This window comes from Delphinapterus leucas, chromosome 5 (genome assembly GCF_059928025.1).
Source record: "Delphinapterus leucas isolate spDelLeu-1000000601 "Yukka" chromosome 5, BTC_Dleu_Yukka2, whole genome shotgun sequence".
NCBI lineage: Eukaryota > Metazoa > Chordata > Mammalia > Artiodactyla > Monodontidae > Delphinapterus > Delphinapterus leucas.
This window is the reverse complement of record NC_143133.1, coordinates 819,107-888,799: the sequence shown is the minus strand read 5'-3', so window position 1 is coordinate 888,799 and position 69,693 is coordinate 819,107. Positions and strand designations below refer to the sequence as shown.

Below are 69,693 nucleotides of genomic sequence, written 5' to 3'. Positions count from 1 at the left end.
ACGCGTGAGTCAGGCTCTCCGGAGGGGCAGACCAGCAGGACGGGTCTGTGTACTGACAGGTCCACGTCACGGAACTGGTCTGCGCACTGTGGGGCCCGGCCAGGCAGGGTAGGCAGCGCTGGTGCTGGGGTCTCACCCCTCCAGAAGCCCCTGACTAGGGGAGGCCGCAGGGCCCTGGGTCAATCTCCCTTACTTCCGTGGACTGAAGCTGGACGTGACCCACACCTGCTGACGATACATAGCATCACCTGGGGGGTGGCTGCACCACCAGAGCTGCGCCTGCCAAGTGCCCCACCTGCACACGGGAGCTCAGGGCTGGGCTGGCCGCAGGGCCTTAGCTGCCACCCATACACTCCTGAGGACGGCGGGGCTGCTTCTACTCCGTGCTGGGTGGCGGGAGGGGTCACGCACAGAGAACAGGCCCCTCTGGGAACCCAGACACAGCCACCGAGACCCACCCAGCCGGCGCCAGGCGTCTGCAGTTTCTCCCCCTCCTGCCCCACCCCCAGCGCTTTCCGCGGTCACCAGTGACTCCCCTCCCCAGACCAGGGGTTGGCCTACCGGCGCCGCTTGTATCAGGGCCTCTCAGCAGGCCCTGGCCCAGCAGGGCACCCACTCTGGCCCATACACCGTCTTCCCTGGAGAGAGTCCACTGAGCTCAGTGGCCCTGAATCTGGGCCTGGAGCCTGAAGACAGGGGTGCTTGGTGGGCACTTTCTGGGCGGCCTTCAGGCCCACTGGTTGCCAGGCACAGGAGCATGGCCAGCGTGGGGCAGGCCGGGTCCACCCAGCAGATGGAAGGGCAGGCGGGGCCTCTAGTGCCCAGGACCTCGGCTCAGACCGCGTCATGCTCACTGTCACCTGCCACTCCAGGGCTCACTGCTCCTTTGGCCGTAGCCCCATGACCCCATTTCTCTCTCAACCCAGATGGTCCCCTGACTCTGGACCCCAAAATCCAGCTGTCTCCTCAATGTGTCCACTTAGCTGTGCAAATAAACCTGACGAGGGAATTCTCTGGTGGTCGAGTGGTTAAGACGCTGCCTTCCAATACGGGGGGTGTGGGTTCTGCGCAGCCAAATAAATAAATAAATAAAAATAGGGCTTCCCTGGTGGCGCAGTGGTTGAGAGTCCGCCTGCCGATGCAGGGGATGCGGGTTCGTGCCCCAGTCCGGGAAGATCCCACATGCTGCGGAGCGGCTCAGCCCATGAGCCATGGCCGCTGAGCCTGCGCGTCCGGAGCCTGTGCTCCTCAACAGGAGAGACCACAACAGTGAGAGGCCTGCGTACCGCAAAAAAAAATACTTAAGAATAAATTTAACCAAGAAGGTGCAAGGCGGGTACACTGTGAACACTACAAAACATTGCTGAGAGAAATGAAGACCTGAAAAGACAGAACTATATCCTATGTTCATGTTTTCAAAGACTTAGTATTGTTTTAAGATGACAATACTCCCCAAATTGATCTTCAGATTCACTGAAATCCCTTTCAGAATCCCAGCTGACTTCTTTGTGCAAATGGACAAGCTGATTCTAAAATTTCTGTGGAATTGCAGGGGACTCAGGATAGCCAAAACAATCCTGAAAAAGGAGGACAAAGTAGAAGGATTCACTCTCATTAAGCAATGGTAATTCAGATGGCACGGCCCTGGCACAAGGACAGACACAGAGCCCAGTGGACTAGAACAGAGTCCAGAGACAGAGCATGTGTCTATGGTCAGTGGATTTTTGACAAGGCTGCTAAGACCATTCAATGGATAAGGAATAGTCTTTTTAACAAACAGTGCTGAGAAGACCAGATATCCACACACAAAAGAATAAAGCTTGACTCTTACCTCACACCAAATACAAGGATTAACCCGAGTGGATTGAAAACCATGTAAGAACCAAAACTATATAGCTCAGAAAAAAATGATAGGGGTAAATCGTCATAGTCTCAGGTTTGGCAATGGCTTCTTAGATATGATACCCAAAGCACCAGCAACAAAAGGAAAAATAGATGAACTACACATAATCAAAGTTAACAATATCTGTGCTTCAGAGGACACCATCAAGAAAGTGAAATGACATCCCAGAGAATGGGAGACAGTATTTTCAAATCATATATCTGATAAGGACCCGGTATAGTCACTATATAAATAACTCTTAAAATTCAATAACAAAAAGACCAAATAATTGTTTAAAAATAGGCAAACAATCTGAATAGACATTTCTTCAAGGAACATATACAAATGGCCAATAAACACATAAAAAAAGATGCTCAATGTCATTGGTCATCAGAGAAATGCAAATCAAAACCACAACAAGATAGGATGGTTAGAATCAAAAAGTCAGGTAGGGCTTCCCTGATGGCGCAGTTGTTGAGAGTCCACCTGCCGCTGCAGGGGACATGGGTTCGTGCCCCGGTCCGGGAAGATCCCACATGCCGCGGAGCAGCTGGGCCCGTGAGCCATGGCCTCTGAGCCTGTGCGTCCGGAGCCTGGGATCCGCAATGGGAGAGGCCACAACAGTGAAAGGCCTGCGTACCGCAAAAAAAAAAAAAAAAAAAAAAAAAGTCAGGTAATAATGAGTGCTGACAAGGATGTGGAGAAATTGAAACCCTCCTACAGTGCTAGAGGGTATGTAAAATGGTGCAGCCACTTTCAAAACAGTTTGGCAGTTCCTGCAATGATTAAACATAGAGTTACCTATGACCCAGCAATTCCACTCCTAGGTATAGACCCAAGAGAAATGAAAACGTATGTCCACACAAAAACTTGTACATGAATTTTCATAGTAGCCTTATTCACAAGAGCCAAAAAATGGAAACTATCTAAATGTCCATCAACAGATGAGTGGATAAAACAAAATGTGGTATATCTGTACAATGGAATACTATTAGGCAATAAAAAGGAATGAAGACCTGATATATGCCACAACATGGAGTCCCAGAAGGAGAAGAGAAAGTATAGAAAAATATTTGAAGAAATAGTGACCCAAAACTTCCAAAATCTGCTGAAAGACATACATTTACAGATTCAAGAAGCTCAGTGAACTCCAAAGAAGATAAACTCAAATAAATCCATGCCCAGAAATATCACAATCAAACCACTGAAAACCAGAGACAAAGAAAAAACCTTGAAATCAGCCAGAGGAAAGCAATTACATATAGGGAAACAATAATACAAAAGACTGTGGATTTCTTGTCAGAGACCATGGAAACAAGAAGGCAGTGGAACAAGATGTTCTAAATGCTGACAGAAATGCACTGTCAACCCAGAGTTCTATATCCAGCAAAAATGTCCTTCAGATATTAAGGCAAAATAAAGACATTCGCAGACAAAGGAAAACTAAGAGAATTTGTCACCAGCAGATCTGCTCTAAAAGAAATGCTAAAGGGGGGTTCTTCAGGGAGAGTGAAAATGATACCAGAATGGAACTTGGAACTTTAGAAATGAAGCAAGAGAAAACATAAACATCTGGGTAAAATCCTATTTTTCTTCTTACTTCTTTAAAATATATATGATAGTTGAGAGTGAAAATTATAACACCGTCTGAGAGAATTTTGAATGTATGTGGTTGTAATAATGAGACAACTACAACTAAAAAGCGAGGTAAAGGTGGTTTGGTACAAAGTTTTCTACATCCCACTTGAAGTGGAAAAATATTAATTCTAAATAGCCTGTGACAGGTTCGGAATCTATATTGTAATCTCCAGAACAATCATTAAAAATTATAATTACACAAGGAGACATGGTAAAAAAAATAGATAAAGTGGGATACTAAAAAAAAAATATAGAAATAATCATAAAGAAGACAGGAAAGGGAAAACAGAGGAAGAAAAATGAGATGAACATGCAGGAATAATAAAGTGTTAGCCCTGAATCCTAACACATAAGTAATTGCATTAAATGTCAATGGTCTAACCACCAATTAACAGACAGAGATTTTTACACTGGATTAAGAAAAATCCAACCACATGCTATCTACACAAAATCCACTTTCAATATAGCTATAGAATTAAATTAAAAGTTAAAGACTGTGGGAGGAGTGGTCAAGATGGTGGAGTAGGAAGAACCTGAGCCCACCTCCCCCCAAGGGTGCACCAAAATTAAAGCTATTTACAGAGTAACTATTGATGAGAAAGACCTGAAGACTAGCAGAGAAGATCTCCTACATTTAAAGATATAAAGAATGAACTACAACAAGACACGTAGGAGGGGTAGTCACAAGTGTGAGGATAATTACAACTGCAGAGGTTCTCCCCAAGGAGAAATGGGTCTGACCCCACATTGGGCTCCCCAGCCTAGGGGTCCTGCCAGGAGGAAGAGCCCCAGAACATTTGGCTGTGAAGGCCAGAGGGGCTGCCTTTCAGGAGAGCCAGAGGGCTGTGGGAAATAGAGACTCCACTCTTAAAGGGTGCACACAACATCTTACATGCTCTGGGACCCAGGACAGAAGCAGTGACTTGAAAGGACCCTGGGACAGAGCCAGCTGCTGATCTAGGAGAGCCTCCCAGAGAGGCAGGGGGGCACCTGGAGCTCACCCTGGGGTTACAGACACTGGTGACGGTCACTTGGGAGGAGCTCATTCTACCACGAGGGCACCGGGGCTGGCAAGGGCCCGTTTGGAATCCTCCATCTAGTTTATCAGCACTGGGGCCCAGCCCCACCCACCAACAGACCCTTGAGCCCACAGACACCCCTGAGCACAGCCCTGTCCACCAGAGGGCCCAGGACCTGGCTTTACACACCAGTGCACCGCCCTGGGACCAGCCTTACCCACCAGTGGGCAGGCACCAGTCCCAGGATTCCCTGGATCCTAGCACTGCCCACCAGCAGTACAACACCAGCTCTAGGACATGTTGGGCCTTCAGCCAGCCACCCCAGGATCCAGCACCACTCATCAGAGGGCCGGCACCAGCTTTGGGACACCTGGGCTCCACAGCCATCCACATCAGGAACAAGCCCTGACCACCGGCAGGCTGACACTGTATCTGTGTCAGATATAGCTCCACCCACCAGTGGCCAGCAGACTTTGCACAGGCTGGGCCTAGCAACCAACTGGACCTGGGCCAGCCAAGCCTACCAGGCTACCCACAGTAGTCAGCCTGCCACTACGGAAAGACCCACACAGCCCACATAGGGGGCACCCCTAGAGCATATATCTCTGGTGATCAGAGGCGAGGGTCCTGTTGAACCCCAGAGGAATCTCCTACAAAAGGCCACTCTTCCAAGGTTGGGAAATGGAACCAACTTACCAAATACACAGAAATAAAAAGAGCAAATTAGGCAAAATGAGGCAACAGAGGCACATGTTCCAAATGAAAGAACAGATAAAACCCCAGAAGAAAAACTAAGTGAAGTGGAGATAAGCAATCTACCTGAGAAAAAATTCAAGGTAATGGTTGTAAAGATGCTCAAAGAACTTGGGAGAAGATTGGATGAACAGAGAGAGAAGATAGAAGTTTTTAACAGAGAGTTAGAAAATAGAAGAACCAAACAGGGATGAAGAATAAAATAACTAAAATAAAAAATACACTAGAAGGAACCAACAGTAGATTAGATGATACAGAGGAATGGATCAGTGAGTTGGAAGACAGAGTAGCGGAAATCACTGAAGCAAACAGAAAAAAGAAAAAAATATAATAAATGAGGACAGTTTAAAATACCTCTGGGACAACATCAAGTGTACTAATATTTGCATTATAGGAGGAGAGAGAAAGGGACGGAGAACATATTTGAAGGCATAATATCAGAAAACTTCCCTAACCTGGGAAAGAAAACAGACATCCAAGTCCAGGAAGCACAGAGAGTCCCAAACAAGATGAACACAAACACATTCACACCAAGACACATTGTAGTTAAAATGGCAAAACTTAACAATAAAGAGGGAATATTAAAGGCAGCAAGGGAAAAGCAACAAGTTACATACAAGGGAACTCCCATTAGGCTATAAGCTGACTTTTCAGCTGAAACTCTGCAGAACAGAAAGGAGTGACATAATATATTTAAAGTGATGAAAGGGAAAACATACAAGCAAGAATATTCTACCTGGCAGGCTTTCACTCAGACTTGATGGAGAGATGAAAAGTTTTACAGTTTCAGATAAGCAAAAGTTAAAGACTTCAGTACCATAAAACCAGCTTTACAAGAAATGTTAATGGGACTTCTTTAAGCAGAAAAGAAAAGGCCACAATTAGAAATATGAAAGTCATGAAAGGAAAAATCTCATTGGTAAAGGCAAATATACAGTAAAAGCAATAGATCAACCAGTTACAAAGCTAGTAAGAAGGTTAAAAGACAAAAGCAGTAAAAATCGTCTATATCCACAACAAGTAGTTAAGGGATACATGAAACAAAATAATGTAAAAGATGATGTAAAAAACATTAAATGGGTGGGGGGAGTAAAAATTATATATATATAATTATTTTTTGTTCCTTTTTTCTTTTGCTCTCTGCCTTTGTGATTTGATGGCTATCATTAGTGTTATGTTTGGACTCCTTTATTCTTTTTTGTGTGTATATCTATTATAGATTTTTGGTTTGATGGACAGATCATCCACACAGAAAATCTATAAGGAAACACTGGCCTTAAATGTCACATTAGATTAAATGAACTTAATAGAGATATACAAAACATTCCATCCACAGCAGCAGAATCCTTTTTTGTTTTTTTTTTTGCAGCACGCGGGCCTCTCACTGTTGTGGCCTCTCCCGTTGCGGAGCACAGGCTCCGGACACGCAGGCTCAGTGGCCATGGCTCACGGGCCCAGCCGCTCCGCAGCGTGTGGGATCCTCCCGGACCGGGGCACGAACCCATGTCCCCTGCATTGGCAGGTGGACCCTCAACCACTGCGCCACCAGGGAAGCCGGAATACATATTGTTTTTAAGCACACATGGAACATTCTCCAGGACACATCACATGGTAGGCCACAAAACAAATCTCAACAAATTTAAGAAGACTGAAATCATAGCAATCATATCAAATCATATATTTCCTGACCACAATGCTATGAGACTAGAAATCGACTCTAAGGGGGAAAAAAACCAACAAAAACACAAGCACGTGGAGGTTAAACAATATGCTAGTAAACAACCAGTGGATCACTGAAGAAATCAGAGAACAAATAGAAAATACCTGGAGACAAGTGAAAACCAAAACACAATGATCCCAAATCTGGACTTCCCTGGGGGTCCAGTGGTTAGGGCTCCGTGCTTCCACTGCAGGGGGCACAGGTTCGATTCCTGGTTGGGGAACTAAGATCCCACATGCTGTGTGGCATGGCCAAAAAACCCCCCCAAAAAACAAAAAGCAAAAATAAAATCTAAGGGCATGGCAAAAGCAGTTCAATGAGGGAAGTTTATAGTAATAAAATCTCACCTCAGGAAATAATAAGAAAAATCTCAAATAAACAACCTAATCTTACACCTAAAGGAACTAGAAAGAGAATAAACAAAACCCAAAGTTAGTAGAAGGAAAGAAATCACAAAGATCAGGGCAGAAATAAATGAAATAAAGACTAAAGCATACAGAAAAGGTCAATGAAATGAAGAGCTGTTTCTTGAAAAGATAAACAAAATTGATAAACCTTTAGCTAGACTCATTAAGAGAAAAATAGGGCTCAAATCAATAAAATCAGAAATGAAAAGGGAGGTACTTCCCTGGTGGTCCAGTGGTTAAGACTTCACACTTCCAATGCAGGTGGTGTGGTTTCGATTGATCCCTGGTCAGGGAAGTAGGATCTCACAAGCCGTGCAGCACGGCCAAGAAAAAGAAGTTACAATTAACACCGCAGAAATACAGAGGATCATAAATGATTACTATGAACAATTATATGTCAATGAAATGGACAGCCTAGAAGAAATGGACAAATTTCTAGAAATGCACAATCTCCCAACACTAAACAGGAAGAAACAGAAAACGTGAAAAGACTAATTAGCAGTAATGAAACCGAATCAGTAGATTCTTAAAAATTCCAACAAACAAAAGTTTAGGACCAAATGGCTTCACAGGTGAATTATACAATCATTTAGAGAAGAGTTAGCACCTGTCCTTCTCAAACTATTCCAAAACACTGCACAGGATGGGATGCTTCCACACTCGTTCTATGACTAGCATCACCCTGCTACCAAAATCAGACAAAGATATCAAAAAAGGAAAATTACAGGCCAATACCACTGATGAACATAGATGCCAAAATCCTCAACAAAATATTAGCGATCCAAATTCAACAATGTATTAAAAGGATCATACTCCATGATCCAGTGGGATATATCCCAGAGATGTAAGGATTGTTCAATATCAATCAGTGTGATACACCACGTTAACAAATAGGGGAATAAGAATCGCATGATAATCTCAATAGATGCAGAAAAAGCTTTTGAAAAAAATTCAACATTTATTTATGATTTTAAAAAACCTCTCAAAGAAGTGGTTATAGCGGGAACATACCTCAGCATAATAAAGATCACATGCAGGGCTTCCCTGGTGGTGCAGTGGGTGAGGGTCTGCCTGCCAATGCAGGGGACACGGGTTTGAGCCCTGGTCTGGGAGGATCCCACATGCCACGGAGCGGCTAGGCCCGTGTGCCACAACTACTGAACCTGCGCGTCTGGAGCCTGTGCTCCACAACAAGAGAGGCTGCGACAGTGAGAGGCCCGCGCACTGCGATGAAGAGTGGCCCCCGCTCGCTGCAACTAGAGAAAGCCCTCGCACAGAAACGAAGACCCAACACAGCCAAAAAGAAAGAAAGAAAGAAATATATAAAATAAAAAAAAAATCACATGGAAACAGTAATGAAGAAAGCTGAAGTGGCTATAATAATTTTAGATGAAGGAAAACTATTAGGGGTAAATAGAAATATTACATAATGATAAAAGGACAAATTAATCAAGAAGACATAAAAGCCTAAATGTGTATTCACTTAACAACATAACCAACATGACCGTCAAAACACATGAAGCAAAAACTCACAGAACTGGAAGGAGAAATTGCTAACCCACAACTATGCAGGGACCTCAACGGTCCTCTCTCAGTATCAGCGGAACAAGCAGACAGATCATCAGCAAGGAAATAGAAGAACTGAACAACACCATCAACCGATGTTCCTAAATGACGTTACAGAACAACACTCCGTCCAGCGACATCAGAATACATATTCTTTTTAAGTGCACATGGGACACTCTCCAGAGAGACCACATCCTGGGCTATGAAACCAACCTAAGAGATTTGAAAGAATTCAACTTACATAAAAATATGTTCTTGACCACAATGGAATTAAACTAGATAGCAATAACAGTAAGATGTCTTTAAAACCCCAGATGCTTAGTGGTTAACAAACTTCTAAATAATTCATGGATCGGAGAAGAAGTCTCAGGGGAAATTAGAAAACTTTTTTTTTTTGCAGTACGCGGGCCTCTCACCGCTGTGGCCTCTCCCATTGCGGAGCACAGGCTCCGGACACGCAGGCTTAGCGGCCTTGGCTCACGGGCCCAGCCGCTCCGCGGCATGTGGGATCGTCCCGGACCGGGGCACGAACCTGCGTCCCCTGCATCGGCAGGCGGACTCTCAAGCACTGCGCCACCAGGGAAGCCCAGAAAACATTTTTGAACTAAATGAAAATGAAAAATTTTAAATATCAAAATTATTTGTGGATTGCAGTTAAAGCAGTGCTTAGAGGAAAATTTATAGTATTAAGTGTTTATATTGGAAAAGAAGGAAGGCTGCATCAATGATCTAAGTTTCCCGCTTATAAAACTAGAAAAGTAAGAGCAAAAGAAACCCAAAGCAACCAGAAGAAAGGAAATAATAAAGATAAAGCCCAGATCATTGAAATTAAAAACAGAGAAACTTTAGATAAAATCAATGAAATCAATAATTGGTTCTTTGGAAAAGTCAATTAAATTGATTAATCTTTAGCTAGACTGAAAAGGAAAAAAGAAAAAGAGAGAGAGAAGATACAAACTACCAATAACCGGGGTAAAAGACAGCCATCACTACGGAGCCCACAGACATTAAAAGGGCGATTAGAGATGACTCCACACACTCAGATTCAACCGTTTCAATGAATGGACCAATTTCTTGAAATCCACAAACTATCAAAACTTCCCCAAGCACGAGTAACGTGAATATCCCTCTATCTACTAAAGCAATTGAATCTGTAGCCAATGACCTTTCAAAAGAGAAAACTCCAAACCCAGAGAGTTTCACTGGCAAATTCTACACAATATCTAAAGATAAAAGTAACCCCAATTCTACCTAATCTCTTTGAGAAAATAGAAGAGATAACACTTTCCCGTTTTATGAGGCCAGCATTATCCCAACTCCAACAGCGGACAGAGACAGAACCAGATAAGAAGCTACAGAACGATACCTCTCATGAACAACCGTGCAAAAATCTTCAGCAAAATACTAGCGAATCAAGTCTAGCAGCATCTAAAAAGAACAAAAACGTTAGGACCAAGTGGGGTTTATCCCAAGAATGCAAGACCGGTTCAACATTGCAGCACCAATTATCACCACTGACCACAGGAACAGACCAAAGAAACCACACGATCGCATCAGTAGGTGCAGAAAAGCTTTTGATAAAATGCAACATCTGTTCATGATAAAAACTCAGAAAACTAGGAATAGGAAGGAGCTCCTAAGCCCATGGCTATCGTAAATTTTTTAAATTTCAGTTTCCAGTGGTCGATTGCTAGCAGATAGAAATGTGATTGACTTTTTGGGGTCGTATCCTCTGAGCCTCCTAGTTTCTGAGTCCCGGGAAGTCAGTCCTTGGGATTTTCTGTGTGGGTAATGGTGTCACCTGTACGTGGGGTAGTTTCGTTTTTCCTTCCCAATCTGGATACCTTGTTTTGGCTTGTTTCTCTTGCCTGAAATATTTACAGGTGAAGGTACTTGATATCTGATACGCTTTAAAATATTCCAGAAAGAAAAGCGTGGCTGTGAATGGATGAACTCACAGTGACAAAACGTCGGTAATTGTTGAATCTGAGTGACAGCACAAGGGAGCTGACTGCACTCTTCCGTGTTTCTCTGCGTGTGTTTGAAATATTTTAGAATAAAGAATTTCTTTAATCTATTACAACACAATAACCCCAACAGCTGAACAAATAGAAAAAGGGCAAAAGGCAGTTCATGAAAGACGGACACAGGACCAGTTCCTCACCAGCGTCCGCAGGACAAAAATCACAGCAAGACAGCAGATCTGCCCGCCTCGAGCCCGGGAGCTCCGGCCAAGCGGGGCCTTGCTGGAGGCATCATCCACTTCCTTCCCTTTAACCCAGCAGCTCGTGTCTATTTCCTCTTACAGAGGGGATCACACCTAAACCAGGGCCCCCACCACCGCGCACAGAGCGCCCCGAGGCGACCCAGTGATGCCGAACTCTGGCCTTGGGATGGAGCGGGCCTGGCAGTGGATGCAGGTGGTGTCGTCTTGGCTTGTGATGTAATGTGGGGTAGAAGGGCAGCTGCCACAGCTGGACACACAGCACCAACGTGTGTGTTTCCAAAAAGCAGAAAACAAGATAAGGGAGAAACAGGCGAGATGTGAGCGGGGCCACGGCTGTGCTGTGGGATCATGGGAGACGTTCTGGCTTCTCTGCACTGTTGTCAGCACGTGTCCCCTCTACAGTCAGGAGAGTGTGGCAAGGCCGGGCCGGGTCGGCAGGGAGCCACGGGGCTCCCTTCTTCAGCTGGGAGCCGTGGCCCCCAAACCATCGCTCCTGGCCCTCCGTCCCCGCTGGCCTCCACCTTGCAGGCCTGGGTGCGCCACCTGCCCCCTCTGCCTACAGTGCCCTGAGCTGTTCCCACATCTGCAGCGTCAAGGGAGGCGGGAGGGGACCCAAACGCTCACCTGTGCCATCGGTGCGGTGACAGAAGGTGCCTGGAAGAGGTGCGGGGAGGAGTCCCGGGGGGCACAACAGGGGCGTCTGCCCTGGGCCTCAAAGAGGCAGCCACCGGGCTCCACCTCTAGTACTGGGTGGGCCGTTAAGATATCACAGAAAAACCCGAATGATGTTTCTGGCTAACCCAATATTTGAGACCAGGAGCACGTGGACAGAGCTCTTTCCAGCAATCACCGGGAAACGAAGCAACCAACAGACAGTAAGTGCCTATGTTCGGGGCCCGGGCAGCCGGGGGATGGTGAGAATTTTCTTCTATTGAATTTTTGTATCATCGGTAAGAAATTAACCAATTTAATACTACCATGCTAAAGAGGAAAAGGTAACGGGTTGGCACTTTTAGATCTTATTAACGTGTTTAGTAAACTGTTAATCTGGGAATAACTTTAGGTCCAAAGAAGAGTTGTACAGTAGAGCAGAGCGCTCTGATTCCCTCCTACTCCCCCCGCCCCCTGGACACATCAGGGCTGGGAACCTATTAAGGAAAACCCAGATGGGGTTTCATCAACTTTCTCCCACGAGCGTCCTTTCCCTGCTCCAGGATCTGGGGCAGGACATCACGGGGCACCGGAGGGCACCGTGGGGATGGCGCCCAGAATGACATAGTGAGGTCACCACGTCCTGCGTCTCCGTCTCTGTGTCTTTTTATTTGTGGCCTGCTGTTTACACGTGGTCACGGGTGGAACACAAGGATGGAGACAGGCGTGGCCTGAAGCAACGTGGGGCTCACTCCTGGCCGGTCTGGGGCCTGGAGGCCCTGGATTCGTAGCTGGCTTCGTGTGAGATGACGCTTACAAAGCGGAAGGTGAAAACGTGCAGTCGGAGGGTTACGGGCGTCCCTACAAACTGTGCAGTGGCCGCAGCTACTGTCTAGAACTTGGGCCGACAAAACACCTTTTCTGGGTAGGAGTATTTATCACTGACATCGTTTAGAATCACTGTGCTGGTGACAGCAGGAAGAGGACAGCCTGCTAGCTGGCTTTACTTGTGTTTTAAAATCCCCGCAGCCAGTGCCCTGCTCCCACCGTCCCACACAGCAGCAGCCTGGCCGTGAGGAAGGGGGCAGGAGAGGGCCAGCCGGGCAGAGGCCTGGGGGCTGACGGGGAAGGGGAGGCACCAGCCGTGAAGGGTGACAGCCCTGCAGAGGTCCTTGCCCCCTCAGGGTGTCCACAGAGGGTCCTGTCCCCAGGCTCCACTGAGGCCCAGGGCCGCCCCACCCTCCCGGCGGCCCATCCTCTCGGGGCCGACTCCTGAGAAGCAGCTGACACCACGGTTTTAGGGGAGGATCCCAGGGAGGGCAGGGTGGCCTCCTGCAGCGGGAGGATGGGCCAGGGAAGGAGCAGTGTCTCTGGGCACACCTGTGGGAGATGTACCTGCACGTGGCCCTCGTCCTGACCACTGTGTCCTGGTTTTGTTCACAGGACAACTGTGCTCACCAAAGGCCACCCCGCTCAGAGGCAGCAGTAGCGGCCCATCGTTCCTCCATCCCACCAGCATACAAATAACCATCATCTTGGGCAGACACGGTGCAGAAGCTGAGACAGGACCTTCAGGCAGGTGCCGCTCGACATGAGTGTCAACGAGAAGATGGGGGGCTGGGTGACGGAACAAGGGAACGGCCAGTGCAAAGGCCCTGGAGCGGCAGCAGGAAGGCCTCCTGGCAGGGGTGTGGGAGCCCACGGAAGGGAGACGAGAGGGGGTGGGCTGGGCAGGTGGAGCAGGCCCCTCAGACCAAGGCAGCAGGCTTGGCTTTTGTTCTCTGGGCTGGGAAGAGGTTGGACGAGCACGAGGTGAGGCCTGCGAGCCGTGCTCTGAGCACCTCGGAGGCAGGAGCCCTCCGGTCTAGGCCGTCACTTCGGAGAGAGATGGGGAAGCAGTGGGGGTGGGCGGGGACCAGGACATCCCAGCAGGGCCTGCAGACCCTCCTTCTCCCCCAGCTGCTCAGAGGCAGAGTCCCTCTTCATGGCAGCCCCACAGCCCGTGACCCTGCAGACCCCTGGTTCGAGAGAGCCGGCTGTGTTGGGCTGGGTTCGGGGCCCGGGCAGCCGGGGGAGGCCAGCACAGCGGGCGGCAGCGTCCTCGGCCTGCACGCGGCCCTCCTGCACCTGTCCCCAGATTAGATTCCTCCTTTCTCATTACCACCGTAATAGGTCCTTCAGACCTCATTCCAGCCCGAGATATTATCTGACCCGTATAATTAATTAATTATAGCCCAAATATTATAGATTATTAAAAATAGCATAACTAATAGTGTAATATCTCAAACTGTCGACTTTAATAGTCAACATTGTCTTGGTGGCGCTTATCAGCCTGGGACACCCGGTGAGAATATTGATTCCGGGTAATTTTCGCCGTCATCTGCCATCCTGACGGCGAATTGTCAGGTCCTCACCCAAGCCGGGGCTCATTTGAAATCGTTAAACCGCTGTGTGGCTCACAGTGGATCTTAATGTTTCCTTTTTCTCCCCCTTCAATATGTTTCAGCAACAGAGGAAAATAAATAGAGAAGTGGAGAGAGAGGGAGAGAGAGGGTGGGGGAGGGAGGGGGAGGGCGCTCTCAGGGCAGGGGAGGGAGGACTGATTTGTCTCTTCCCCTGGGGACCCCTGGCTCCCCCCACCCTTCCACAGCACATCTTCTCAGGGATTCTCCTGGCTGAGCTGTGCAGGGGGAGGGGGCTGAAGGACAGGGCTGAGGTGTTAGAATCAAACACAGGGACAAGACGTGCTGCAGCTTGGCCTGGAGAGGGAGAGCCCACCGGGGACCCTCAGGGTGGCCTCCGCCTGGTCTGCACCCCAAAGAGCTCCCCAAACCCACACAGGTTACAGAGATGGAGAGTCAGACCCACACCACACACACGTATACACCCAGACACACACACGCACACAGATCCGCTCTGGGCACATACACACAGTCACACAACATGGATGGACACACGCAAACACGTGGACACCCAAACACACACACACGCAGAGTCACACGTGTGAACGGACACACTGGCACCGGTGCGTGGACCACAGGGACACATCCTGAACCGTGTCGACTCACTGCGGGCCTCCTGGGTGCGGACACAGAAGCGGGGGAGGGATGAACCTCACCCGTGAGGGGACCGTGGAGGGGGGAGGGGAGGGGACCTCGGGAGAGGAGGGAATGGAGAAGCGTGAGCTCCTCCCGGCCCGTCACCCCGAAGCCTCCCCCTCGCCGGCTTCGGGCCAGGAGGGCAGCTGCGGGTGGGGAAGCCGCTGGGCGGGGCCGCGGGGGCCCCTTCTCCCCAGCCCCCCCCCCCCCACCGCCCAGCCACCCGCGTCTCCGGTCCCGTCCTGCGGCTCAGCGGGCCAGGGGCGCACACGTCATCTCGTGGTGATGCGCAGCCATCCTCGGACACGTGCCCAGCCCACCCCCACAGACAAGGCTCCCCACCCCGCGGACACTTCCTCTTGGGCACGCAGCCTCCCGGGCCGCCAACAACTCCCCACGTGCACACGCCCCTCCCCACAGCGGACCCCGCCCCGGGACCCCAGGAGGGCCCTGCACGCCAGAGTCGCTGCTCCGAGGCTTCCCGGAGCCTTACTCAAATTTCTAATTATGATTCATGCGTGTGATAATAATAATTTAATAATCAGGGAGCCTCGCAGGAGGCATTAACCTCAATTAAGCTCATTACGCCGCCTGACTGCCCCCCCACATGCCCTCCTGACCCGCGGCCGCAGGCCCCGTGAGTGTGGTAGGGCCGCTGGGCGCCTACGACTTCTGTGCATTCATTTACTGAGCACCTCCTATGTACCCGGCCTTCGCGCCCTCCCCGCACCCTCAGACCCCGCTGGACGCTCCCTACCCACCCTACCCCTTCCTCCCAGCACCCACCCAGCTCCCTGCTCGCTCTCCTCTGGGCCAGAAAGGGCACCTGCTCACCTCCCTGACCTTCACCCCCCACCCGCCCTCCCTCAGGTGGTGTCCGGTGGGTGGTCTCCACCTGCCCTCCCTGGTGGCTGGGTGACTGCCCAGGCTCCTCGAGGGCAGAACTGCCCATCTTGCTCTCTGCTGCCTCCAGACCCAGCCAGGACTCACCCTGTCAGGCCTGTGGTGGGGAGTGCAGAAGCATGGGCATACGGGAGGGACACACTGTGACTGTGGTGGCTGAGCCAGCTGGTGGACAGGTGGAGGTCTGGTCACAGAGGGGGAAATGGATGGGAGAGCCACGTGAGCCGGGAACCAAACAGACAAGTGGGTGGGTGATGACAAGGCCACATTTTCTCAGCCCTGCTGCGTGGACTGTATCAGTCAGGGTTCTGCTGCAATCCTGCTGTGTAACAAACGGCCCCAAAGATCTCAGTGGTCCACAGCAATGGTCATTCCTTTCCTGTTGGCAGACCAGGATCAGTTGCCAATTGGCACCCCCTCCCCTGCCGGATTCATCAGGTGGGGTTCAGGCAGCCTCCACACCTTCATTCCCATTCCCAGCTGACGGACCATCAGCGCCCTGGAGCAGGTTCTGATGGAAGAGATTGGAAGCTGCAAGGGGCAGAAACTCAGAGGCCCCTGAAGGCCTGAGTGTAGAAGGCCTGGTCACTCCTGCTCGTGCAGGTCATGTGGCCAAGCCCAGCTTCAGCAGGTGGGAAGCATCCTTTCCCCGTTGGAAGGCCTTGGCGGGGAGGGACAATGAAGGGAAGGGAAAGCTGGGGCTAAATTATCCAATCGACGACATTTCTGATGTAACTGGAGCTTTTCCAGTTGCATGGGGCTGGGGGTAGGGGAGACGTATTACTGTAAATGTCCACACACGCACTCGGCACAGCAGGGGTGGTAATTCCTCCCTGTACAAAGACTCCCCAGGTCTGTCTCCGGACCACTGACCCCCGGGGAGGCCCGAGCAGAGCCAGCGGCAGCGATTCAGGCGCCGGGGATTCACTGAGGCAGCAGAAATCCAGGAGGGAGTGCAGGAAAGGCAGGGACAGAACAGAGCAAGGGTGCCCTCCTTTAGCCCTGCCCCTGGAGGAAGGGGCGTCCCCGGGGACAGGCACCGCCTGTTAGCCAGGGCCAGTTCTCCCAAGCAGATCGTGGTGTGAGCTTGACCCACCACGCTCAGAAGCTAGAACTGGGGGTCTGGGCAGGGCGCCACGTGCATCCACTGCACCAGGCAGAAAACTGATCAGTGCCAGGTCACACTGTCAGTGGAGGACAGAGCCGAGGCGGCTAGGGCAGGACAGACAGACTAGGGAGTCAGAGAGCCATGGGGGTGGCCGTGCGATGCTCAGCCGCAGGCTCCGCCCCCCACGTCGCTCCTCCGATCTTCCTCATCAGTGTGAACATGCTTTTGCATCCTGCGTCCTGCGTCCTGCATCCTGCATCCTGCATCCTGCATCCTGCATCCTGCGTCCTGCATCCTGCGTCCTGCATCCTGCATCTGCTTTGATGGGGGACACGGAGTCGGTAAGACTCACACATAATGTCCAAGAGCCCCCAGTCTGGGGCCAGGGCCAAAAGTGAACACATAAAGTTCTCACGACACGTTAAGACATGACAGAGCGAAGCTCGGGGTTTGGATGGGCACCCAAGACGGTGCCTCCCTCCATGTGGTGCTGACGCTAAGGTGAGCAGGAAGGATCTGTGTAGACAACAGCCAAGGGCCCCGCCAGCGGAGGCACTCGGCAGCCAGACCGTCCAGGCTCATCAGGAGCTCCGGGCGCAGGGTGCAGAGACTGCGGAGCTCCGGGCACAGGGTGCAGAGACTGCGGAGCCAGGCAGCACACCCCACAGGACACAGTCAGGAAGGCCTTGGTGCCAGGCTGCAGAGCCCGGAGTCGGCCCTGGGCCATGGCGGCCTTAAGGAATCTCTGGAAGAGGAGGAGTGTGACTGGACTTGTGTCTTAGAATGATGGGGATAGACTGCAGGGCTGGGCTCCAGCAGGGGCAGGAGAGGTGCTCACCAGCAGCAGATCCTGATACCCAGGGCCAAAGGCACCCCAGACCCTCCACTCGGGGGGGTCTTCTCACCATCCACCTCCAGACAGAGAGGTCTTGGGCATTACCCTGGGGAAAAAAAAATCCATAGAAACCCCAAATAACTCTAGTGACCACTGACAGTGAAATATGCCTAAGCTTGGAGCTCTGGACCCTGAGGGACAGGAGGGAAGGTGGCCATGCTGGGCAGGGTCAAACATGGACACCCCTGCTGCCCCTCAGAGATGAACAGTGACAGGCAAAGAGGCTGGAGAGGACAGAGGCCACAAGGGGGACAAGGAGAGACCAGGCCTGCAGAGGCAGGGACCTCCCCCCCGTCACCGGGCACCCCACCTGAACTGTCTTCCCTGTAGCACCTGTTCGTGCACATTAAAGACGCTGGCACCGGAAGGACCCAGCGTTCACATCGAAGCTCCACCACGTGCCGGCACATCACCCATCCTCTCCAGCCTCGGTTTGCTCGTCTGCAAGCTGGTGACTCCCACCCCTGGCCTGCCCTCTGGTCAGAAAGCCTGTTGGAGCCAGGGTGCCCTCTGAGGCCGGGAGAGGGAGCTGGCCGCTGTGTCTACAGCCCGGGTGCTGAAGTCAGGTGCCCCTGCCTCCACACCAGCACCCTTGGTCCCCCACAGCCTGAAATCACTCCCATTGTTGATTTTTGTTTGTTTTTGGTTTTGTTTAAAGGGTTTATGGATCTTTTTAAAAATTTATTGTACTTTTGGCTGCATTGGGTCTTCATTGCTGCACGCAGGCTTGGGCAAGCGGGGGCTACTCTTCGTTGTGGTGCGCGGGCTCTAGGCATGCGGGCCTCAGCAGCTGTGGCACTCGGGTTCAGTAGTTGTGGCTCGCGGGCTCTAGAGCGCAGGCTCAGCAGTTGTGGCACACGGGCCTAGTTGCTCCGCGGCATCTTCCCGGACCAGGGCTCGAAGCCGTGTCCCCTGCAGTGGCAGGCGGATTCTTAAGCGCTGCGCCACCAGGGAAGCCCTGTTTAAACCTCACCTTTGTATCTGATTCCTTGCCTCCAACCAGGCCCAGCGCTACATGCTCCTTATCTCTGAACTCATGCAGCTTACAAGCAGGCGGATTCAAACCCAGGCAGTGAAAACCCCTGCCCTTTGGTAGGTCGTGGTTTGGCCTAGGTGAATGGGCTGCTGACAGCGCGTTGACGGTGCCGGGAGGCGAAGGCGCCTGGGGCCTGGGGCGCTGTCCGCGGTGTTGAACATGGGCTCCGCGCGCGCTGCCCATGGTTCTGAAGATGCCCCGACGCCCGGGCTGCGCGGGGCTGGGGCCCTCTTGTCCCCAGATCTGCAGCTCAGTAGCCCGTATTCTCTCCCTTCTCTGGTGTTCTGAGTGTAGGGTACCCTTTCTCGAATAGTCAGGAGACCCCAGGAGAGTTATACCTTAGAGAAGATGAGGAAACAAATAAGCAGAAAGTTCCCCTTTCACTTGCCAAACTCCAGGTGAGAAAGTGGTTGTGTGGGTCGTTTGGGGATGGACAGGCAAGAGGAGAGAGCACGGGGGCTTCTGTCTCCAGGCTCTGCCTCCACCTCTGCCCCCTCCCACACGTGCACAGGACAGTAGCCCGTTCAGAGAGAGCACAGCGTCAGCCGCGGGACCCAGGCGGACTGGAGGAGCTGAGGCATTAATTTGCAGAGGGGGTGGTAACCCCTGCCCTGCATATTTCACAGCGATGTTTAGAGGACCCTGGGCGGTCTGGAGTGGGGTGAGCTTTGCATGAATCTAACATCATTCAAATTGGGGGTTACTTATCCAGGCGCCCTGGGGACACCTAAGCACTGCTGCCCTTCCAGGTGCAAGATGAGAAGGGAGGCCCCTCACCCCACCACCATGTACAATGAAGGCTGTAAACTTGTCGCCCTTCGACCTTCGAGCGGAGGATATGGGGACCTTAGAGGTCATATGGAATCCAACCCCCATAATTCACAGATGAAAAATGGAGGAGGGGGTTCACAGACACATGGTGAGTTAATGGCAGAGGTGGTGGGATCTCCCTCCTGCTCCAGAACCTCCCAAAACTCCGTTGCTGAGGAGAGGATACTGGCGATGGGCTGAAAAGATTGAGTGCCCCGCTCTCCCCCTTCCCTCCCCTTCCAACACCTCCCTTCCCTCCCCTCTTCTGCATAATCTCAGCCCCCACTCACTCATGTTCCCGGGTCCACTTTGAAGGCCTTTTGTCACCCGTCTCTCCCCAGATTTCTACCCTTGTCCATGTCGGTTCCTGCCTTGACACCCTCCCCCCCGCCAGCCCGCCAATGACCCCATCTGGCCCTGACTAATGTGCAGTGTGTGGGGGCTTAGCTGCGAAGGCCGTTTCCTGTCCACTGGGTGGGTGGAGGCATCCCCAACTTAAGCACTGATTTCACCTGTCACTGCCCACCTGGGGCCCCACAAGTGAAGCTGGTGGCTTGGAGATAACCTGATATGGCAGATGGGCAGAGATTGCACAAATGACGGTCTAATTGACAATCAATTGTGATTAGGAGCAAAAGGACGTCTTTATAGACCCAGATGCTCTAGGTTGAAGTCGGGGAGATGGGAGGTTGTTTCCAGGTATCTGGGAGAGGAGGAGGGGTGTGCGCATCTCCACGACAGGTTGCTCCTCCTTAGAGATGGGAGAGGGGTGGGGCAGTAGAGGATGCCGCGATCTTCCTGACCCTTGTCCAGGCACAGCACCCCCCTCCCCGTGGGAAAGCGCCCCGAGGTCTCCTGTGTAGCTCTGGAGGTCCCCCTCACACCCCACTGCCCTGCCCCTGCTCCAGACTGAAGACTGCAGACTTTGCAATTCATTCCCTGCCTGCCAAGCTCCCAGTAGAATGTTTAGGGGCAGGGAGGAAAGGGGAGGGAAGGACCTGCAAACTCCAGGACAGGCACAGTGCTTTCATCCAAGCAGCACTCAGCCCTGATCAGCCCAGCCCTCTCGGCAGGGAGAGCACTTTGCTGTGCTGAGTGTGGGCACGTGCTCTGGAGGGGGGCACAGTGTGGTTTTGTATTACAGTATAGTATTCCATCATGCTTATTACACATCGTACCTAACATTGTATTCTACTTACTATGCTTTAGTGGTAATCACCATACATTATACTACATCCACGTCATATGACGTCATTTTGTGTGTGTTTGTGTTCATGTTGAATGAAAGTTGTACCGAGAGAGCTCATGTATCTCTTCCTCACGTGTGCGTATAACGGGGGTGAAAGCAGACCCCTGCCCGCCCCCTGCGCACCCAGCAAGGTGTGGCGGTTTGGACTGCTGCGTTTGTGCCTCGCCTGGTGACCTGCGGAGGGACAGGCATGGAGCGTGAGCATGCCTTTGAGAGGCTTGTGACACTATGTCACACTGAGACTCGGCCACCCAGAGCCAGGTCAGGGCCCAGCCCTTGGGACTTGGCCCCTTAGGGTGCCTAGTAGCTGTGCCTCATGCGGGATCAGGCAGCAGCTCAGGGGACAGGGGACCTTGTGTGCCCCTCCTCCAAGACCAGCCCGGAGCTGGTGGGTGCATTTGTGAGCCACAAGCTCCACACCGTGTGCCCAGGTGCTCATGAATGGATTTGCGCTCGCGTGTGGCGCGTGCTGGAGAATGCGTGTGTTTGCGTGTGTGAGTGCGTGTGAATGCGTGTGCACATCTATATTCAAACTTTGCTGGGGGAGGGGTGGAGAGAGCCTAAGAGTCCCTCCAGGAAGGTGGGGGTAGGAAGGAGATAATTACCTCTCTGTGATGAGAGATTATCCACCCTCCTTCCCCCAGAGGTGATTTATAATTTAAAGATAAAGAATAATCAAGTCCTGGCAAGAAAGGACACAGTGTTGTGGGTCTGATTGGAATCTCGGGACCGACCAGCACGCGGGGGAGGGGACCGGCTGGGGGAGGGGAGGTCTTGCCTGCCCCCCCTCCCCCCCCCCCGCCTCCCCTTCCCCTCCCCCGCCTCCTCGAGGCTAAGCATGTCCGAGCTTGGCCCAAATTACAGCCAATCGGTCCCCCATTATTTCTCCCAACTTTTAATTTCTGCTTCCAAAGGATCATTGCCCGCGGTAATTGCAAAGGACCCGTCCTTGTGCGCAGAGCAGGCTCCGGGGACCGCAGTGTGAGGCGGCGCACACCGCTCATGCACACGCCCGCGCGCACACAGCCGCACACCCTGAAGACACTCGCACGCGCGCTCCCACCGCCGGCTCCCGCCTGGGTCCCGCGGTCGTCAGGTGTGCCCGTTGGCGGGCGCAGGGAAGAGGGAGCAGCGGCGCTTCCGCCCACGGACGCCAGCCGGGGTCTCCACCCCGAGGGCCAGGGCCCTGGGGTGCAAACCTCGCCGCTGTAGACAAATGTGCACACATAAAGACCCGGACCAAAGGACTTATTTCTCCGGGCGTGGGAAGGGGGGGTTTGCTGCGACGTTTCTCCTTCCTTGAGGCTATCGATTTCTGTGTAGGCCTCCTGCCGTCTGTACGATTTTTTCGGTCCCCATTTTGGGGGGGCGGGGGCGGGGCGGGAGGACCCTCCAGCCGTCCCCATTTTCGATTCCACGTCTAATGAGCGACCCTGGGGGCCGCCGGCCCCGCCCCCGGCGGGGTCTCGAGGCTGGGCCCTAATTTGACGACGCGAAGGGCGCAGGGGCGGGAGGGGACAGAGGGCCGGAGACCCTGAGCGAGGGAGACCCCGAGACACGGGAGGAGACCTCGAGCGGAGCGACGGAGAGAGGCGGGACCGAGGTCCACGGAACGCCTGGGAGGGGGCTGACGACGCGGCGAAGACCCCGGGAGTCGGCCCGCGAGGACCCCACTCCTCGCCCCAGCCGCCGAGGGGCACCGAAGCCTCGGGAGCCGCCAGGGCGCCAGGGCCCCGAGCGCCGGGAGCGGGGAGTGAGGCCGGCCGGCCGCCGGGATGCCCCAGCCAACTCTTAAGGCGCGCCCGGGGGCCTCCGCGGCCTCTCCGCAGACTGATCCCGCAATTATTTAAAAGCCGGGGCTGTCCCCTCCCCCTCCGCCCAGGAGGCCGGCGCGCCGTTTCCGGACCAGCGGAGGCGCAGCGGCACGCCGCGAACCGCGACAGCCGCTCGCGGAGCGCACTCCGGCTCCGGGCTGTGGGTCTGTCGGTCGGGACCGGGGCGCAGTCCGTGTGTCCCGCGCGGGACCCGCCTCCTCCGCCCAGGACCGTTCGCAGCCAATTAGGCGCGCGCGCTAACGAGGGTGGCGGAGCCCGCGGCCGCCTGCGGGCGCACGTGTGTGCGGCGAGTGGGCGCGTGGGCGCCGCCGGCGGGTCCGCCATAAATGAGCGGGCCGGGCGCGGCGGGCGCCTGAGGCGGCGGCGGCGGCGGCGGCGCCAGGCAGCACCGGGCGAGCGCGGGGCGGCACGGGGAGCGAGCCGAGCCGCGGCCGCGGCCGCCGGTGCGAGACCGTGCGGCGGCGCCCGGGCCGCCGGGGATGGGAGCCCAGTAGCCGGAGGGGCCCGAGCGGCCGGAGCGGCGGGAGGCCGGCATGAGCGCGAGCGGCCCGGCGGCTACCGGGGACGGCCCCGCGCTGCCGCCGCCGCCGCCCGGGCCCGGTTCGGGGCCCGCACCGCCCGCGCCCGCCGCCGCCGCCGCCCGGGACGCCATGGACGGGCGCGCTGAGCTGCCCGCCTTCCCGCGGGCCGGAGCCCCGCCGCTCGCCGCCAGCGACACGGTGCCCGCGGCGCCCGAGGGGGCTGGGGCGGCCCGGCCCGGCCCGCCGCCGCGCCCCACCTCCTTCTCGGTGCTGGACATCCTGGACCCCAACAAGTTCAACAGCAGAAGACGCCGCTGTGTGCTGCTGGGCCCCGTGGCGCCCGCGGCGTGCGCCCCGGCCCCCGCCGCCCCGGGACGCCCGCCGCGCTCAGAGGAGCTGGAGCGCCGTGCCCTCGCCGCCGCCGGAGGAGCTGGAGCCGGTACCGGAGCTGAGCCGCCGCGTGAGTAGGGCACGGCCGGTGCCGGGTCGCGGGGGTAGAGGGACGGGCCGCGTCTACGCGTTTGCGCTCCCGGGACCCCTCGGCGAACCTGACCGGCCCGGCGCCAAGGCTCGGTGGAAAGTTCGCAGCGCGCGGGGCCCGCACCAGCCCTCCCGCCGCCTGCGTCCGACCCGGACTCCAGGGCCCGCACCGCCCGGTGCCTCCCGAGATGCCTCCCCCAGGCCGGGCCCAGGGCTACGAACTGCATGGCCGGCCCAGGTTTGGCCACCGCGCACCCCCGGCATTGGAGGGCAGTAGGTGGCAGAGGAGGGGGAGTCGTGCGCGGCGGCTAGCCCGTGACCTCCCCACTCCCACCGCAGCCTCCGGAGACGTCCCTCCCTCCATTCTTTTATTTCCTTTTTTTTTCCCGCTCTCTCTCTTTTTTTTTTTTGGACAAATCAGACTAATTGTGACAAAACGCTGGTTATCTCTGGAAAAACAATTAAATCCCTTCGATTACAGTTAAGGGGAAATGTGCTTAGCGGCGGAAAGCGGCCGGTAATGGGGCGGCCCGCAACCCCGGCCTGGTCGATATCCCATTACGGCTGCATGCATATCTCTTTCAAGCACCTTGCAAACTCCCCCCGAACATCTAAATTATAGGGTCAAAATTCGGATAATTACTCGATTAAAACCTATTACACTTATTAGGGGCCGCTATTGATCGAGAATTGCATTCGACCGGCTCCTGATTGCTTTCGGTGCCCCCTCCGCCGGCCCTTCCTCCCTCCAACTTCCCGGGCCCTCTGCCCCGCGGGGAGAGGCGCGCAGGGCCGGCAGGGCTCGGGTGGGCCTTTTCAGGCGAGGGGCCTCCCAGCACCTGCACTGGGCTTCCTCCCGGTTGGGCGGAGATGAAAGAGGAACAATCTCGGGAAGGCTGGAGGGGAGCCCCTCAGGCTTTCGGCCTGGCCAGGGTTCTGGGAGTTTCCACCTGGAGCCTCCATCAAATGGGGAAGACATCCCAGTCGGAAGGCCCAGTTTCTTGGTAGTTTAGGGAGGGAGCTGGGTCAGGGTCCCTCCTTAGCCCACCCCTGGACAGAGCAGGAGCTGTCAGGGTCACCTGGGGGACCGTCTCTCCTCCTGCTAAGGGGTATGCGTGGGGGCCAGGATATCTGCCCTGCCGGCCTCCACGCAGCCCGTGGTCACCCTGGAGGAATCGGACTGAATTTGTCCTTTATTCTCCAGTTCTCCGTGCCAACCTGACCGGGGCCTGGTGCCCGACGGGGCGGCATGGTGTTGGGCGCTTGCCCTGGCTTCTCTCCTGGTTGTATGACCACCTGTGGGAGCAGGGGCTGCATAGAAACGCCCTCCCTCCCCTCCCCGCCACCCCTGCTGGGCCCTGACCGGGGCAGATGCTTTCTTCCAAATTTCTGAGATTCACATTGCGGCCACCGCGCGGGCCTCTGCTTGGAGGATCCGGAGATGCTGCTCAGACTTGACCTAGTGGGAACTCCCATCCCGGCTGGCCTCAGCACTGCTCTAGACCCCCACTGCCCGCTGGTCCCTGGTCGGGACCAGCCTGGACCTGCTGGGGTCTCAGCCGAGGGGCCAAGGGTGGCCAAGTTCCAGGGCCCCAAGTCTTGAGGTAGGGATGGATCCAGGGCAACTTTTTTGGTCCCCGGAAATCGCCTCCTCGCAGCGGGCTCCAACCTTACCCCAGGACTCTGGCCCGGCCCACTCTTAAGTGCCCAGTAATTGGCTGGCTCTGTTGGAGCCTTGTGGTAATTGGAGGGTAATGTACGCTGAAATAAATTAAATGGCCGTTAACTAGTTTGTACATTACGCAAAATGAGTTTAATTAAGTTTGTATCTGCCCCATGGATCGATGGGATCTTTCCCTCTGCCGTAAGCTCTGCGGCCCCGTCCTGCCCGACTGGGGCAAAGGCGCAGGGCTCGGGAGATGGCGGGAAGGGGGGCCTCTGGAGAGAAGGAATGCACAGGGGACGGAGAGAGAAAGCGTGGGAGGGTGAGAAGAAAAGGAGGGGAGAGGGCAGGGAAACGAATGCGCTAAGGGGAAAGGGAGGCAAGAAGAGAAGCAACGGAAACAGGAAAAGGGATTCGTTAAGGGGAGCAGGGCGCCGGAGGGGCGAGCGAGCGGAAGGGAGGGCGCCGGGTCCTAACTGTGCTGTCCTCCCTCCCCGCCCCGTCCCCGCCCGCAGACGCCGGCGACCCCTGCAAGGCGGACGAGGCCGAGGCCAACGGCTACAGCAGCGGCGGTGGCCGCAGCCCGAGCGCGGACAGCGGGGACGAGGCGCCCGACGACGAGGACGAGGACGAGGCGCCCGAGGCGGGGGCGGCGCGGGGAGGCGGCAGCGGCCTCGGGGCCCGCGGGTCGGGCTGCCAGGGCGAGGCCGAGGCGCCCCCAGGCGCTGTCGATGAGGCCGCTGTCCCCGGCCCCCGTGGGAACTCGCCCGGAGCCCCGGGCCCGCCGGGAGCCTCGGCGGCGCCCGGGGACGCGGGGACGACCCCGCAGGGCGCGGCGACGGCGACGAAGCCCAAGCGGAAGCGCACGGGCTCCGACTCCAAGTCCGGGAAGCCGCGGCGCGCGCGCACCGCCTTCACCTACGAGCAGCTCGTGGCGCTGGAGAACAAGTTCAAGGCGACGCGCTACCTGTCGGTGTGCGAGCGCCTCAACCTGGCGCTGTCGCTGAGCCTCACCGAGACGCAGGTGAAGATCTGGTTCCAGAACCGCCGCACCAAGTGGAAGAAGCAGAACCCGGGCGCCGATACCAGCGCGCCGACCGGCGGCGGAGGGGGACCGGGGCCGGGTTCCGGGCCGGGTGCGGGGCTGCCCGGTGGCCTCAGCCCGCTCAGCCCGTCGCCGCCCATGGGCGCGCCGATCGCCATGCACGGCCCGGCCGGGTACCCGGCGCACGGCCCCGGCGGCCTGGTGTGCGCCGCACAGCTGCCCTTTCTGTCGAGCCCGGCGGTGCTGTCGCCCTTCGTGCTGGGCTCGCAGACCTACGGCGCGCCCGCCTTCTACGCGCCGCACCTCTGAGCACGGCCTCGGATCAGGACGAGACTCTGGGCCGGGCAGCCCCACGCGGCCCTCGCGCCCCTGAGGCCGCGCCCAGGACCCGAGGGCGCCCGCCGGTCGGCCCTTTTGTAAGGCTGCGGTCGCTGACTCTGTATATAGCCGATTGCTACAAGAGTTTTAAATTTATAAACGACTGTCCGCGCGCGTTGGGCCCAAGGTCGGCCCTCTGGGAAGCACTTTGCCGAACTCAATCAATAAACCGCAGGAGGCCGCGCGCCCAAGTCCCTCAGGCTCACGCGTCGCCCGCGCCCCGTCCTCCTCCCCGCCCTTCGGTGGGGACTTCGGCGCGACCGAGGCGCTCCGGGGTGCTCGACCCGGCGCACGGCGTCCCGTGGCCAAGCTTGCCCCATCCTGCGTTGCCCGGGTCCCCACACGCGCTTGGGAACAGGCGCGCGGCCTCGGTGCTGTGTGCGCTGAGGCTCCGGTCCAGGAGTCCCGTGTCCCCGCTCTTTCCCTTCCCTCCCCCCTCCTCCACTCGGGGCGCTTGAGGGTGAGGGAAGCCCAGCGGGAAGGTGCCCGCGCGGTAGGGCCTGGGGGCAGCGCTGGCGCCGGGCGCCGACCCTGCCCCCGCCCCAATGCGCATCCGCGCGGCCTCCCCTGAGCACCAGGCCGGCCCGAGGAGGAGGGCCTCCCGCCGCTTCCCAGTGGAGGAAAGCTGGGGCTGGTCGGGATGGAGCAACCTGCCCAACGGCGCCTGAGCCCGGCCCGCGGGAGTCCGGCGCGGCCACCTCTCCTCCAACAGCCTGCAGCCCGGCTCTGGGCGCGGTCCCCACGCGGGCTCCTGGAGCCCTGGGGAGAGAGGGGAGGCGAGAGGCGGCGGCGCCTGGCCCGGGTGGCCGACTCGAGGCGAGAGCCGAGGCTGGGGGACGCGGGCACTGCCGCGCGGTGAGGGGGTCCCCCCCGCCGCCCCGCCGGCACTCAAGGTGGGTGTCCATGGTCGCTGGACGCCAGCGCGGTGAAGCCGTGCGCCTGCCCCGCCCCCTGGCTGCTCCGCGGCCGAGCCCTGCGCCCGCAGAGGGGACATCCCTCTCCATGTGCGACTAGCGAGCTCTCAGACTCCTCCCTGCGCTGTTCAGCCCATCACCCACCACCGTGGGCAGGGCTGGGGCTGAGGCTAGGGCTGGGGAGAAGGACGACCCTGCGGCGGGTGAGTGACAGCCACCGCCGTCCAGGCCCAAGTCCGGGAAGCCGCGGCGCGCACGCACCGCCTTCACCTACGAGAGGGCGCCCCACGTTGTCCTCTCCATTACCTGTGGGCAAAGGGTGGGGGAGGAGCAGCCCCCGACCACCGCGCAGCGGGGAGGGGCGGAGGCAGCTGGGACCGCCCTGCCCACTGCTGCAGCCCCCGCCGCCTGGGCCTCTGGCCTCCCGCAGGCGGCTCCTCACCTGGCTCAGACCCGAGCCCCCGCCCCATGCACCACTCCGCCTCTGCCCTCCCCGTCAGCTCGGGGCGGGCGCTGCTGAAATTCTCGGAGTATTCTCGCAGCTGGTGGTTATAGCCGCCATCCGAATCCTCCACCCAACCTGCGGGCAGCAGGACTGTCCCCGAATCTAACCGGCCGGGGTGCAGAAGGGTGAGGACACCCCTGAGGCCTGGGCCTCCAGGGTGTAGACAGCTGACAGAGGAGACCCAGAAGGCTCCAGAAGGTTCCAGAGGGCTCTCGGCCTCGAATCATCAGCATTACTGTGCACTTAGCCCAAACAGGATGCCAGGGGCTGCCAAGCAAGAAGCCACAGCCTCCACTTCCAGGAGCTGGGGGGAGAGGCCAGAGGAGGGCAAAACCATCAGGACCTTGCAGGAGCCGGACACCTGTCCCTCAGGGGTCCCCTGCCTCCCCTAAGCCCACCTTGCTGGGCCGGAACCTGCTGGAACAGAGAGAGAGGTCAGGGAAGGGCAGTGCCCCCGACCCTCCACGAGGCCTGGTCCTGCAGCGTTGTCCACGGTGGGGCAGGAGAGGAGGAGGAGGGAGGGAGTTTCAGACTCGAGACTCGACAGCTCCGGCCTCCTTCCTCTCCCCATCCCACATCCTGCCCTCACTCACCAAGGTCGCCCAGAAACAAGGCGGCCACACTGCTGGACCCTTCAACATCAGTCCCCCGCGGCTCAGGACACCGGTGCAGGGGGCCGTTGGAAGCCATGAGGCAGGGAATCAACGCCCCCCTCCCCCGCGCCCGCCCGGCTCCACCTCCGGGCTCACAGACTCAGCCCTGAGCGGATACCACAGCCATGATTGGCCCACGCGCTAGGCATACACTGGGCTGCTCTGAGCACCTGTGCGGGCCCTGCTGCGAGCGCAGGGACGGCTCCCTGTCACTTCCCTGGGCCCCTCCAGTCTCTCTTTGGTGCATGCCTACCATGTGCTGGGCCCTGTGTCAGCCCATCTGAGCCTCCCCACACTCGAGTGGCATCCGAGCTGCGGGTATCTGCACATGGTCACATGGGAAGAAACAGGCCCTGGCCCCGGCTTGGGTGCCCTTGCCCCTCCCGGAGGTGCCAACAGGCCCAGCTCCCACCCCAGCACCCCCGCTCCCTCTCCTATCAGGTGCTCAGAACCCGCCGCGGACCTGGGGAACTTGGGGGTGCAGGCTCCTCTGGCTGCTTCCCCAGGGACCCTCCAGGTGGCCCTACCACCCTTGCTCCCAATAGGCTATGGGGGGCCCCTGCCTGCCCAGTTCTCAGCTTGGGGTTCCTGAGCTGGAAGCGGAGGGGAGTGGTGGCCCTGCTGGTACCTGATCCCTGTCCCCCCCATGGTCCCACTTTGTTGTCAGTGCCATGAGAACTGGCACAGCCCCCAGGATCTTCATGTACTCTGGGAAGGCCCTCCTCCAGCCCCTACGACCAGCCCTGACCCCAGACAGCATCCACCCCCAATCCCAGAATGGTACTCAAGTAGTTTCCATCACGTGGAAGGAGCAAGCAAGACACAGCCCCTGCAGGTATGAGCCCGGACAAGCACAGGCACCCAGAGCCCTCCTTGGGGGGCTCCCCTCCCCACACTGCCCCCCAGTCTCCTGCCCAGGGACTGTTGAGCCCCACCTTCCTCCCCTCCTTGTGCCCAGCCCACAGCTGGCTGGCTGTGGTCCCTTGCTGTGTGTTAGGCTTTGGTTGCATGAAAGAGAAAAACTGAATGAACAGAAGTTGAAAGGAGATAGTTTATTTTCTCTTGTGTGAGGGAATGCTGGCCTTTGGCAGCCCTGGGCAGCTAGGACACCTTCCCAGGGTCCTTGGAGAGCCAGCTCTGTCCAACTCTCCACTGCCTCATCCTGGCTGGGCTGAGCCCTCATCCTCATGGACCCATATAGAGGGTGAGGCTCCAGCCATCACATCCACGTTCTAGGCAGCAAACAGGAAGAGAAAAGAAGGGCACAACTCCCTCCTTTTAAGGTGATTTCCAGAAGCCCATGTAACAGCTGCTCACATCTCATTGGCCAGAACTTGGTCACATGACCACTCCTAGCCAAGGGAGTTTGGGAAATGTAGTTTTTCTAGCGGATGCGCTCTCATTCCTGTTAAAAAGGGGAGGGGTTGCAGGGGCTGCTAACAGACCTGCCACCCTTGCAGAGCACCCTAGCAGCTGCACCCATTTCCCTGCCTGCCTGTCCCACTTAACTTTAACCAGCTTTGTTCCGTTTGGGCGTGTTGGGGACCCTCGGCCTTACCCAGTCACGGCCAAACCCTCAGGGGACACACCTGGACTGCGGCGTGCCCCTGGCCCACTGTGCTCACTTCCCCGCTCAGGATGCCCAGTGCCCACCGCCCCACACCAGGCTCATGCCACCTGCCCGTCCTGCCGCAGCCCTCCCCTCCCCTTTCAACGGTGGCCCTGCTGGCACCTCATTCCTGTCCCCCCACGGTCCCACTTTGGTGTCAGTGCCATGACGACTGGCACAGCCCCAGGACCTCCACCCCTCCTTGCCGGGCTGTACTGGAGTCCAAATACACTCTAGTGTCTCCACCCGACCCGGGATTGCTTCTTCCGGCTGCCTGCAGTGTGGCCTCCTTTCAGAGCCCAAGTTACCAAAAGAGCTGTCTACGCTGCCTTCCCTTCCCCCGCCCATCACACCACCCTCTTGCCCGCCCACAGCCCATCCTGCGCCCTTGCCAGGTCTGCTGCTGCTCCTTCCTGCCGCGGACGCTGCCGATTCCTTCTCAAAGCTCGGGGGGACCCATTGCGCCCACCCCTGTCCTGCAGAGGCAAGGATGAGCCCCAGGGGCCAAACCCAGCTCTGCCCCATCTCAGACGTGCCCCCAGCCGCACCTCACTTGCCTCCCAGGACCCAGTGAACTCCCGCTCCGTCCCTCCTCCACACAGCAGCTCTCCTGTGGCCCCCTCTCCAGGCCCCCCAGCCCTCCCCAGGCCAGTGGTGCTGGCCCATCACTCAGCCTCCTGTGCCCCTCCCCCCTTCCCATCCCTTGCTCCATGTCAGCCAGCGTGACCTACCATGTCCCCCATCCCAGAGTGGCACCCAGGTCTCCATCCTGGGCCACTGAAGTGTCACTCAGCTGAGGGACCTTGCCCAGCTATGTGCGGTTTCCTGGAGGGTGTGGTGTTTCCACGGGGAAGGGCAAGGCTGGACAGACAACTCGGGGCACCTGGGGGCAGGCAGGGGAGTAGTAGCAGGGAGGGGGTGGGGAGGAATCAAACAGGTCATTCTCAGGGACGCAGGGACTGTCACTCAAGGGGAGGGTGCAGAGCTGAGGCACACAGGTCCACGGGGTGGTGGGGGGAAGTCCCATCCATTCCACGGCCACATCCCCTGTAGGCAGGCCACAGTTCCGGGTGCCATGTCCCACCCCATACCAGACAGCCGTGTGGTGGCCCCCTTTGGAGAAGCCCCTGCTGGGCACTGACAGGTTCTCCCTCTTGCGAGGGCACAGCTGATGGCAGCTGGGCGCCCATCCCCAGAATAAAGCCAACTTTTCCTGCTTTCTGGGCAGTTGGACAATGCCGTGTGACTAGGTTTGGCCAAGTTGGCATGAGCAGGGTGTATGTTGCTGGAGAGGTTCCCAGGGAGGCTCCTCACAGGAAATGGCTGAGCCCAAGGCACACACCCCTGCCCCCCTTCTGCAGACCCAGTGATGGCTGGAGCTCCAGCAGCCACCTTGGGCCAAGAGGTAGCCTTGGGGATGCAGGCCCTGTACTCTGACACTGGGAAGGGATGGGGGCCAATGGCTCCGTGCGGCCTCCTCCCCAGCCTGGGCACCACCTTAGGACAGAAGCACATTTAAAGCCTGTGTTCACAAGCCACTGTTACTCAAGAGTTTTCCATTCTGTGCAGCCAGCTCTGACTGCCGCTGTAACAGCCCTGCCAGTCCTCCCTCCTGCCGTCCCTCTGCCACTCCCTGGGCCAGCCCAGCCAGTCTGCCTTGGACCAGGGCACAGCACCATCCCACCCCGCACCCCATGGCAGCCCCCATGGTCCCAGGCTGGAGCCAGAGCCCTCAGCGCCACATGAGGACCCGCTCCCACCAGCCCTGCCTGCACTGCCCCACACCACCCGCGCTGACAGGGACTCCCCACTCACTGCTCCCGCCCTCCTGACGAGAACCTGCCTAGCCCAAACGCCAGCACTGACACCCCCTTGCTACACAGCCTTGAGAGGCCCTGGGACCCCACCCCCCCAGGCAGTCCCACTCTTGCTTGCCAGGTCCTCACTGGAGTGCCGCTCTCCCACATGCAGGTGGGCTCCTCAAGGCACTCGGGGTGTAGCCTTCCCCTGCTGGCTCCAAACCCACCTACTGCCCAGGCTGTCCCAGGCCCCCCTGCCCCTCCCTGACTCATGGGGTCCCAAGAAGCACGTGACAAGACAGGTGGGAAGGGGGGCACTGAGGGCACCAAGGGAGGGGCTGCAGCTTCCTCTGCTTCCGCTGGGGCCTCTGAGGAAAGTGGGACCCACCCAGGACCCCCTCAGCACCAAGTCACTTCTTGGGGGCCCTGGGCTCAGAGTGGTGGAGCCTGCTCCCTGAGGTACAGTCCACTGGGCCCCACTGGCCAAAGGGCCAGCCCAGCTCCCACTGCTGCTCCCGCCAGCCAGAAACACATGGACCTGTGGGTTTGTCTTAATAAACACTCATGGCGATTCATTAAAAGATACGATGCAAAGAGCCCCAGTCACCAATCAGTCATGAATTAAACTTTATAGAAACACTAGTTATGTAACTTCACCTGAAGTTATACAACAGAGAACAGAAACATAAGAGGTCTTTGACACAGGCATGTACTACCAAGGCACAGTAAGTAAAGCAGTATGATGATATATAAACAGGCAGACGAGTTGATGAGCTAGAACAAAGTTCAGAAATAGAACCACTGTACGTAGGGACTTCAATAAGTGATAAAGGCAGTATTTTAAATTTGCAAAAACAAATGAATTCATTACTAGTGTTGGGACACCTGGATGGGTATTTAAAATAAAAAACTGAATTTCCAGAGCCATATTTTATATCAAAATAAATGTTAAGTAGATCAGTGACTTAAACATGAAAATGCAACCTATAAAAGTACTAGAAGAAAAGATGGAAGAATTTTTTAATACAATCTTTGAGTGGGGAAGGAATACAAAAGCAGAAGCCATGAAAGGTTGGTTAAATTCATCTGCATAAAAAATCTACATGGCAAAAACAACATAAGCAAAGTCAGAGATAAAATGAGGAAACATTTGTGACTCACCATGTACAGCTCGTTACTGAATAAAGAGCTCCCACAGTTTAATAAGAAACCAATAAGCTAACAGAAAAATGGGCAAAGGGTATGGAATACAATTCACAGAAAAGGATAAACAATGAATGCTTTAACATTATGAAAAATGCTTGCTCTCACTCCTAAGAGAAACGTCAATTAAAACTATAACATGCTACTTTCTCATGGAGCAAAGACCAAAACATTCATCAAGTGAGAGCCAAGGCAGAGTCAGCAACTGGCTGGCAGAGCGCTGAAGGTGTGCCCAACACAGACACACGTACACACAGCTAGTCGGAAAACCACCAGACGCACTGGATCAAAGCATTTAAGGAAATCTCTGTCCAGTCATTAGCTAATCACTAAGCTGCCTTGAAGATAAGTCAACAGGTCCAGTCTGAGACACAGTAAAAAGAACGAAGAAAAATGAACAGGCCTCAGAGGCCAATGGATACCATCAACCAAGTGTGTATACATGATGGGAGTCCTCGGAGAGGAGAGAGGGAACAGGACAGAAAGAATCTCAGGGGAAATAGTGGCCAAGTTTGATGAGAAACAATCTCTACAACCAAGAAGCTCAACAAATTCCAAGTAGGACACACACAGAGAGACCTTAACTAGACACTTCGTGGTTAAAACAGTCAGAGCATAAAGACAAACAGAGCATCTTGAAAGTAGCAATTAAAAACCCAACTCGTGTTCAAGGCTTCTTTCCAAAGACTAACAGCTAGCTTCTCTCCAGAAACCCTGCAGCCCACGAGGCTGTGGGATGACACACGCAAAGTGTTGCAAGAGGGCTTCCCTGGTGGCGCAGTGGTTGAGAGTCCGCCTGCCGATGCAGGGGACACGGGTTCGTGCCCCGGTCCGGGAGGATCCCACATGCCGCAGAGCGGGGGGGCCCGTGAGCCATGGCCGCTGAGCCTGCGCGTCCGGAGCCTGTGCTCCGCAACGGGAGAGGCCACAGCAGTGAGAGGCCCGCGTACCGCCAAAAAAAAAAAAAAAAAAAAAAGTGTTGCAAGAAAAAGACTGTTAAACCAAGAATTCTACATCCAGCAAAACTATTCCTCAAAACGAAGGAGAAATGAAGACATTCCCAGAGAGACAAAAATGAAGAGACTTCACTGCTAGCAGACCTGCCCTACAAGAGACACTGAAGGGAGTGCTTCAGGTTGAAGTGAAAGATACCAGATTCAGATCCTCAAAGAGAAATTAGGGCACTGGGAAAGGGAACTACAGAGCCAGATAAAAGACAGTATAAATGCGCTTATGTTTGTAAACCTTTTCTTTTCCTATCTGATGTAAAAGACAACTACATAAAGCAATAATTACAAAACTATGTTGATGGGCTTACAATCTATTAAGATGCAATTTGTATGACAAAAACAGCAGAAAAGAGCTGGAAGGAAACAGAGCTCTAATGGAGCAGTTTTTGTACATTACTGAAATTAAGTTGTTATTAATCCAAACTAGATTGTATTAAGTTGTTCATGGTAATCCTCAAAGCAACCACTGAAAAAAATTACCTAAAAAAACAGTGGTAGAGGCACAAGGGAATTGAAGTATTACAAGGGAATTAAACAGCCATTTAACACACAAGAAAAAAAGGTAACAGAGGAAGAAAGATTTAAAAAGATATGTAGAAAAACAGAAAAATGGCAGACATAAATCTTACCTTATCAGCAATTACGTTAAAGGTAAGTAGATTAAACGCTCCACTCAAGCAGCAGAGACTTGGTAGAACCGATATAAAAACATGATCAAATATATGCTGTCCATAAGACTTTAGATTCAGAGATATAATGAAAGTGAAAGGCTGGAAAAGGATATACCATGCAAACAACCAGAAGCTACGCTAACATCATACAAAAGAGACCTTAAGGCAAAAACTGTTTGGTACTAGAGATAGAGAAGGCTGTGCTGTAAAGGGTCAACCCATCGGGAAGAAATAAGAAGTATAAACATATATGCACTTAACAGAGCCCTAAAATACACAAAGCAAAAACTGACAGAGAGGGGAGAAATAGATAATTAAACAATAACAGTTGGAGATTTCAATACCCCACTTTCAATAACGGATTTAACTGCTGGGGTAAAGATCAATAAGGAAAAGAAGACTTAAACAACACTATAAACCAGCTATAGACCTGACAGACTCTACAGAACGCCCATCAGGAGCAGAGTACTCATCTTCTCAGCTGCACATAAAACACTCTCCAGGATAGATCTTAAGTCTCAAATTTTAAAGAACTGAAATCACACAAAACATGCTCTTTGGCTACACAGAATGACATGAGAAATCAAATAACAGAAGGAAATTTGGGAAATTCACAAGGATGTGGAAATTAAACGACAAACTCCTAAATAAGCAATGGGTAAAGTAAGAAATCACAAGAGAAGTTAGAAAATACTTTTGAGATAAAGATGGACACACGACATACCAAAACGTACGGGATGAAGCTAAAGCAGTGCTTAGATGGAAACCCATACCTGTAAACACCTACGTTACAAAGAAGACAGGTCTCAAGTCAATAAGCTAAACTTCCACTTAAGAAACTAGAAAAAGAATGAAAACTACTAAACACAAAGCAACCCAATGGAAATAATAAACATTAGAGTGGAAATTAAGTAAAAAATGAAAAATAATAGAGAAAAACAACTTTGAATAGATCAGTAAAACTGATAACCCTCTAGCTAGACTAACCAAGAAAATTAATAAGAGAAGACTCAGATTTCTAAAATCAGGAATGATAGAAGAGACATTACTATCAACCTTACAGAAATAAAAATGACTATAAAGTAATGCTATGAACAACTGTTATGTCAACAAACGATAACAAATAACCTAGATGAAATGGACAAATTCCTAGAAATATACAGACTACTGAAACTGACCACGTGGGATTTATCCCATGAATGCAAGTGTGGTTCAACATATGAAAAACAATGTAACACACCATACGAAAAGAATAAAGGACCAAAACCACACGATCATTTCAATAGATGTAGAAAGTGCATTTGACAAAAACTCAACTCCCTTCACGACAAAAACACTCAACAAACTAAGAACATAAGGAAACTTCCTCAACCTGATACAAGGCCATCTACAAAAAAACCAGCTACCATTACATTCGATGGTAAAAGACTGAAAGCTTTTCCTCTCAGATCAGGGGCAAGACGAGGATGTCTGCTCTCTCCAGTTCTATCTGGCACTGTACTGAGGCTCTAGCCAGAGCACCCAGGCAAGACAAAGAAATAAAAGAAATCCAAATTGCAAAGAAAGAAATCCAACTTTCTCTTGCAGATGACATGATAGTGTGTATAGAAAATCCTAAGAAATCTACACACACATACAACTATTAGAACTAGTGAGTTCAGCAAGGTTTCAGGATATAAGACCAACATAAAAAAAGTAGTTGTATTTCTATGCATTAGCAATGAACAATCCAAAAATGAAATTCAGAGAACAGCTGCATTTACAATGACATCAAACAGAATAAAACATTTAAGAATAAATTTAACAAAATAAATGCAAAACTTGTACACTGAAAACTACAAAACACGGAGAAAATATAAAGAAAACCTAAACAAATGAAAAGATATTCTAAGTTCACTAATTAGAAAATTTAAGATTAAAAATGACATTACACGTGGCCCTTGAACATCTCAGGGTTTAGGCGAGCCTACCGAGCCTACCCTCCATGCAGTCAAAGATCCACGTGTAACCGCACCATCAGCCCCTGAGCCTGTGGTTCTCCTCCAAGGAGTCAACCAGCCATGGCTCATGTGGCCCTGCAGTGTTTACTGCTGAAAAAGTCCTTGTGTAAGTGGACCTGTGTAGTTCAAACCCGTGGTTTTCAAAGGTCAGCTATACTTTCCAAAGTGATGTCTAGGGTCGACACAATCTCTAAAATCTCAGATGCCCTTTTTTTTTTTTTTTGGTGGCACAAATTCATTCATTCATTCATTCAATCATTCATTTATTTTTGAGATTCCATTACTCTTTATTTTTAGCAAGAGCGACAGACACATGAGGTGGCTCAAAAATGTGTTTGGAAATGCAAAAGACCCAGAATGGCCAAAACAATGTTTAAAAAGAACAAAGTTGGAGGATTTCGAAACTTACCACAAAGCTACATTAATCAAGACATTGTAGCAGTAGCATAGGATATATAGGTCAAGGGAATAGAAGTGAGAGTCCAGAAATAAATTCACACATTTATTGTCAATTGATGATCAAGAAAAGTGCACACAATTCAATGGAAGAAAGAATAATCTTTTCGACAAATGATGCTGAGACAACTGAATAGCCACATGAATGAAGCACAGACAAAAATTAACTCAAAATGGGGCTCCCCTGGTGGTGCAGTGGTTAAGAATCCGCCTGCCAATGCAGGGGACACAGGTTCGAGCCCTGGTCCGGGAAGATCCCACGTGCCACGGAGCAACTAAGCCCGTGTGCCACAGCTACCGAGCCTGCACTATAGAGCCCACGAGCCACAACTACCGAGCCTACGCTCTAGAGCCTGCGAGCCACAACTACTTGAAGCCCGTGCGCCTAGAGCCTGTGCTCTGCAACAAGAGAAGCCACCACAATGAGAAGCCCGCGCACTGCAATGAAGAATAGCCCCCGCTCGCCCCAACTAGAGAAAGCCCATGTGCAGCAACAAAGATCCAACACAGCCAAAAATAAATAAATAAAAGGTAAATAAATTAAAAAAAAAATTAACTCAAAATGGACCAAAGACCTAAAATGAACAGCTACATCTTAAAACTCTTAGAAGAAAACATAAGAGTATATATTCATGACCTTAGAGTAGGCAATAGCTGCTTGGATATGACACCAAAATCACAAGTTACAAAAGGAAAAATAGATATATTGGGTATCATCAAAATTCATAATCTTTGTGTTTCAAGGAATACCATCAAGGAAGTGAAAACACAGAATGGGAGAAAATATTTGCAAATCATATAAGGATCTAGTATCCAGAATATATAAATTACTCTTACAACTGAAAACAACAATTCAATTTAAAATGGGCAAAGGATCTAGATGTTTCACCAAAGAAAATACACAAATGGCCAATAAGTACATGAAAAGATGTTCAATATCCTTAGTCAAATCAAACCACAATGATACGCCACTCCACACCAAGATGGCTAAAATTAAAAAGACTGATAAAAGCAAATGTTGGCAAGAACATGGAGAAACGAGAACCCTAATACACTGCTGGTGGGGACAGAAAACGGTGCAGCGGCTTTGGAAAATGTTTTGGCAATTCAATCAATAAGTTAAACACAGAGTTACCACGTGACCCAGCCATTCCACTTCTAGGTATAAACCCAAAAGGAATGAAAATATACGCCCACACAAAAACTTGTACACAAATGGTCATAGCAACATCATGCATAATAACCCCGAAGTGCAGACAACCCGAATGTCCACAATGAACGGATCAACAAAGTGCAGTATGTTCATGCAGTGGTGAGTTATCCAGTCATAAAAAGGAATGAAGCACGGACAGAGGCCCCAGCAGGGAAGAACCTAGAAAACTCTGTGCTAAGTGAAGGCAGCCAGACACAAAGGGCCACAGGCTGCTATGACTCCATTCACATGAAACGTCCAGCAAAGGCAAATCCAGAAACAGGAGACCAGAGGGGGCCGGGGCTGGGGGAGCAGGGTTTCTTTTAGGGTGATGAAAAGTTCTGGAAGTAGACAGTGGTGGAGACTGTACAACACTGTGAGTGTATTTAACGTCACCGAACTGTACGCTTTAAAGGCATGAACGTTACAGTACGTGAGTTACGTCTCAATAAAGTTGATTTTAGAAGAACCAAGAGTGAGGTAGTTCCCTGCATTCTGACGTGGAACCACCACCAGCAGGCCTATGAGCTGGAAACACCGAGAGCAAACAGCTGGCTCCCCATCGTGTCAACGTGAAATGTGGGTTTTCCTCCGAGGCGGAGAAGGCTGGGGGGCAGGGCTGGAGGCTGCGCACTCGTCTTGGACGTTGAGCGACCCTGAATCACACCACAAAGGGCACAGGCTGTACAAGACACCCACCTGTGGACATGGTTACCCGAGTTCACCCCGGGCTACTAGGCAGTCAGACCCATAAGCGATGGCCGTGGTCCCCCGCAGCAGGGGAGAGTCCACACCTCTGGGGCACTTTAAGCAGAAAGTGCACCATTTCTTCACGTTAAATACACACTATAATTGTGGCTGTTGTTATAGCCCAGACCCGGGTCTGCCTTCCCATCCTAGCTCATCAGCAGAAGAGGAGCTGACGATCAGAGTGGACCCGGCCTGGCGCTCTAATTCAGCGCGTAGTTAAACTGGTTTGCAAACTTCTCATGCTTCTTCCGGTCCATCTGGTTCATGGCTGTGACCACCCTCTGCACAGCGGCCCTGCAGAGAAAGCACAGCGAGACGTGATCAGGGAGGCACCGGCCAGGGCTCCGGGCTGCTCACTGCAGCCTGGCTGGGTTCAGCCATGGGTCCTGGGCCGACTGCCCGTCCGCTCCCTACGGACGGGCGACACAGCTCGGAAATAGCTAGAGCTTCCCCGTCCAGAGCCAGACACCACAGTGAGCGGCTCTGCCCCCGAACGTGGCCTTGGCCACGTCCTGGCACCTCTCCCATCGCTCCCTGAGCCCTGAAGGCCGCTCCCAGGATCCCCAATTCTGCCAGCACCAGGGTGCACCCCAGAACGAGGGCGCAGCCTGCCCAGCAACCGGGTAGGAAGCAGCGTGTGGGCAGAGGCGGTCAAGACACGCTGGATCCACTCAGCCCAGCTTGCTTTCACCCCACTGTGCGCAGAGCTGGACGTCTGGCGAGGAACACACGTCTCACAGCCAGCCTGGCTGCCGTGACGAGGTAGCGCCTCTGCCTGGGAGGAAGCCGCTGGGCCCTGGCAGCGAGGAGGCCCAGACACGGGCACCACTCCAGGGGTCAGGCACGACCTCCCTCACAGATCACAGAGGCTCCGGCCACAGCTCCCAGCCCCTCAGAGGACGCCCCCGGGCCCCGCTCCTCCGGGCGCCAGCACCCACGGCACCATCACCCCTGGCTGAGCCACGGGGAGCCAGCCTCGTGCCCGGAGCCCGGGGGCCGAGCCCTCCCCTGGATGCAGACGCAAAGGCAGGCCGGCGGCGAGGAGCCGTGGGCGTTCCGCGGGGTGCTCAGGAAGCTGCCCTCCTGCTCACCCGACTTGGGCAGGGCCCTGACGCCGCCTCCTCTGCCCAGGGTGGACGGCGCCCATGGGGCCTGGGCGCAGACACCCTCGTGCCTTCTAGGGCACCTAGTAGCGCCGCAAGGAGTGCCTCTGGCCGCCAGAGCGGCGGGGTGGGAGGCAGGCAGTGGGGGCGCGGGCTGGCGGCCTTCTCCACTCTCGCCACCAGTGACACCGGGCCTGGGGCAGAAGGCGGGACCCCGCGAGGAGCTCTTACTTGGCGAAGACCTTCTTGGCGATGCGTGCACGCGCTGTGTCCGCCTGCCGCTTGAGGTCGGTGAGGCCGGACCGCCGCCGCCTGCCCTTCCCACCAGGCCTGGATGAGCCAAGATGCACCCCAGTGGTTGCCTCCACGTCCCTCATGAGCTCAGGGTCCTGCCAGGCTGCAAACACACCCGACACTGCAGGAAACTCCCGGCGCCGACCTCACCTGAGCCCCAAGCCCTCCCTGACACGGGGGCAGGGAGGGCCACCGGCTGCCCAAGGAGTGGGCGCAAGTCCCCGTAGGCCAAGGTGGGTGCCTCCACTGACCCCTTAGGCAGGAAGGCAACCGAGGCTGGCGGCCAGGGGCAGTGCCACGCGCAGGCTGCTTCCGCCTCCAGGCTGACGGTGCCCCACCAGAACCCAGGCGTGGCCTCCGGACCCTTGTGCTGGCCAGAGGGTGTGCACAGCAGGGTGGCCACGGCCTCTTTACTGGTCCAAAGAGAACTTGGCCCCAGGCCCCAGCGATGAGGGTGTCGGTTCAGGCAGGCGGCCCTGCTCCTCCCGCCACAGCCCAGGCCCTTCGGGTCAGAAGATGGTGCTCCGCGGGGAAACAAACGTCACCCAGCCCCAAGGCCTGGTCTCACCAGACCTGGCTGCAACAGAGACAGGTGAGTGTGCCTGTTCGCCAAGATGGGAAGCGTTAACTGTCTAAATGGGGGGCTCCCAACGCAGCAGGCCCAGGCATCGGAGTCAGAGGCCAGCGTCCCAACTCCACCCACCACTGCCCTGGCAGCGACTTCCGCCTCAGTCTCCGTCCGCTGGGTCGGGGGCAGGACTGGGTCGCGTGGAGGTCCCTGAGATTCAGGCTCCATCTAGCCTGCTGGCTCGGGAAGGCCGCCCTGGTCAGGAGTGTGACAGCACAGCTCCCCAACGTGCCCAGACCTACGGACCCAGGCCCTGGCTGGCAGAAGGGGGTTGGACACCCCAAACCCTGATGGCGCCCACCATGCAAACAAGAGCCCCATGGGGGGCTGCGGCAGAGGGGCCGGGTGGCAAGCAGGGCACGTCCAGTGGGGGGAGAAGCCACGCACCCAGACAGATAGCGAGGCCTCCCCGAGTTGATTTTTGAAGTGAAGGAATACGGGGCGGCCCAATCCAGATACAGGAACGATTAATCTAAGATTAAGGAAAACTGTCCAAACAGTTTATCTCCCAGAACGAGAAGGCGTCACAGTTTAAGAACCCGGTGAATGGAGCAATTGTTTAAACACAACGGAAAAACGCCGGCACCCAGTAGAGACGGAATGAGCATCTCAGTAAAATGAAGGAGCAATTTAAAAGCCTTTGAAAAAAATCAATAAGAGCCAGGCCGCGGCCGTCCTGCGCGCTGATGGGCCCTGGAGCTCCGAGCACATTGTCACCGAGGTTAGCGCCGGGAAAAGAAAACTGCCCGGCGTGTGAGGGAGGCGGGGATCGATACTGTAGTTAGTAAAGAGATGCTATTTCACATCTGACTGGCCAGCGCTGGCCCGCGGCCCCGGCCTGATACCTGTTGTTAACAAGTCACCGAGGGCTGCAGAACCCGATACTCTTCAGGGCTGACACAAAAATAGGCACTTAATTTGCTCCCGAGTGGGCCACCAGGGAAGGCCTCTCCTGCGGATTAATGGGTCAGGGCCCCTCCGCGCCACCCTCCAGGGCTCCAGGCGCCAACCCTGGGTGTGAGGCCGAAATCTAACATTTGTCTCTCGTGACAAAGGGAAAAACCCTGCGAAAGAGGACACACGGCCCAGCTGAGACCCACACTAGCACCACCCCTACAGACACAGCCGCCTTCTGCCTCGGGGGCTCTGCGCTGTGGGCCTGGCCTTTCTTTTAAGAAAAGGGGCCCAAGGCGGGACGGCCTCCAGACCCCAGCCCAGATCTGACAAACCATGGGACGTCGACACGGGTCAGGGCCACACCGTTGGGCCCACCACCCCCACCCCAAGTGTGCTCGGGTGCTCGCGGGCCCTGCCAAGGACGCCGCTTCTGCGAGTCACCATCCTGCCCGGCTGTTCAGGGGCCTCTGGGGGCCGGGCAGCTGCCACCCCGCAGCCCGTGCCAGAACACAGCACCGGCTCGCGTGCCAGGATGAGGTGAGCTCCCTGCACGGCGGCGAACAGCGTCTCGGTGGCCTTGGCACGAAACAGGCCTACAGGCCGGAAAATGGGGGCCCTGAGTAGGACCCCAAGAGAGTGCGCTCCAGGCTCAGAGGCTCAGCAAGGATGCCTGGGACCACCGGGCAGGACCCTCACCTTCTGCCCACACACGCGCACACACAGTCCACGTGCACGCAAATCGCACACCGCACACGACGCAGCCCTCCTGCCCGGCCCCTCGTGCATGGCTCTGCAAGACAGCAGGTGACGGAGGGGGGCAGCTGGCGTCCTGGAGGCAGCTCGGGGCTCAGCCAATTAACTTTTCATGCCTCGGTTTTTCCATTTGCTTAAAAAGAGGCTTAAGAACCCAGAACCCAAACCAACGACGACAAGGTGGTTTCCGGCCATGGGAGTGTCCACGGCGCCCGTCAGGAGCCGCGTGAAATGCGGCCAGGCTGGTGCTCAGTGCTCTGCTGGCCCCGAGGACAGCGTGTCCCGGCCACGCTTGCGAGTTATGACTGAGTGGGAGGCGGCAGGCAACCACACGTGGCAACCACGGGCCACCCTGTCGGCTGCTGGGGTCCAGGGCGCCCCCCACGCCGTGGCTGCCGCTACCCCATCCCCCGGACCTACCTGGGCGGCCCGCCGGCCCCTGCAGCTGCTGCTTCTGCTTCTGCTCGCGGGCCCTGTCCTCCGGATGGAGGGGCCGTCCCGTGTCATCTCTCGGGATGATCTTCCCGTGGAAAGGGCACTGAGGCGGAGAACGGAGCAATTCTGAGGCGGGAGCGGGCCACTGGCCATCCCTACCTTCACGGCTCCCGGGGCCGGCCGGTCCACACCACCCTCTGCTCACACACCCCTCAAAGGAGGGGCCCTCGGGCGCAGCCGCCACACAGCCAGGGAGCGGATGGAGATCTGGTGTCAGTCTGGCCAAAGGCCCGCCTGGCGCACAGTGCCGCCTCCGTGGACCCCCGGCCCAGCACAGAGCGCGCTCAGGAGACACACGTGGGCGGGGACGCAGGAGCCAGGGCAGAGCAACCCAGCCCTGTGCCCGCGTGTCAGACCACCCACCCAGGGGAAGGTCCTGGCACCAGCAGCCTGGAGCCCAGCGCCCCCTCCGGCCCCATCCTGGCCTGGCCGAGGTGGCCACCCCACTGCCCAGCCGCCCACCCTCCTCACCTTCAGGCGGTCTTGGCGCTCGCAGAGCCGGCCGTCGGGCCGGGGGGCACGGCACCGGTGCTGCACGGGCTCGAATCGCCCCGCAAAGGTGATTTGGCGGCTCCGGAGAGACTCAGAGACAGCGGCACTCTCTACTTCCGTGTCCACCTCGCGGGGCTTCCAGAAGCGGTGCTCCGAGTCAGACCTGCACACGGACCAGACGCTCAGCGCCGTCATGGGGTGGCCACCACAGCACCCGCAGCAAGGCCGGCCTGGGCGGCTGAGCAGGGGGCACCCCTGGGCTTGTGAGCCCATTCAGGACGAGCAGAGACGCTTAGTATGGTGGGGGCACCGCCAGGCACCCCACCCCGGTGGCCCGCCTCCCTAGCCTGGCCTGGACCCGGGGCAGGGGCTCCCTGACGGAGGTTAACAGAGGACAGATCCGCCCACCCCCACCCCCACCCCCGTGCCCACTCTGGAGAGAAAGCGTCCAGCGCAGCAACGGGGGCGGCTTCCCAGAAACTCTCTGTGGAGCCCCAGGCCGGGCCCGCGGAGATCCGCCAGAGGGCGGTCATGATGAGGGCCTGGGCAGAGAGCCTGGAGCAGTGGGCCGGGCCGGACCCCAGTCCTAGGCAGACAAGCCTCATGCCGTCTGTCATGATGCCCAACCATCAGGGCAGACAACAGGGAACATCCCCCCAGGGAGTAACAAGGAGGTTCAAAGAAGGTCCACAGGCCTCTGGGCAGGGCTGTACGACCCCGGGTAGGCACCATGCCTACGAGAGCCCGAGAGCTGCGCTCGGTGGGACGCGTGAGGGCCTGCGCGGCAGAGCCGGGCCCTGCGCCCAGGCCGGGGGCAGAATGGGTGCCCACAGGACCCACGGGATGCCCGCACTCACTTGAGGATCTTCCCAGCCATCGGCTCCTCTCGGCCCCAGTAGCACAAGTCCACCCCGAAGGGCACGACAGGTGCCCGGGCCCGCTCTGCCGCCAGCTTCTTGGCCTCCTCTGGACCCAGCGGCACCCTGGAGACAGCAGAGGAGGAGTCAGTGATGTGCCGCCGGGAGCCAGCCTCGGCCACCTGCCTCTCTGCACCCCCCAGAGCTCCCGGTCACACATCTGGGCCGCGACCTTTGCCACCTCGGGCCTGGAACCCAGGGCAGCCACTGAAGCCCTACGAAAAGGCTGGCCATCCCAAGACCACACTGGGAGCTGGCCTCAGATCTGCGGTCCTCACGCTGGGCCCAGGGGTGTCCTGACGCCTGACCCCTTGAACCCCAGAGCCCTGGCCCACCCCCACGGCCTGGCCTACACACCAGTGCTGAGGACCCCCGGCCCCTGCAGCCCCCGCCCCAGTACGGATATTGGCAGGTGCTTGCCCGGCCGGGGGTGCACATGTGGGGCTGCCTGGGCAGGGGCGGGTGTCGGCATCACCTGGGGCTCGGGGGTGAGGCTGGGGGCAAGTGGCGCTGGAGCCAGTGCAGCTGGGCTGCCGCAGAGGTGGGGTCGCAGGCCTCCTCACTGCTCCCCGTCCTCTTCCTCGCCTGCGAGGCCGGCGTGGCCGGGTCTTTCTCCAGCCCTGCGACAGAGACGTATCTGCTCTTGGCCACCATCCCCATGACCCCGGACAGACCCCTGGAGGGCGCCGCGTCCCCATCCCACGGTGACAGCACACCACGTGTGAGGGCACCGAACCCTCCATCAGCACAGCACCTGCCCCGCCAGCCAGATGAGGCCCCAATGCCAGCATCTCAGCGGCAAGGCCACCGGGCCACCTCTGCAGGCCAGGGTCCGTGCCCAGGTCCCCAGGGCAGGGGGAGGGCGGCTTCTCTGACACTACTGGGCCCCACTGGCCCAACTGCGCCGATTCCCGGGCTGTCCCTGACCCCTGCCGGCCCCTCCCAGTTGGGCACCTGGGCCAGGGGCTGCCCAGGAGGCACGGTGTGGGTTAGGACCTCAGAGGCACTCCATCCCGAAAGCGAGGGCAGCGCCTCCCTCCCCAAACTCTCCTCCAGAGAGGGGACCACTGCCAAGAAAGAGGTGAACAAGAAACAAAATATCTGGAAGGTGAGAAAGAAAGAGGAGCTGGAGACCCACCAGGGCCCCACAAAGAGGGAGCCAGGAAGACAAAGACAGCGGGCAAGCAGAGGAGAGGACGACTCCAGGCCGGGCTGAAGGACAGGAGGGCGGCTGCACACCCACGGGCAGGTCTCTCTGGTCAGAGACGTGGAGGGCATTCACACAGGCATCAACTTCCTCATTACTGGACCCCAGAAAGAGGAAAGATAACTGGGGTGGATGAAATAAAAAGCCCAATCTTCCTGGAATCAGAGCAAGAGCAAGACCGAGGGGCTCACTGAGTGTCAGGAAGGAGACGAAAGGAAGAACGTGCAAGTCACTTACAAGGATGTTTAGGAACGCAAGAGATGAACACAAAGGTCTGAGAAGCTTTCCTTCGGAAGCCATAAGCATCCCACAGGCACCAGTGTCTTTCAAACAACAGTGAGTGTAAGGTCTAGGGAAAAAGTCAAACTCGGAATTTTATACCCAGCTACGCTAGGTTTCAACATGCAGGTGAAGGACACAGCCTCACCTGGAGGTTCAGGAGGGTTTGCTGGACATGGGGAGAAAAGGCCAAGAAATGACTTCGTAAGATTCACTCCCGCCTCCCCCGAAACCCGAGTACCCACAACCATCAGAAGTTAAGTTGGTACCTGGACGACCCAATGTGCCGGGCCGGGGGGCCTGAGCGAGCGGGAGCCAGCATGTCCCCCATCCTGTGCAGGACGTGGGGACAGGGACGTGCTGGGAGGTGCATGGCGAGGGGAAGTGTGAGTGCAACTCTCCCGAGCAGGCGTCACCATCAGAAGCGAAAATACTCGTATCGTTTTATTTATACTGGATGAACACTTTCAAAACCAGCAGAAAAAAGGTTTACCCAGCAAATAAAAGGTAGGGAAAAGAAAAAAACAAAACAGTCGCAACAACAGCAAACTGAAGAGGAAGGCTGGCAAACAGACGCGCAGCACACTGGCAGCCCCAGCTGAGAACACGGCAGTAACTCAACGGACTCAAGTCAACGAAAACACACGCTGACGAGATGAAAAACAAGCAGCAATTTCCCACTCTGGCGAGAACCCCTTAAAGCAGAAGGTTAACAGAGACTACGCATAAAAGAAAATAGAAGGATGAAAAGACACTCGCTGTGCCAACGGGAACTAAAAGAAAGCTGAGCGGACGTCACCACAACGAAACTGGGTTCTACGTCAAACAGCTGCGTAAGAGGAGTGTGTGAAGGTGTAACGGACGCGAACGGCTCTGCCTCAGGAGCGCCCTGGCAGTTCCAGCCCGACCCTGGCCAGTGGGGGTGGACGAAGGGTCAGTGAGGCCGTCCCTTCTACGACAGACACCCTGGGGCCTCACGTCTGAGAAGTCCTTCCCAGGACACGTGGAAAACTGACAAGACAGCCAGGCAGGCAGCTCCAGGGGCCAAAGGGCCGCCACGGGAGCAGAGCAACACCGACACCGACACGAAGCGCTGCCCGCGACGCCACGAGCCTGGCCTTCCTGATGGCACGTCTCCATCCCTCCATCCACGTGCACGGGCTCGAGAACATCCCCCGCTTAGAGTGAGAAACCAGAAAGGAAACGACACAGCACTGAGCGCTGGGCGCCAGGGGAAGTACTTCCTGGGGGAGGAAGGGGAAGTACTTCCTGGGGGAGGAAGGGGAAGTGGGAGGGGGTGGGAGGGGAGAAAGGCGAAAAGGACGGGCTGGGAAGGCTGGCTCAGGCCACCATCAGCTCCGGGCTCTCTGCAGCAGGGCGGGCGGACCTCACGGCCAAGTCCTCCCGGTGTCCGCACGTGGCCTCCCCGCGTGCGCGGCCGGAATGCTGTCCAGTGCTTTTGTAGATGATAGCAGGTGAGTAGCTGCGACAGAGGCCTCATACTGCCCACAAATCCGAAACCGTTCACCCCAGGCCCTTCACGAAAAACGCCTGCCCTGCCTGCTCCAGACGCCCTCCGAGTTTGCGCACGGCCCTGAGAGTACGGGGTCCACCCCTGCTTCTCAGGTGCCTGTGGCTGAGAATGGAGGACATGGGGCAGAGCCACTTGGGGTGGCAGGGTCCACCTTGGTCACCCGGCAGCACCCTGAGCCCTGAGGCCTGGGTGCTCTCGGAAGGCCGGCGGGGACCCGGCCCCGTCACCAACACATCCCGGGTCCAGTCACAAAGCCTTCCAGATGCCCCCACTCGGGATGCCGACGATGCAGTGTTACCAACTGGTGCAGACCCCGACACGGGCATGCGCACACACGGGGAGGCGGGACTGATAAGTGGCCGCTGTGGCACTCACGTAGGTGGCTACAACCGCAACCCGAAGATCGATACGAGAATTCCTAAGAGTTACAAAAATGAAATATATTTTTCATTGATTTGTTGTTTTAAACCATTAAAAAGATGGGTGAGCGTGTTAAAGCAGGGTAAACACTCACAGCACTAAAAAAATACTACTGTTCTCACACTGCTGTAGAAAATCAATCTCCCTGACACACTTTCAAGGTAAAAGTCCGAAAAGCAGACGTGTCCCCCGGCCCCGGGTGCTGTGCTTTCGGGGAGAACACTGAGTCCGGGGAGACCAGAGGTCGCAGGTCACGGCGAACCCCGCCAGCCCCACCCACCCGCACAGGGGCGTCTGCCTCAAACACAGATCTCAGCTCAAATCTGTGGCTCTGAGGAAGAGTCATGAGAATGCCCAAACCCCCTGGGCTGGTTTAAACTGACCAAGTGGCACCTCCGTGCCTGCAGCGCTAAAGCAGAGGGGGCGGGCGGGATCGATGGCAGGAAATGGAGGGGCGGGGGCTCCGCGTGGAGTTCGGCTGCGAGCTTGACACTATTGATTTTACCTAGTTCAGCTGGCCTTGTAATTAAAATGTAAATTTGAGAAAGAGATTACGTCCTGACAGAAATGGTAGGATTAACGGCAAGATAAAAGCCCCTCAGTGAAAATTCAGAGAAAGAAATGAGAAAGAAAACGGGCACCCGTCTCCTCAGCTGTGGATTTAGACCGAATCTACTGCAGAGTCACCTGAGTTTAATTGAAAAACCAGTGACGGACTATCAACTACAGTTATAAACTGGCGCACCCAGCACTTCCTGCAGTGGCCTCGTGGCCCCGAGCTCTGTGCTCCAGACCAGGCACCAGACCCCTCCAGGGAACGGGGGGACAGCACCCAGCCCCCCCACTGCCGCAGGACAGACCCGGAGCTCAGCAGGTCCTGTCGTGCGAGGGCTCCCAGGCTGCCCGGCCCATGAACAATCAGCGGATGGCTCCGCTCCGCTCTGTCACACCTGGGGCCCCGCTGGGAAGACAAGCGGTGGGTCGGCGACACCTGGAGGTGGTCACCCACAGTGGTGCCTGGCGACCTGGGAGCCTCCTGGCGGGGCTGGAGCTCCCTTGAGGCGGGGTGGCCAGGGGAGACCTGGGAGGGCAGTCATGGCACCCCAGGGCCTCCAGCACCCCTGGCAGCCTCACGGGTGTGGGACGAGGCCTCGTGGGGGGTGGGCCAGGCACCTGGAGGACGAGGCAGAACAGAGGGCACGGGGAGTGGCCCAGTGGTCAGAGGAGCCCCACTGCTGGGATGGCGCGGTTGGGGCAGCCGGGATGGAGGGCGGGGCGGTGGCCGGGAGGGCAGGAGGCAGGTGGAGGCTGCACCCTAGGGCACCCAGGGAGGGTCACGTGGCGCAGACGGCAGGACCCAAACACTGGAGGGCTGTGAAGCTGGTGTGGTAACTTGGTGTGACACGCCTAACGGGTCATGCCCTCACACTCCAACTGCCTGAGCGTCTAAACTAACAAATTCACATCTCATCTCACACGCTCTGATTCAAATCAACTTGTCCACATCGCCACAAACCCACATGCGATCTTGGTTTTATTAGCTTCCTCTGGACAAGAGATGCCTCCTGTGCAGAAGAGGCTTTTGGAGATTTTTTGGAAAAGAAAAGAACGCTACACAGGAAAGACAGGTCACACGGGTAGCACGCCTTCTCAAGGTGTGTCATTGCTCCTGGGCCAGACGTCAGGCTGCGACTCCATCAACGGGAAGGAGGACACCGCCTGACCTGTGACGTCCCTGAGAAACGGAGACTGGGCAGCAGGGGAGCCCAGAGAATGTGGGGTGATTGCCCCCCACCCACCAAGGCAGTGGCGTCCCCCGACTCCCTCCCAGCCCAAAGGGCCCTACCGCCGCGGTAACCACACCGCGTGCCCCCAACACCCTCCCCCAAGCCCCCAAGCTGCATAAGAGGAGTGTGTGAAGGTGTAACGGACGCGAACGGCTCTGGAGCCAGGAGGCACTCTCTGCTCTGAGGGTGCCCTTCCAACCCTGGACTCGCTCCCGACGGCTGAGACTTCTATGACCCCAAGCAGGGCTGCCCCTCACCGTGGTGAGGCCTGAAGCTGCAGGGCGGGGGGCGGGGGTGGTCAGCATGGGCCTGTGGGGTGGGTCGGGGGCCTCCGTGTGTGGACAGCCTGGCCACACCCACAGGAACTGGCAGCAGGGCCTGCCCACCAAGTGGACCGCGGGAACCTGGGGCGGACCTCGAGGAGGGGCCCAGGCCAGTGAGCACCCCAATCAGGAAACGAGAATCACATGGTTTTCAACGAAGGCGGCTCCGCAGGGTCGACGGGCGGGGACGCAGTGAACCTCAGGACCAGGTGGCACAGACTCAGGGTGCCTACCACGGCCAGCTCCCTGCTTGGTGGGCCCCAGGCCGGACATGAGGTCTGCCCTGAAGGGCAGCGTCCGGGGCGGGACCTCCTCCCGTTCCCAACCTGGCCACTCACCACACTCAGGCTGCAGGTGCTCAGGGACGCAGGCCTCATAGCCCTCCTTCTCCGGGACCTCCACGAAGTCATCGTCGTCCTCATCCTCGTCCCGCGGGGCTGCCGCCTGTGGACACACCCCCAGACCTGTGAGTGGACAGCACAGGCGGAGACCCGGACAGCCCCAGTCCTGCTTCTGTGGACTTTCTCCAGGTTGGGGTTTACTGTCGACCGTGACGGCCGCATTGGAGGTCCGCTCTCGTCCCTAAACCACACGAGCTGCACGCGCTCCTCCACCGGCCGGCCCTGAGATGCGCGGATGGGCACTGCTTCAGCCCACAGAGCCCCCACGAGCGGCAGGTCTCACCCACACAGGCAGGGCCTGGGTGACGGCCCTCCATCCAGCTCCAGCCAGGCCAAAGCACCTCGCCCTGCCCCGGGCTGGCTCCCCACCTGGGTGTCCAGTGGTGCCGGTGTGACCACAGCACTTCTGGAATACTCTACCCTCAGGACGGCTTGTTAAGAAACCACCGAAGAGGAAGCTTCCTCTGGACAAGGCCAACCTCCGCCTGCTCTGTGAGGCAGGGTCACTGTGCTATACCTGGAGCCCCCCACCCCTCAGACCCAGGGACCCAAGAACCACCCAGGGCGTTCTTTTCAAGACCCATCCACTCCGCCTCTGCCCCCACCCGCTCCTGGGCAGTGCCCGGCTGGGTAGGAGCGGCAGGGACACGGAGCACGGAGGGCTCACGTTGTGGGGACCAGAGGGCCCTCCAAAAAGCAGGACGACCGAAGGCCTCGCACACGTGCCAATGTGCTGGGGCCACGTGCAGCATGAACGAGGTGTTGGCAGCCCATGCTGCGCAGACTCGGAGGCACAGCCCCTCCAAGGCCAGAGCAGCTTCCTGCTCCCCTTCTCCCTCACCCATCCTCAACGGCCCCCCGCACTCCAGGACAGGGCGTGGGGGCCTGTCCTTCTTGAGAGGGTCACGGCAGGAAGGCGCCCAGAAGCCCGGCCCCGCTGCCAGCGCCATCCTGAAACACTCAGGGGGCGCTGCCTGCCTCCAGCCTCTCAGGCCAGGAGGGGCTGCTGCCCTCAGGCCCACAAGAAGGAAACGTCCAGAGAGGTAGCCCGCTGTCGGGGTGATAGCAACCAATGGTTGTATCCATCAGACTTGCCCTCCCCTCCAGAGCCCACCTCGACAGCAATGCCTCAGGGGTACACAGGCACGCCGGAAGAAGGACGGAGGGCCCGGCCCGCCGACCCCCAGGTCGCGAGGCCAGCCAGGCCGCTGCCCTTGGCGCTGCCAGGCCCGGGACGCCCCACGCCCCGCGGACCCGGAATCCACGGAGGAGCTGCCCGCGAGGCCTAATCTGATGCGAATGCACTGAGCTTGGACACAGCCCGCCGGCGTGCGTCTGGGAAGCACGGACACATTAATCACTGGAAACTGTAATTTTTGTTATCGGTCTAACACTGATCAAAAGGGAAGCCTGTCTCCGCCGCTGACCTGTGAAACGTCCCAATTATACTCTTTGGAAATGACAGGGGCACTTAACTCCAGAGCTGAGCAAATGACGACGATCAATCACGTTTGAATAACAATGAGCCGCGGACCTGAAAATTATTTTTGTATAGAATCTACCCAGGAATTTATGAAAGGTGGAAAGCAGCCCAAGGTTTTAGGGCATTACGGTCCCGGCTAGTGCAGCGCGTATCAAACACTAAACAGAATTTATGTGTTTTAATTTTCTAAAAGGTAGATGTGGACCGGGTGCTACAATGCATAACACATAGTGCCAGACTTTAAATATGGGGCTCATTTTCATAAAATATTATGCTTATTGCTCACACCCTTGAATTTCACCTGGGACTTTTATTAAATCTTCATTTCCTAAAAACTAATTAGCTGCTTAGCTAACTATTAGGAATTATACCTTCTTTCTCCCCAACTAAAGTTGTTTATCCCCATGATTAAACACTGAACCCTGGCTCCCTCTGTTCTCAAAGTCTCACTGACGAGGCCATGAGGCCGTACCGCACCCAGGAAGACCGTCTGGCCCTCAAGAGCTGCCTCCTTAGGGCCCCCGGCCAGATCCTCGGGCACAGCTTTGCTGTGAGCGGCCCCGGGGCCCTCATACGAGACCTACCTTGGCCATCGCTGCCACGCTCGCGTCCTAAACCCTTTAGCAGCTGGGGTGACCCTCAAACCACGGCCCTGCTGAAGGAAGCAGGGGCTTCGCTGCTGATACTGAACTCAAGCTTGAATGAACCCATTCTCGAGTTCTAGCTCATACGGGCTGGGCTGGGCTCTGCTGTCCTGAGCACACAGCGGGACCTTCTGCGTCCGGCTCTGGGCACGCTACCCTCACGGGAGAACAGCAGTGCAGATGTCCCAAGGCACAATCCCTGCGGCCGGAACACCTGGGGCCAAGGGCCTGTTCAGAGGAAGGGACCCCCTGCCCGCAGGCTGGACAGTCCTCTCCAGGCCTCCGGAAAGCACATGGCTGGAGACACCGAGGCCCACGAGAAAGCACCCACCTGTGCTCGAGGGGCCAGCCCAGGGGTCCCAGGCAGTCGCGCTGGCAACCTCCCCTCAAGGCTAAAGGTCACATATCAGGTCAGACGCCACACTGGGTGCGGGTAGAGGCACTACGGGCAGAGCAGGGGTGAGGGGAGGCCCGACGATCCTAGGAGGAGGTCACGCCCTAGGGAGGAATCGGTTGAGGGTGGGTGGCCTTCAAAACGGGGCCAGACTCGCCAGTGGTTCTCAAGAGCAGTTTGCTGGGAGCTGAGCTTCCCAATCGGGAAGAAAGACCACCAGACATGCTTGAGAAAGCAGCCCGCCCTCGTCCGGGGGCCAGGAGGCCATGCCAGGCCCCCCCCCGGGGGAGCGCCCACCCTCCCTAACAGGTCAAGCCCCAGGGCTTCGGAGGCCCGGGCAGGCGGTCCGAGCCCTGTGGTCAACCGTCTGGGTGAGGGCCAGGCCCCAAGCTGAACCCTCCCAAGGCCGCAGGGAGGTGTGGAGGACGCCCTGGGCTTTCCTCTGGTTTCACACAAATTGATTCTCGCCCACAGTTAAAAGGGTTTAGAAAAATGAGACTCCCCGATCATAATTAAACAAGCAATAAAAACAGCTAAGATATACAATGTAATCTGTTTACAGAAGTAGGGCAGCGGGTTGCTAATTACTTGAGAAGGATGGGAAGAGCTACCTCCCAGGTCTGCCCGCCCAAGGCACACCCGAGATACAGCTGGACCATTAAATAAATTTTGTGCGATCTAATTAACTCGGGGCGCCATCTCCATTACTTTTCACCCAAGAAATCACTTTTGTTCAGTTTCATGTGTGTCTGTTTCCCTTTTTAAAAAAAAATGATGTAAGGCCTCGTCAGACAAGTGAGCTCCAAGCGGCATTTGTCTCCGCGGCTTGATGGCAACGCATTTAAAACCCCATTCTATCTTATAAACTAAAAATTAAACGTGCTCAGCTGTGATGGCCGTCATCACATCTGCTATTTATATGCTAATGCCCTCCCTGGACGCAGTGCAAATTGCCCAGCCAGGCCAATATCTCACGCGCATCTCCACTGCCCGGACGCACCTCAGAGGGCAGAGGACGCGCGGTGACCACCACGGGCCCGCGGAACAGGAGGCGGACGGGGCGTGGAGCACATGCTCACCTCCCCCCGCACGGGGGCCTGAGAGCCACCAGTCGGACCGCCTGTCCCTTTCTCACCCGCTCCCATGCGGCCGAGCCCTGGGAGCTGCTCCAGCACCTCAGCCAGCCTGTCGGGGGTGCGCAGGGAGGCCACCAAATGCCTGGCCGTCCATTTCCAAGCCGAGGCCAGGTGGCCTGGGCCTGTTCTGCATGCAGATAAGCGGCGCTCTCCTCCCTCAGCGCGACCTCCTAGCAAGAGCGAGGTGCTTGCTGTGCCACCTCGCCTTGGCCAGAAGATCCATGCGGCTCCGCCTAGACTCAGTCTTCCCATCCGTGAGAGGACGGTGAAAATGGAATCGACCTCACAGGGCTGACTTTGGAATTAACGGGACCACACGTGAAAAGTGTTTGGAAGAGAGCGGCCACCCTGGAGGGTGCCGGGGAGGATGGGCTGCAGGGCAGGGAGGGCCCAGGGGCTGTGGGGGAGACGGCTGGCCCCTGACCCCCCAGCAGCTAACACGCTCCTGGTCCCCGTCCTCGCGAGAACGTGTGCAGCCCCCTCCCCCGGCTCCAGCCCTCACACAGCAGCCTTCGGCGCGGTGGTGATGGAGAGCGCGCGTCACCAGGAAGGTTGTTTACTGGCCCTGCTGAACACAAGGTCCTGACTGCCAGCTGATTTAGTTCCCTTGCTTCCCTGGGGCGCCCGCAGTCAACATTTCACTCCCCTTGTTCCCTGCTCCTTCCTTTTCACCTACAGGAAGCCAGCACTCAGCTCTGGCAGCAGAGAGAAACGCCTCGCCTCCAGCGCACAGCACAGCCGTGACAGCAGCCTGGCCTCGGCCCGCGCACCCGCCTGGGTGACCAACAGGAAGAAAACCTCACCCAGAGTTAAGAGGAGCGATCTCCACTTTTGCGATGAGGGAGTGTGTCTGAGTTAAAAGCCTGTGGCTGCCACCTCAGACCACCAATGGGTGAGAACGAGAGCATCCGCGCGGGCATTCCAGCCGTGGAAGCGAGGAACCCGACAACTGAGCAGACACCCACACTGTCCACAGCTTAAACAGACTGCTACTTGGAATTATTTTTTCCTGACTTACTGGTTGGGGGATGATTAATATTTTGTTAATTACACAATACAGAGTTAAGTGGTGATCGTAGCTACATAGTTAAACAGCAGGCAATTTAAAAGTTTTCAAAGGATTTTTATCAGTTTAACAGATGTAGCAGCCACGGATTATTAGACCTCTCCTCTAGCAGCAGAACTGGAAACTAAATCTACCAAATGATGCTCCATATCGATCTAGTTAAGATTTATCCCCGGCCCGCTTCCACAAGGAACTGGAACAGATACTCTATAAGACAAACGGTTAAACGTATTTAAGCTGGCTTAAGTATTCTTTAAAGACAGAACGTCTCCGTCAAAAGGAAAACAATACAGCAACACATAGACTGAAACAGGAAATCTGAAAAAAAGGCCCTTGGCCTGGCTGCAGTTAGGCTGCCCAGGAGAAGCCCTTGCATGACGCACACTTTCCACGGTCGAAGCCATCGCCTAAGCTTCAGCACGACCTTCACATCAGCTTCGGTCTCTTCCACGTTTGTTAAAATTCTCGAATATTTAACTACACGCTCCCAGCTCAGCGCATGCTAAGTGGGTAAACACCAGGCAAAGGATTTAAGCCCCGGACATTTTACGTGAAAACGAGCGAGCGAGAAAGACTGGGCCGTGATTCTAATCGCCACTGGGCCGCGCGGCGCGGGCGCAGGTGTGCAGATACCGCGGCCTGCCTATTCTGGGAAGCAGGCTGCCCAAGCGAGTGGGCGCTGCCACTCAGCGGCCCAGCCCCAATCACCCCATCAACAAGCCCGCGCCACTGCTAGTGAACCAGCCAGCACGCTCTCCAAGGATTCAGGGCCTCTGGAATCAACTCCTGGAGGAGCCTGACAAGGCAGCGCCACTCCCACACCCGACCACGCGCCCACCCCGACAGAGCCCGGCCACCCCAGCTCGTGCCCTCAGCCGCCTCCCTGCACAGACTGCACTCTGACCTGACCGTGCCGCCATGTGCCTCCCGGGCTTCGGGGCTGCCTGGCCACCGTCAAGGATGCGTTGATGTTCCAGCTGGAACCAGACGCAGTGGGCCGTTCAGGGCTCGCTCCCAGCAGCTGGCCTCACCTAGTGGCCCTCGAGGGAGCCACGTCAAGACATCCGGAAGGTTCTGCTACCAGTTCTGGGCTCCGAATCTGGCCGGCCCGTGCTGCCTGGTCTCTCCTTGAGGCTCTCCCCCAAAGCCCTGGCTGCTCCAGGATGCCTGCTGCTCGGAAAGGGGGGAGCTGCCCCAGCCCCGCCAGACACAGCGAGGGAAAGGCGGCCTGCGAGCAAGACAGGCCGGCCTCAGGTGCCTGTGAAGGGGGCACACGGTGTCAACCCCTGATCCCCACACCCCTCACTGCTCTCAGCCCGGCCTTCCACCCTGACACCGCGCCAGGAGTCCGCTGAGGCTCATAAACACGCCCGCCCCAGACCTGAGAGGATGCACAGACCAGACCAATTCCTCCCCCGGGCCCAGAAAACACCCTTTCTCATCGTGAAACAAGTATCTCGGTCAAAATTCACAGAACTAACTTATTTCCTGTTCAGTTATACACCGAGCAGAGCCCTAGCGTCCACGGAAGCAGGGCCAGGCCCCCAGCTGACCACCAGGCCTCGTGCCCTCGTGTCTCGGGAGAAGGTCAAGATCGCCCTCTGCCGGTCCCGGGGGGCTGCACACCCACAAAGAGGAGGGCAGACGACGCAGAAACTCTCAGAAACTCTTGCAGGGCCCATCCCCGCGGGCCCCTGGGGGCAAGGATGAGGCACCAAGGCCCAGGGTGCTGGCCACTCTCCCCTCTAAGTTTGAGAGGCTTCAAACTTGACCTTTTCCTCAGCAAGGAACAGCGCTCTCCCCACCCCAGGGCTTCCTCAGGAAACGGGAGAGGGACCTGCCCCTGCCCCCTCCCTCCTTCCCCTTCAGGTGCCACAGCTCAACCCTGTGGGGTTCGGGCTCTGGGTGTCCCTGGGGCGCAGTGCACCCTGCTGCCTGTTTCCTCCTTGGTTCTCACCAGAGGCTTCTTGGCTCCGATCGCTGACGACGTCCAGCTGTGGCTGCACCTCCCCCCACACACACCCTCCAGCTGTAGCGGCTCCCCACCCCCCACGGCCCCCTGGAACACCCTCAGAGGACCCAGCTCTCTTGGTCCCTTTCAGGCATGAAGGTCCAGCTCCTGGTGCAAGCCCATGGGAGGGGCCCTGGACGCCACCACCTCTGAGGCTCGGGGTCACCGCACAGGGGCCTGGTGTCCGGGAGCAGGTGGTTTTACCCCTGCCCAGTCCCCAGGGCCCCTGGACCAGGGCCACACGCCTGCCCCCGCCCCACAAGCCTTGCTGGGACACAGCCATCGAAGATCACCTCCCTGCTCCCGAACCACGTGGCACCTGGGAGGCGGCGCCGTATGCCCAGCAGATGGTGGGCCTTGAGCACCCTCCCAAAACCGGGCACCAGTCCCCACGTCCACCCCACTTGGCCGCCCTAGGCTGGGACACCGCTCTGCGCATAAGAGACACCCAGGTTTTCCGTGTCCTGCAACCACCCTCGGCTCCAGTGCACAGACGGGAGAAAAACCCAAGGCTGGAAGTTGCTACCGAGTTCACGGGAAGGGGCCTACTAGGTGCTCGGGCCAGGTGGCAGCCTAGTCTCAGCGAGGCCGCCTCCCACACATCCCTGCCTGGGCCCTGGGAGCCCCCTCCCCAACTAGAGCCTTCCGCCCGCTGCCCAGCCCACCTCCCTCGCCCTTCTGCCAAGACCCGGTCCCAGTCCCTCCACGTGTGGCGAGGGCCTGGCTGTGGCCTCTGGTGCTCAGTCCAGGGCTCCCGCTCGGGGAAGTCGGTTCCCAGGGAGGAAGAGAAGGAACAACGCTGGGGCCCCAGGGACGCCTGCTTGCTTAGGAGGCCGAGCTGGTATCAGAAGAAGGTCCCCTGGCTGTCCTCTCGGGCAGACGGGCCGGCGGCACTCACCTCCCGCCTGCAGCCCTCCTCAGGCATGACATCCAGCTCCCGAGATCTCCTCAGAGCGGTTTCCAGCTCGGCCTTCAGGTCGATAGCACCCTCCAAGTGCCTGCCACGCGTCCCTGCGCGGGTGAACAGCTGCGAGGACGGGGAAGCGCTCAGCAGGCTGGGCACCCTCCCTCCCTCCCCCGGGCTCGCCCTGGCACCCTCTGCCCACACGCCTGGCCCACCTGGACCCAGGAGCACACGGCTGGCAGGAACTTGTTCTGGATGAGCCTGAGCGTGTCCCGGACCACGTGGATGATGACCAGGTTGTCCTCATCCTCGTGCACCTTCAGGCTGTCTGCAGCAAGCACACAGGTCATCAGAGGGACCACCGTCCGGGCAGGTCACCGGGCACCCCAGACGGGCCACCCGCACTGCCACCCACCCTGCCCCAGCCACACATCACCCGGGACCCCAAACCTGACTCCCTAAGGAGACTCACTGCCTTGTGATCTCGGCCACGATGGATTTAGCCTGACCCCAACGCCTCCTTCCGCGCCAGGCCGTCAGGAGACCCTCCCCGCACTACTTGCGGGATGGAGGCCGCACCCGCCCCTGGGCTCCAGGGTCCTCCCTCTGAGCTCTGCCACGCTCGCAAGCCTCAGCCAGGCACCCCAACCTCCAGCACGCCCCTGCCTCCATGACCCCGGCTAGAGGGTGTCGGTTCCTTGGGGCTTGCAGGGCTCTTCCTGCAGCCCGGCTGTCCTCCAGCCCCGCCCGAGGGGCCTGGGCCACATGGGGTTGGACGGGGGGTCAGTGCCCCTGCCCCACCGTTGGCTGGAAAGCAGGAGCCACGTGAGGCCAGCCTGTCACCACCTGTGTCGTCACAAACATGGTGACAAGCTGTTTCTCAATGACTTCTTTCTCCCAGCCACCCTCCGACCCCTCCGCAGGGGCGCCCCATCACTGGCTCATCAGGCCCACCCTCACCGCTGGGCCTGCGTGTCGCAATGAGGACCCACAAGCCTAAGTCACCCCTGCCCCCACAGCTCGGGAACCCCAAGCTCTGGGATGTGCCCGCACCTGAGGACAGCTCCACCTCGAGCGTGTACTCGCGGGAGCCCAGCCCGTGGTGCCGCACAAACCCTTCGGGGTCGCTGTCCTCGTCCCTGTCCTCCGCGGGCGGGCCCTCCGCACCCGCGGCTCCCGGGCGGCGGGTGCAGGCGGCCAGGGTCTTGCTGCAGCAGGGCTGTTCCTCGTCCCTGCCACCCTCCTCGGCCATGGCGGGCCAGGCAGCCCCCGGGGTCGGGTCAAGGTCAAAGGGCACCAGCAGTCGGAAGCAGCTCTCCAGCTCCATGAGGCAGCTCCGGATCTCCCCGGACATTTCTGGGAGGACGAGACGGGGCTCGCTGGGTCCCATCAGGACTTGGCCGTCGAGGGTGGGGATGCAACCAGCCGCCCGCCCCGTCCCCCACTTCCTCCACAGAGGCAGGCAGGCGCCCTGCTCCAGAGAGCACCCGGCCGGCCACGGCAAGGCCGTCCTTCAGGACGTCCTGGGTACCACCCTCAGTCCCGACTCATGCTGCGACGGCACCCGGCGGCATCTATGGACACCCAGCGAGAGCCTCTGTGGGCAGTACTTCTGGAAGAGAGCAGCCAGGCGAGGGGGCACACCGCCACCGTCCCGCTCTGGCCGCCCCCCACCCTCCCGGCATCTCCCCCCAGGCCGACCACCTCTCCCTGGCTCTGCGGCTATCCTGATGCCAGGCCTCCTCCCCAGGTGCTCCCACCCTGGCTGCCCTTCATGGGAAGGGCTGGCCAATGGTGGGGATCTGGGGAGGAGGCCGGCAAGACCACGGCTGGGGGGTGGGGGAGCGTCAAACGCATGGGGTGCGCAGACCACCGCGGGGTGCACATCTCAAGCACTGCCGCCGGGGCCGCGGGGGAGGCGTGGATGGCCTGCAGGGTGCCTCCTGCTGCCTGGCCTCCAGAGGGGAGGGCTGGGGTCTGCGGCTGAGTGCCTCCCCCAGCCCTCAACCTGAGCCAGCTCCGCCCAGCCAGCCTGCCCACTTGCCTCTCCCCCCGCCCCTCCGTTGGGGACCAGGCCCTGGGATGGGAGAACAGAGAGCTGGGCGGAGACCCGAGCTCTGCCTGGGAAGGTGCAGCCGGTGGGCGCTGGGGCACCCCCGTTCCCCACAGCTCACCTTCCATCTCCCGCGCGGCCTGCTCAGACCTCTCCTTGTAGATTCTGTCCAAGCGCTTCTGTTTCTCTTCTGCTCGCTTTCTCTCCGCCAGAGTCCTAGCGTCCACATCTTGGAAATCTACCTGAAAGGTTGAGGTAAAGATCAGATCTGACCATCGTGAACCCAGGTAAAACAAGAATCAAAAACAGGCCTAAGGGGGCTTCCCTGGTGGCGCATACGTTAAGAATCTGCCTGCCAATGCAGGGCACACGGGTTCGAGCCCTGGTCTGGGAGGATCCCATGTGCCGCAGAGTAACTAAGCCTGTGCGTCACAACTACTGAGCCTGTGCTCTAGAGCTCACAAGGCCACAACTGCTGAGCCCGCATGCTACAACTACCGAAGCCTGCAAGCCTAGAGCCCGTGGTCTGCAGCAAGAGAAGCCACCGCAGCGAGAAGCCCACGCACCGCAACAAAGAGTAGCCCCCACTCGCCCCAACTAGAGAAAAGCCCGCGCGCGACAATGAAGACCCAACACAGCTAAAAATGAATACATAAAATAACTAAAATCAAAAAAACAAAAACTGGCGTAAGGGAAGCCGGAGCCTCGCCAGCTACAGCCATGAGCTCTACTGGTCTCAAGTTCACACGTGCTGTTTTAACACACACAGCAACACGCTCAGCTGCGATGTTTAACCCCCGGTAAGAACACAACCAGCGGCGTCTCCTAGTAAAATAAGACGTAAAAGACTTCCATCCCCACGTGTGCTGCAGGCAGGCAGGCAGCAAGCTCGCTCCAATTAGTGGGAAGGAAGGCTACTGGCTGGACCGAGGGGCCTGAGAGCAACACTCGAGTGGACCCCTAGGGAGCGGCAGGAAAGGCAGCAGCCACAGGCCAGGAGCACGGGCACGTGGGGGAGGCTGGCACTACTGGTACTGGTAGGTACCATCCACCGGGCTGGCCAGAGCCTGTGGCAGCCCAGGGAGCAACTCACAGTGAAAGCAGGGGACAGCCCGAGCGCAGAGCCCAGCACAGAAAAGGGCTGCGTCTGAGCAGCTGAATCTCCCTCCTCTTTTCATCTTTCCTAGAAACCAGGTCCAAAGGCTCAGCACCACCTACACGTGGGGACAAGCTGCGGCTCTTCCCCTAAAGCTGCTCCTCCTGTCTTGGGAGCCCCTGAGGCCCACCCCCTTCAGTACCCCCGGGGGCCAGGCAGGTCTCCCCGCGGGGAGGGGCAGTGCAGCTTGGGGCCTGCCTACCTGTTTGTTGTGCGTTAAGAAGTGGAAGCCCAGGGCCAGCTTCTTATAGGCTGTACCATACTTCTCGTTCCAGCCGCGGATGGCCCGGGTGGCGGCCTGCCTCAGCTTCTGTGCCACCTCTCTGGGCGGCGGCAGGGGCCGCTCATGGTCGGTGCCCAGTGTGAGCTCCAGGAACTCCTGGAAGTTGGAAACGACTAGCATCCTGAAATGGTGAGACCTGGCAAAGAGCTGGTCCAGGACCTGGAAAGCGGAGAGGCGGACCTCGGCGTGCTCCTGGCTCAGCTGGGCCATCAGCAGGTGGTAGGTGCGGCCAAGCTGCTCCTCTGAAGACCTGAGGACACAGCCCTCCTCACCAGGCGCCTGACGCACCCACAGGTGGCAGGGACGCGGGCCCTCCCACAGGCCTCTGCCCTTCCTCCAGAGCAAAGTGGACAAACTACCGCCCACGGGCCAAACCCAGCCCCTGCCTATTTCTGCACAGCCCGCAAGTCAAGGACAGTTTTTCCTTTCTTTTGGTTAAGACAAGTCAAAAGAGTAACACTTCCTGACGTGTGAGATTCAGCGTGGGTGCCCAGTTTTATTGGGACCCAGCCAGGCCCATTCATTCATTCAGCGGCTGACCGCCTGTCCACAGCCCAGTGCCCACAGCAGACCTGACCGCCTGCGGAGCCTGAAAGACTCCCCGCCCGGCCGGCCCGCCGGTAGAGGCCTGCCGGCCCTGCACTCGCGTAGCAGAGACCCCACCCCAAGGGGAGACCACACGTCCCAGCACCCCCAGAAAGCTCTGTGGGCCTCTGGGAGCCGCCCTGGCAGGCCGGCGCACACCCTGACCCCTCGTTGCTCCTCCTACCGGCTATCCCCGCCCCTGCACACACCCTGCTGTTTGGGGGGATTCTGGGGCGTGCGGCAAAACCTGACCTGAGCCACTATTTTCTATCAAAACGTAAATCACTAACAGGATCACTTAAGTTTCCCTGCTTTGTAAGCACAGGATAAGAACGATCAGTAAATCCCCTCGGCTTAGTTCCCAGCATCTGAGAGGCCCTCGGCAGTGGGAGAAAAGAAGGGGTGGTGTTGAAAAACAGGTCCTGCAGAGCCCGCCTGCTATGACCTCTAACCTTCCTCCCATCCTTTGTTCCAACAGTAACTAATCCATAAGTCACACACGGGCGCTCAAGGACAGACACACACACACACACACACACACACACACGGGAGTGAACAGACACCAACCACAGCCCTGTGTTCTCCCGCATGCCACACAGGCCCACCTGGGACCGCTACCCAGAACACGACCAGGCGCTGCAGGGCCCTGGGGAGACGTCCCGGGCGTGTCCCTTTACTAGTTCTCTCCTGGCAAAGGGTCGATCGTGGGGACAGGCAGGGGAGGGCGGACCCCGGGGGAGCCCCACAATCTCCCAGGGCTGTCACGGGCTTGCTGAGACAGCCGTCACCTAAAACGTGAACGCTTATGACGTACCTGCAAATTTTCTTCAGCTCCTTCATTTTCTCGGGATTCACTTGGGGCTCTCCTGAAGTTGTGAGCTCTTCCACCAACTCTGAAAGTTTCTGATCCATACGTAGAAACCTGGAACGCAGACATGCTAAATGACCACCTAGTACTTCAGGGCCCTGGGTTTCATCGGCAAGTGCTTGCTGGGCTGCACTGTGTGCTGGGCATCGGGGTGTGGGCGCAAGGCTGAGTCCTCGCTCCCTGGCCTCTGAGAGGTGACCCCCGATGCTGAAATACAACAATTCAAGGAGACGTTCCAAATCAGACCAACAAGACCTTTTTGGTGGAAATTAGGAAAAGAGTAACAACAGCACGTGAGCTCTGGAGGTCTACGGTCCGACCCCCCCAGCGCGGCAGAGGCTGCAGCCCCGGCTGTTCTCCGCCGCTGGCCACGCACTGCGGTAAGGCAAGGATCAGAACGGTCTAAGTTGCACTTAGTTAAATTAGCTTTCCCACGGGACCGCCGCCGCCCCTCTTTCCTCGCCAACACGACTATCCATCCGAAGGCCACAAGGCGGCCTCTACACCCGGAGCGAGCTGCTGCGACTCGACCTGCGCGCGGAGAGCCGCCCGGAGGCCGGGTGCGGAGGAGGCCGGGGCGCCCGCGCAGCACTTGCGCAGGAAGGAAGGGGCCGGGGTCGCCCTGAGCCTGGGGCGCCGAGGACGCCTGGCTGGCTGCAGGGCTCGGCTTCACCAGTGGAAAGAAGGGCCGGGAACGTGGGCGCAGCCTCTCCCGTCGCGCCCGCCAACAGTAACGTTTATCGTCGCCGATCCTCGGCGGCCGGGGCGGGAGCCGCTCTCCCGAGCACACGCCAGCACCCGGCTGCCCCCGGCCCTGTCAGGGCCGACTCCGCCCCCGTCCTGAAGTCCGGCGAGCGGCCGGACTGAGGGGGCGTCCGGGGAGGGGTGCAGTAGGGGCATCACGGGGGGGACACAGGGGACGTCCCCGAGAGAGGGCTCGCCCTCCGGCGCCCCGCCCCCGCCCCGTCGCCCCTGCCCGGCGGCACAGGACCGCGATACCTACCGCGCGACCCGGCCGCTAGCCTCACCTCACCCTTCCGGCGAAGGGCCCGCCCCCTGTCACATGCCCCAGATCGCAACAGTCATTGGCTCGCCCTGGCCCGGGCGGCGCGGGGGCGAAGGTCAGCCCGGCCACGATAGCGTCTACGCCGCGACGCGGCTGCTCTCAAATTAGCCCGCCCCTTCCGGATGAGGCCCCGCCCACCTCCTGTCACGCGCCGCCGAGCTCGGCAAGCAATGGCTCGCCCTGACCTCCGAGGCGCGGACGTGGGGTCAGGGCCGAGGTCTACGCGGTGACGCAGGCGCGCTCCCGGCAGGGGCGGGGCGGCCTGGGAGGGCGACGCGCGAGAAAAAGGAGGCGGGCGGGCGCAGCAAGTTCTTAAAGGAGCCGCGTGCGCGGGGGACGGGGCGGGGCCGGGCTGAGGGGTGCGAGCTTGGCGTTCACGGCGTCGCCGCCGGGAGGACTGCTGTCCCCCGGCCCGGCCCCGCCCCTGCGACGGGACGCCCGGGTGGGCGCCGCTGCGCGTTTCTCCGGGAGCGCCGGAGATCCTTCCCCAGACGCCACTCGGAGGACCCGGGAGGGGGCGCGGGCTCCCCGGGGCTGGGGGCCTCGGCAGATGACCCCCAACCCTCCCCGAGGAGTGGCGCCCCCGCTGTCGGCACTAGCCTCGCCTGGGCGGCTACACTTCCCGGGTCCGATGGCAGCGCTGGGAGCCGTGTCCGGGGTACCCTCCCCGGGAGACCCTCCCTGGTTCGTCTCCCGCCCTCTCGGTTGCCGAACGTCCCGGTGGCGGGGACACCCCGGGCTGGGCGTTGGGTCCTCACGCGGCCGGGGACCCCAGGTGCCAGGTGACACCCCCAGCCGGGTGGCCCCGCACCCCAGCCGCCCTACCCGGCGGCCCCTGCGTTTTCGGAGCCCCGCCGCAGCCAGGCCCTCGGGAGGCGCTCGCCCGCTTATCGGCCCCGGGCGCCCGGCCCTCCCTCCGCAGCGCCGCCGCCTCCCCAGCTCTTGGCCGCCTCACTCGGGCTCTGGGTGCCGCGGCGCCGGCACAGAGGGGCGTCAGGGGGCAGCTGGGATGTGCCGCGACCCGGGGTGGGGGCCGAAGGGGGTGACGGCGCTAGAGGCCCCCCGCCCCTGAGCGCGGGCGCCGCGTCCTTAGCGCACAGCCCAGGCAGGGCCCCTCCCTGGCCGATGGTGACCAGACGCCTGTCTCCAGCCTCAAAAGGGCTTGAAGCGCTGAAACGCCACAACACGAGGGACCTTAAACACAGGACACTGAGTGAAAGGAGGCCGTCAAAAAGAGCAAATGTGTGATGCCACTTGGACAAAATGTCCAGAAGAGGCAAACCCACAGCAGAGGGAAGGGAAGGGAAGCGCCTGCAGATGGGCACAGGGGTTCTTTCTTGGGGTGACAGACGTGACCTAGAATTAGAGGTGGTGCTTGCCCAACCTCCTTACTGTATTAAAACGTTGAGTTGTACATTTTGAAAGGGTGGTTCTTGTGGTATGTGAATTACATCTCAATAAGTAGCTATTGAGAGAAAGGAAAAGAAAGAAGGAAAAAGACAAAGATGAATTTAAAAAACGACACAAAAAAGAGAGAGGAAGTGGCCACCCGCCCTCTCTGTGCCCAGACCTCAGGCCTCTGGTTTGCTCCAAGCAACCAAGAGCTGTTTCCCTTCTGCGGCTACAGGGTAACTGTTTCCTGACAAAACGAGGCCCGACTCTTTCCCCTCCTCCCCAGCCCTGTGCGGCCCAACTCCTAAGAGCTGTCCCTGCCCCGACCCAGGTTGCCCAAGATGCTTGTGTGGCCCAGTCCAGCCTTGTGCCCGCACCACCTGAGCCACCTGCCCACCGCCCTCTGGTGTCAGCTGATGGATGGTGGTCTGTCCTTCCACTCGCTCGGGCCAATGACCTTGGAGTCCCCCTGGACCCCTCTTCCTCTCACCCGACTTGGAAGTCCAGACAGGCCCACTTTCAGAGCGTATTCAGAATCCGAGCACTTTCCGTCACCCACAGCCACCAGCAGGTCCCTGCCACCATCCCCCTCAGTGGGTCACTGCAGTCACCTCTGCCCACTCCGCCCTCAGACCCCTAGGGTGCATTCACCTTGCAGCAGCCAGAGGGACCCTCTAGAGGCTAAGGTCAGATCATGTCACCCCTTCGCCCCTGCAGTGGCTCCCATCCCAGAGCAAAGCAAAAGCCTTTATCAGCCCACGGGGCCTTCCTGGTCTGTGCCGGCCGCCCCACCTCCTCCCTCCTGCTCTCCCCTCATCCCTGCAGCCACGTCAGTGCCAGGAAGTCTGTTCATCCCACCCCAGCACTTTCTCCTGCAGCCTGTCGCCTCCCTTGCTGTGACAAGCCTCCCCTTACCCCGCCCCCCGCCCAGCCTGCCTGCCCTTTAACCTCCTGTACTTTGTCTCACAGCGCTTACAGCTTTATCTCACACTCACAAGATTACAGGCTTGTAATCTTATTACTAGGTTATTGGGTTTTTTCCTCTTCTGCTCTCAGGACATATGCTCCGTGAAAACAGGGATCTTTGTCTTGTATCATGATGCCAGGCACACAGTAGGTGTTCCATACTTGTTGAATGTTGAATCAATAAATAAAATTAGCCAAGCTGAATTGTGATGAGAACTAAAAAGATATTGTAAAACAACCAAAGGGGATTTTTCAGGATGCTAAACCCCCAGCAGCATGAACGCGAAGAGAACCACTCAAGGCACGTCATAATCAAATAGTGGAAAACCAGTGACAAAGAAGCACCTTAAAAGCAGTCTGAGAGAAAAGGCGCGTTGCAAAGATAAGAGAGCCGCAGATTTCTCGCCTGAAACAACACAAGCTCCAAGACAATGGAACAGAACTCTTGCAGCAGTAAAAAAAAAAAGACACTGTTAACCTTGAATTGTATGTACAGTGAAATGGCCCCCCAAAACTAAACTAAGGTGAAATAAAATCATTTTCAGACAAATAAAAGCTGAGGGAATTCATCACCAGCAGATCTGTGGTGGAAGAAATGTTACAGGAAGGTCTTCAGAATTAAATCAGAATTTAATGACAAAAATATCTGGAAAATCTCCACGTATTTGGAAATTAGCCAACAGACACCGAAATAGTCCGTGGGTCATAGAAAAAATCACAAGGGAAACTAAAATGTTTTGAACTGCATGAAAATGAAAACAACATTAAAATGTATGGTATGTTTATGTTAGAAATGAAAGGCCCCAAATCAGTCATCTAATCTTCCCCTCAAGAAGCTGGAAAAAGAACACTTAAACCCAGAATCAGTGGAAGGAAGAAAACGATAAAGAGCAGAAATCAGTTACACAGAAAACAGTCAAGCAACAGGGGAAAATAATCCAAAAGGTGCTTCCTTGTAATAATCTATAAAATTGATAGAAATTCTGATTGATAGAAAACTGACTCTAGCGAGACTGATCAAGGAAAAAATAAGGAGAAGCCAATGACCAACAACGGGCATGAGAGGGTGCATCACTACATGTCCTACAGACGTTACAAAATAATAGAGTACGTTATAGATCATGTGCTTAGCAAAGGCCTAGCAGAACAGATCCAGGATACATTAAGAATATAACATACCAAGTGGGATTTATCTCAGGAATGCAAGGTTTGTTTAACCACTCAAAATCAAAAAATGTAATTCTCCGTGACAACAGAATAAAGAAGAAATATCATATGGTAATTTCCTTAGACAAACTAAAGAACATTTGACAAAATTCAACATCAGTTTATGGTAATAATTTTCAGGAGACCTCCTCAACCTGATAAAGAACACCCAGGAAAACCTACAGCAGGCATCACCCTTAACAGTGAAAGAGAATGCTTTCCACCCAAGGTTGGAAACAAGGCAACGATGTCCACCCTCCTGTTTAGCCCTGAGCTGGTGGCTCTGGCTGGTACAAGAAGGGAAGAAAAAGAGAAGCAAGGCATGCGATTAGGAAGAAAGAAGTAAACTGTCTTTATTTACATATGATACAGTTGTGTACATAGAAAATTCTTTAAAATTTACCAAAAAGCTACTAAGATTAATGAGGGAGTTTAGCAAGGTCACAGGATACAAGGTCAATATACAAAATTACTCTATGTCTGTCTGTTACCATATTGGAAATGTTGGAAAGGTAAATTTAAAGATTAAGTTTACAATAGCGTTAAAGATCATGAGATAGGGCTTCCCTGGTGGCGCAGTGGTTGAGAGTCCACCTGCCGATGCAGGGGACACGGGTTCGTGCCCCGGTCGGGGAAGATCCCACATGCCGCGGAGCGGCTGCGCCCGTGAGCCATGGCTGCTGAGCCTGCGCGTCTGGAGCCTCTGCTCCGCAACAGGAGAGGCCACAACAGTGAGAGGCCCGCGTACCGCAAAAAAATAAATAAATAAAAAGATCATGAGATAATTAGGGTTAAATTAACAAAATATGTGCAAGGTATGTACACTGAAAACTATAAAATGTAAATGAGAGAAATAAAGGTAGATCTGAATAAACATGTGGAAAGACAGCCTGTGTTCACGGGTTAGAAGACTCAGGACTGCCGATTTTCAAGTCCCTGTTACAGACTGAATCGGCCCCCCCTCCCCCAAACCCATATCTCCCTGTGACTGTTTGGAGGCAATTAAGGTTAAATGAGGTCACAAGGGTGGGGCCCCGATGCAGCAGGACTGGTGCCCTCCTGGGAGGACACAGGGAGAAGGCGCCGGATGGGGTCTCGCTAGGACCCAACTACCAGCACCGTAGTCCTGGACCTCTGGCCTCCAGGACCGTGAGGAAATATCCTCCTGTCTCAGCCGCCCAGCTTGAGCAGACTAAGACTGTCCTCAAATTGATCTTGAGATTCTACGCAATTCCAGTTTAAATCCCAGCGGACTGGTTTTTTTTCCCGGTAGAATTTTAAGAGTTGATTTTAAAATTTACATG

At 56.9% G+C, this 69,693-nt stretch overlaps 2 protein-coding genes across 4 annotated transcripts; one reads left to right on the top strand and one right to left on the bottom strand.

The window, feature by feature from the left end:
• Nucleotides 1-23,298: 23,298 nt before the first annotated feature.
• On the top strand, nt 23,299-26,950 carry NKX1-1 (NK1 homeobox 1). Its single transcript, XM_022554969.2, has 2 exons — nt 23,299-23,778; nt 25,977-26,950. Exons 1-2 carry the CDS (start codon nt 23,331-23,333, stop codon nt 26,813-26,815), a joined length of 1,287 nt encoding a protein of 428 aa, XP_022410677.1. The 5' UTR covers nt 23,299-23,330; the 3' UTR covers nt 26,816-26,950.
• A 6,017-nt stretch (nt 26,951-32,967) lies between these two features.
• Nucleotides 32,968-64,869, bottom strand: UVSSA (UV stimulated scaffold protein A). Of its 3 annotated transcripts, none has more exons than XM_022554817.3 (14): nt 64,763-64,869; nt 63,706-63,813; nt 62,226-62,556; nt 60,989-61,109; nt 59,868-60,170; nt 59,030-59,142; nt 58,809-58,937; nt 51,114-51,219; nt 45,701-45,845; nt 45,166-45,291; nt 44,288-44,471; nt 43,742-43,859; nt 40,981-41,146; nt 32,968-39,940 (listed from the first exon to the last, which is right to left on the bottom strand). In XM_022554817.3, the coding sequence occupies exons 2-14, from the start codon at nt 63,801-63,803 to the stop codon at nt 39,847-39,849; spliced, it is 2,034 nt and encodes a 677-aa protein (XP_022410525.1). In that variant the 5' UTR covers nt 63,804-63,813; nt 64,763-64,869; the 3' UTR covers nt 32,968-39,846. The 3 variants fall into 3 exon arrangements, with proteins under 3 accessions (XP_022410525.1, XP_022410526.1, XP_089767515.1); XM_022554818.3 differs by lacking the exon at nt 64,763-64,869 and adding an exon at nt 64,291-64,753; XM_089911389.1 differs by lacking the exons at nt 40,981-41,146; nt 64,763-64,869 and having other exon boundaries at nt 63,706-64,284.
• Nucleotides 64,870-69,693: the final 4,824 nt, after the last annotated feature.

Excerpts from the sequence above, each read along its gene's own strand:
- UVSSA (XM_022554817.3), bottom strand. The coding sequence starts at position 63,803 with ATGGATCAGAAACTTTCAGAGTTGGTGGAAGAGCTCACAACTTCAGGA. Across the intron at positions 51,220-58,808 it reads AGGAGGGCTGCAGGCGGGAG|GCGGCAGCCCCGCGGGACGA; the intron begins GTGAGTGCCGCC and ends GTGTGTCCACAG. Across the intron at positions 45,846-51,113 it reads GCACCTGCAGCCTGAGTGTG|GGCTGGAGAAAGACCCGGCC; the intron begins GTGAGTGGCCAG and ends TCTCTGTCGCAG.
- NKX1-1 (XM_022554969.2), top strand. The coding sequence starts at position 23,331 with ATGAGCGCGAGCGGCCCGGCGGCTACCGGGGACGGCCCCGCGCTGCCG. Across the intron at positions 23,779-25,976 it reads TACCGGAGCTGAGCCGCCGC|ACGCCGGCGACCCCTGCAAG; the intron begins GTGAGTAGGGCA and ends CCCCGCCCGCAG.